General features: G+C 41.5%; 4 non-coding genes and 3 pseudogenes across 4 annotated transcripts; 4 read left to right on the top strand and 3 right to left on the bottom strand.

Moving 5' to 3' along the window:
- The first annotated feature begins 18,371 nt into the window (after nt 1–18,371).
- Nucleotides 18,372–20,534, top strand: LOC109737291 (uncharacterized; annotated as a pseudogene).
- Nucleotides 20,535–29,457: 8,923 nt separating this feature from the next.
- Nucleotides 29,458–29,531, bottom strand: TRNAW-CCA (transfer RNA tryptophan (anticodon CCA)). The gene has a single exon. It is a non-coding gene; the product is annotated as a tRNA-Trp (tRNA).
- Nucleotides 29,532–32,384: 2,853 nt separating this feature from the next.
- On the bottom strand, nt 32,385–32,457 carry TRNAK-UUU (transfer RNA lysine (anticodon UUU)). The gene has a single exon. It is a non-coding gene; the product is annotated as a tRNA-Lys (tRNA).
- Nucleotides 32,458–45,640: 13,183 nt separating this feature from the next.
- On the top strand, nt 45,641–45,714 carry TRNAD-GUC (transfer RNA aspartic acid (anticodon GUC)). The gene has a single exon. It is a non-coding gene; the product is annotated as a tRNA-Asp (tRNA).
- Nucleotides 45,715–46,346: 632 nt separating this feature from the next.
- Nucleotides 46,347–46,418, bottom strand: TRNAN-GUU (transfer RNA asparagine (anticodon GUU)). The gene has a single exon. It is a non-coding gene; the product is annotated as a tRNA-Asn (tRNA).
- Nucleotides 46,419–54,326: 7,908 nt separating this feature from the next.
- Nucleotides 54,327–59,193, top strand: LOC109737284 (uncharacterized; annotated as a pseudogene).
- A 7,707-nt stretch (nt 59,194–66,900) lies between these two features.
- Nucleotides 66,901–68,500, top strand: LOC141028000 (large ribosomal subunit protein uL18-like; annotated as a pseudogene).
- Nucleotides 68,501–72,089: the final 3,589 nt, after the last annotated feature.

The following is a 72,089-nucleotide window of genomic DNA, read 5'->3' as shown; positions in this document are numbered from 1 at the left end:
ATGGTTTGCAGCCAATGTCTATTAGTCTTTTCAATTTTATACACAATTGTCTTAGCATATCATTGCACCTTACAAGGTTTAAAAGAGAGGAGTGATGTTCCTTTGATCTTGACCTGTAATCTAGTTCCGTGCTGGACTTGCCCACACAACGTTACAATTGCCTGTTTGTCTGTTCTCAGTTGTTTTGTGATACGAATGATGTCATACTATGCTAACCGTATTATAAACTTCGTCTCTTTATCCTTAGCCCTCAATACAATGTGAAGAAATAGACAATACATTAGCGATGGTACATGGTCATATGTTTGGAACCTGGTTTTATTATGTACTTTACAATAAAATACAACTATTATTTTACATGAGTTCACCAGAATAAGTTCTGTATATAGACCAAAGCTATTTTGTTTGGTTTTGCTGCCTCCTTAATATCTTCTGTTCTGCTACTACTAATGTAAAACCACAACTTTTCAGCGAGCTATGGAAAAAATGGTGGAACCGCCACCTTCTGAAGGTGGCGAGGCAACTATAACCGCAATGTCAGCTCTTGCTGCAGTGGGTCAGTACATGTCCACTAACAGTGCCAAAAGCACGTTCCTGCGTAATATTGGCTTGGTTGTTAAGGCAATCTCATCGAAACTGCCTCATGATCAAGATATGCAAACTCAAAACAATGTTGTATCTGCGCTCCAGACACATGTCCATTCCCTAACAGAGACCCTTTGTGAAACAAGGAGAGACATTGTTCGATGTTGTCAAGATATGCATGGTTTTGAAACCAGACTATCAGACATTTGCTATGTTGTTCAGGAGCCTAGGAGAACTGAAGGCGAAGGTTATGGTGCTCCATCGGACAATACAGCATGAAAACGTAACAGTCAGGTCAAATGAACTGAGCTTCTGAACTTCTGGTGGTGCATTTATCTGCTAGACTGTTAACTTTTATGCCAACCTTCCTTTTGTTTTATAGTTGTAATTTGTTTTGGTGCGATACAAAATTTGTTCTTAACGTGCAGCCACCGGCTGAAGAAAACAGCAAGCCATTTTTGTATAGTGTAGGGTGTTCCCTATATTTGCACTGGTGGCGAACTTTGATGCCCACCGGCTGTAGTTAACATGGGCCTCCTACGGGCCATAGAAACAATGGGCCTTCTAAGGGCCGTAGAAACAATGGGCCTTCTACGTGGCGTAGAAACAATTTGCCTTATACGGGCCGTAGACACAATGGGCCTTCTATGGGCCGTATCATCAATGGGCCTTCTACGGGCTTATGATCGGTTGGCCAAACATGGGCCAATAACAGACCACATTATGGCCGTAAATGGGCTAGAGTTGAAATCGTCCGTTCATGGGCCGACCATAACGGGTCTTCGTTAATCGGCTGTTTTTTGATGACGCTATGAAAACAGCCCAACGTATTAACGGGCCACAAATGGGCCGACTGTAACCACGGGCTGAATTTGGCCCACAAGCAGAAAATGACAGTAACGGGCCGTAAGTAAATTAATGTGGAAATGAGCCCAAGAATAAATGGGCCCCAAGAAGGCCGAAAGATAACATGGGCTGGAAACGGCCCAACGGAATAATGGGCTGTTAATGGGTATCAAGTGATACACTGTTCATTACGGGCCAGTTTCACCACGTGCCGTTAATGGGTATAAAATGATACACTGTTCATTACGGGCCAGTTTTACCACGGGCCGTTAATGGGCCGAGAGTAATAAGGGCCTCATATGGGCCGAAAGACGTCATGGGCCATACATGGGCCGGAAGTTAAAACAGGCCGGAATTATATTGGACAGCCCAGATGACGCTACTGGGCCTAATTCCGATAGGCCGTAAACGGGCCCTAGGTTAGCAGGCTGTAAATGGGCTATATGCGAACATGTCATTAACAGGCTTGCCGTGGGCCGGCCCGCCAGCTTTTGACCAAGTCAAACGGGCCGGCCTTTTCACAGGAATGGGCCTCTGTTGGGCCATGCCACGTGTCGATGTATCATAGGCGCTTTGGGTCCAATGAATGGATGACATCTGTCCCAACGATGAGCCGACACGTGTTTCCTCCAGCCAATGATGATTTTACACATGGAAAATCCCCATTGGTCAGGGCTGTTAACGGGTTATCGGATCCAAAACCGGACCCGATAGCTTAACGGCGTTCCGTTACGGTGGATGCCACGTGTCGGTCACCCTTGACGAAAGCACTTCTATGACGCGCGATTTATCGTCATGGAAGTGGACACTTCTGTGATGATAATTTTGGTAATGTCATGGAACACTTGTACGACAGCACAGGTATGACTATCTTCATTCTGTCATAAATTTTTCATGATGTACATGCATGACAGAAAACGTGACCTACTAGGACAAAAACGTATCATCACGGAAGTGTATTTTTTTGTAGTGTAGTGACTAGAGAACTCTGTCAATCACTATTTATCTAGAAGATTAACTCCCACTTGATTCAAGTGATTGTAGTACTCAGACAATCTGAGCACATGCTCACTGGTTGAGCTATTCTCCTCCATCTTGTAGGCAAAGTACTTGTCAGAGGTCTCATATCTCTTGACTCGGGCATGAGTCTGAAATACCAATTTTAGCTCTTGGAACATCTTATATGCTTCGTGGCGTTCAAAACGTTTTTGAAGTCCCGGTTCTAAGCCGTAAAGCATGGTGCACTAAACTATCAAGTAGTTATCATACCTAGCTTGGCAAACATTCATAACGTCTGCATTTGCTCCTGCAATAGGTCCATCACCTAGCGGTGCATCAAGGGCATAATTCTTCTGTGCAGCAATGAGGATAATCCTCAGATCACGGATCTAGTCCGCATCATTGCTACTATCATATTTCAACATAGTTTTTCTCTAGGAACATATCAAAAAAATGGGGAGCTACATCGCGAGATATTGATCTACAACATAGTTACGCAAATACTATCAGGACTAAGTTCATGATAAATTAAAGTTCAATTAATCATATTACTTAAGAACTCCCACTTAGATAGACATCCCTCTAATCATCTAAGTGATCACGTGATCCATATCAACTAAACCATGTCCGATCATCACGTGATATGGAGTAGTTTTCGATGGTGAACATCGCTATGTTGATCATATCTACTATATGATTCATGCTCGACCTTTCGGTCTTAGTGTTCTAAGGCCATATCTGCATATGCTAGGCTCGTCAAGTTTAACCCGAGTATTCTGCATGTGCAAAACTGGCTTGCACCCGTTGTATGTGAACGTAGAGCTTATCACACCCGATCATCACATGGTGTCTCAGGACGAAGAACTGTCGCAACGGTGCATACTCAGGGAGAACACTTATACCTTGAAATTTTAGTAAGGGATCATCTCATAATGCTACCGTCGTACTAAGCAAAATAAGATGCATAAAAGATAAACATCACATGCAATCAAAATATGTGACATGATATGACCATCTCCATCTCCAAAGTACCGTCATGATCTCCATCGTCACTGGCATGACACCATGATTTCCATCATCTTGATCTTTATCAACGTGTCGTCACATGGTCGTCTCCCCAACTATTGCTATCGCATAGCGATAAAGTAAAGCAATTATATGGCGCTTGCATCTTATGCAATAAAGACACAACCATAAGGCTCCTGCTAGTTGCCGATAACTTTAACAAAACATGATCATCTCATACAACAATTTATATCTCATCACGTCTTGACCATATCACATCACATAATGCCCTGCAAAAACAAGTTAGACGTCCTCTACTTTGTTGTTGCAAGTTTTACGTGGCTACTACGGGCTTCTAGCAAGAACCGTTCTTACCTACGCATCAAAACCACAACGATTTTTCGTCAAGTGTGCTGTTTTAACCTTCAACAAGGACCGGGCGTAGTCAAACTCGATTCAACTAAAGCTGGAGAAACAGACACCCACTAGCCACCTATGTGCGAAGCACGGCGGTAGAACCAGTCTCATGAACACGGTCATGTAATGTCGGTCTGGGCCGCTTCATCCAATAATACCGCCGAATCAAAGTATGACATGTTGGTAAGCAGTATGACTATTATCGCCCACAACTCTTTGTGTTCTACTCTTGCATATAACATCTACGCATAGACCTGGCTCGGATGCCACTATTTGGGAACACAGTATTTCAAAAAAAATATCCTACGATCACGCAAGATCTATCTAGGAGATGCATAGCAACGAGAGGGGAGAGTGTGTCCACGTACCCTCATAGACCGAAAGCGGGAGCGTTAAGTAACGCGGTTGATGTAGTCGAACGTCTTCGCGATCCAACCGATCAAGTACCGAACGCACGGCACCTCCGCGATCTGCACACGTTCAGCTCGGTGACGTCCCACAAACTCTAGATCCAGCTGAGGCCGAGGGAGAGTTTCGTCAGCACGACGGCGTGGTGATGGTGATGATGAAGTTACCGATGCAGGGCTTCGCCTAAGCACTACGACAATATGACCGAGGTGGAAATCTATGGAGGGGGGCACCGCACACGGCTAAAATCAACTTGTGTATTCTAGGGTGCCCCCCTCCCCACGTATATAAAGGAGGGAGGGAGGAGGAGGCCGGCCAAGGGTGGCGCGCCCAAGGGGGGTCCTACTCCAAGTAGGATTCGCCCCCCCCCCTTCCTATTCCCACAAGGAGAAGGGGGGAAGGAGGAGGAGGAGAGAAGGAAAAGGGGGGCCACCCCCCAACCCTAGTGCAATTCTGTTTGGGCTAGGGGGGCTGAAGGAAATATGCCCTAGAGGCAATAATAAAGTTGTTATTTATATTTCCTTATATCATGATAAATGTTTATTATTCATGCTAGAATTGTATTAACCGGAAACTTAGTACATGTGTGAATACATAGACAAACAGAGTGTCACTAGTATGCCTCTACTTGACTAGCTCGTTGAATCAAAGATGGTTAAGTTTCCTAGCCATAGACATGAGTTGTCATTTGATTAACGGGATCACATCATTAGAGAATGATGTGATTGACTTGACCCATTCCGTTAGCTTAGCACTTGATCATTTATTTTGTTGCTATTGCTTTCTTCATGACTTATACATGTTCCTATGACTATGAGATTATGCAACTCCCGAATACCGGAGGAACACTTTGTGTGCTATCAAACGTCACAACGTAACTGGGTGATTATAAAGATGCTCTACAGGTGTCTCCGATGGTGTTTGTTGAGTTGGCATAGATCGAGATTAGGATTTGTCACTCCGATTGTCGGAGAGGTATCTCTGGGGCCTCTCAGTAATGCACATCACTATAAGCCTTGCAAGCAATGTGACTAATGAGTTAGTTGTGGGATGATGCATTATGGAACGAGTAAAGAGATTTGCCGGTAACGAGATTGAACTAGGTATTGAGATACCGACGATCGAATCTCAGGCAAGTAACATACCGATGACAAAGGGAACAACGTATGTATTTATGCGGTTTGACCGATAAAGATCTTCGTAGAATATGTAGGAACCAATATGAGCATCCAGGTTCCACTATTGGTTATTGACCGGAGACGAGTCTCGGTCATGTCTACATAGTTCTCGAACCCATAGGGTCCGCACGCTTAACGTTCGACGACGATCGGTATTATGAGTTTATGTGTTTTGATGTACCGAAGGTTGTTCGGAGTCCCGGATGAGATCACGGACATGACGAGGAGTCTCGAAATAGTCGAGACATCAAGATCGATATATTGGAATGCTATGTTTGGACATCGGAAGGGTTCAGTAAGGTAATGTCTGCAAGTGCTGAAATTGTAAGTAGCGAGTAGTTTGATAGCAAGGTAATTTGTAACGAGCAAGTAACGATAATTTTAACAAGTATGCAGCAAGGTAGCCCAATCCATTTGAGGCAAAGGACAGGCCAAAACGGCCCCTTATAATAATCAATGTGGTCTTGAGGGTACACGGGAATTTCATCTAGTCTTTTTCATCATGTTGGTTTGATTTGTGTTCACTAATTTGATAATTTGATATGCGGGTGGACCGGTGCTTAGGTGTTATTCTTACTTGAACAAACCTCCTACTTATGATTAACCCTCCCGCAAGCATCCGCAACTATGAGAAAAGTATTAAGAATAAATTCTAACCATAGCATTAAACTCTAGGATCCAATCGGTCCCTTACGGAATAGTGCATAAACTGGGGTTTAAGTTTCTGTCACTCTCTCAACCCACCATCTATTTACTACTCCACAATGCATTCCCTTAGGCCCAAATATGGTGAAGTGTCATGTAGTCGACGTTCACATGACACCACTAAGGGAATCACAACATACATACCATCAAAATATCGAACACATATCAAATTCACATGATTACTTGCAACATGATTTATCCCGTGACCTCGAGAACGAAAGTAACTACTCACAAACAATAAACATGCTCATGATCAGAGGGGTATTAATATGCATAATATAATGGATCTGAACATATAATCTTCCACCAAATAAACCATATAGTAATCAACTACAAGATGTAATCAAAACTACTAGTCACCCCCTAGAAACAATATATAGTTCCGGTAACAAGATTGAATACAAGAGATGAACTAGGGTTTGAGATGAGATGGTGTTGGTGAAGATGTTGATGGAGATAGCCCACCCTAAGATGGGACAGTTGTTGGTGATGATGATGACGATGATTTCCCCCTCCGGGAAGGAAGTTCCCTGGCAAAATCGCTCCGCCGGAGGGCAAAAGTGCTCCTACCCAAGTTCCGCCTTGAGACGGGGGCGCTCCGTCCCTAAAGTCTTCCTCCTATTTTTTCTAGGTCAAAATGACTTATATACCAGAAGATGGGCACCGGAGGAGGGCCGAGGAGGCCACAACCCATCAGGGCGCGCCAGGGGGGCATGGTGCGCCCAGGTGGGTTGTGCCCACCTGGTGGCCCCCCTCTGGTGTTTATTGGCTCCATTATTTCCTAAATATTCCACAAAAAATCCTCATGGAGTTTCAGCTCATTTGGAGTTGTGCAGAATAGGTGGCCTGACGTAGCTTTTTCAGGTCCAGATTTCCAGCTGCCGGAATTCTCCCTCTTGGTGTGTACCTTGCAAATTATGAGAGAAAAGGCATTAGAATTACTCCAAAAATCATTATTATGTATAAAAACATTATAAATAACAGTAAGAAAACATGATGCAAAATGGACGTATCAACTCCCCCAAGCTTAGACCTCGCTTGTCCTCAAGCGAAAATCGAAATCGAAAAACATGTCCACATGCTTTGAGAGAGAGGTGTCGATAAAAACAAAATACGGACATAGAAGCATCATATTGATTATTATAACAGCAACAAAATTAAACATAGGACTTTTATCATAGAACTTTTATCATACACTTCCCATGAATAAGTAACAGTTCATCACACAATCGAAGTATAAAGCAAAAGCTCTATTAGAAACAAACAAACTATGTTCTCAGTAAACTTTGCAACTACAATTCATCATCTTTTCAGGAAGGGTCATGTGTCGGAGCCTTTTAAGCAAGTCCACATACTCAACCATCATATAGTCTTCTATGATTGCAAACACACACCTCCTACCCATGAGCAAAATGTTTCAACCGGATACATAGAAAGATAGGGGCTTATAGTTTCGCCTCCCAACATACTCACCTCAAGGGTGATGTCAACAATAATAACTCATGCTATCCATATTCAACTGGACATATGTTCCTAGATCTTTCCTCACCACATGATGCTTGCCAAAAGAGAAAATAAAAAGGAATAGAAGGAAAACATTGACTCTTTGCATAAAAGTAAATACATAAAAGTAAAAGATAGGCCCTTCCCAGAGGGAAGCAGAGGTTGCCATGCGCTTATTTGTTTGCATGCTCAATCCCTTAGTGCAAGTGAATGTCACGTTGTATTGCCCCTTAAGATGACAACCTTTATTATGCAGTCTGTCACTTTTATTCTTTGTCATCCAAGTTCGTACAACGCTCTGTTTTCTCTTACACTAAATGATCTCACATATTTAGAAGCAATTTTTATTGCCTTTTTGCACCGATGACAACTTACTTGAGGGATCTTGTTCAATCCCTAGGTAGGTATGGTGGACACTTGAAAAAGATTTGGGTTTAAGGGTTTTTGGATGCACAAGTAGTATCTCTACTTAGTGCGGAAATTTTTGGCTAGCAAAGATAGGGGGCAAGCATCACATGTTAAAGGATCTATGACAATATGACTTCTATGTGAATATAAACATACATAAACCATTACGTTGTCTTCCTTGTCCAACGTCAACAGTTTTGGCATATAATTTTTTGATGAGGGCTCACAATCACAAAAGATTCCTAGGATAGTATATTTATATGTGAATCTTCCCTTCCCTTATTAATTCTTTCATGAGTTGCATTACTGACCAATGCTATGTTTGTCAATCTCTAATAAAATTTTCTTACTTATACTTTTCGTCATGTGGTGCTATCACCTACCATAGGATTAGTATATGATCTTATTGATTTATTTCCTTTCTTTTGTTTGCTTTCTTTCTCTTTTTCTTATCTTTATTTGCAACATGAAAGTAAAGAAAGTGAAAACTCGAACTAACTTTATTATATAACTTGCACATGATAACAATGATAAATCACTAAGCAAACTCTCAAAGAAGAAAAGATCGAACTAAACTTTTATTCATCTAAAGCAAAAAGATCGAACTAAGATAAACAAAAGCAAAAAGATAGTGGGATGATACGATACCGGGGCACCTCCCCCAAGCTTGGCGGAAGCCAAGGGGAGTGCCCACACCCGATACTCAGTTCTCCTTTGGTGGTGTCCATAGGCTCCTCCCGCTTCGTCTCAATCTTCATCAGCCAAGCATCTTCTTCCATGTGGTCGGAGGAGCAGGAAGACATGATACTTAGCTTGAAAAATCTGACTAGAAACAGCCAGAAAAGAGAACATGGGATTTTCTCCGCGATACGGTGGTTAACAGGTTCGGGAAGTATATATAAAAAATTTATCTTGCAGGACAAGTATACAGAAGAAAAACGGAGTCCGGAAGGTGCCCTAGATGGGCATAACCCACCTGGGCGCGCCAGGCATGCCTGGCGCGCCTTGGTGTCTTGTGCCCACCAGGGGACGCTTCCCGGGAATTTCTTTATTTCAAAATTTCAAAATATTCCAAAATTGATAAAAAAACATTTTTGCAGATTTTTCGGAGTCCGTTAACTTACCGTATCACATACCTCCTTATTTTGACGATTCTGGAGTGTTCTTCCGGTGTCAAATTTTGGATAATATTACTTTCAACATTAATAGGCGTACCTGAAACATAACGCTTTATTCATTGCCCGTTGACAACCTTCGGGTTAGTGCCCTCGCAATTATTTATTTTGATGGCTCCAGACTGGTAAACCTCCTCGATGACATAGGGGCCTTCCCATTTGGAGAGGAGTTTGCCTGCAAAAAATCTAAAACGAGAGTTGTAGAAAAGAACATACTCTCCGACTTTAAACTCACGTTTTTTAATTCTTTTGTCATGCCAGATTTTATCTTTTTCTTTGAATAACTTTGCATTTTCATAAGCTCGGGTTCTCCATTCATCTAATGAGCTTATATCAAATAACCTCTTTTCACCAGCAAGTTTGAAATCATAGTTGAGTTCTTTAACTGCCCAATAAGCTTTATGTTCTAACTCAAGAGGCAAATGACAAGATTTTCTATAAACCATTTTATAAGGAGACATACCCATAGGATTTTTATAAGCTGTTCTATAAGCCCAAAGTGCATCATCTAATTTCTTAGACCAATTCTTCCTGGACCTATTAACAGTCTTTTGCTAAATTAATTTTATTTCTCTATTGCTAAGCTTAACTTGCCCACTAGACTGAGGATGATAAGGTGATGCAATTCTATGGTTAACATCATACTTAGCAAGCATCTTACGAAAAGCACCATGAATAAAGTGTGAACCACCATCAGTCATTAAATATCTAGCTAGGGACTCCAAACCTTGGGAAAATAACTTCCTTAAGCATTTTAATAGAGGTGTTGTGATCAGCACTACTAGTTGGAATAGCTTCTACCCATTTCGTGACATAATCAACAGCAACCAAAATATGTGTATACCCATTAGAGGAAGGAAAAGGTCCCATGTAATCGAATCCCCAAACATCAAATGGTTCAACAGCAAGAGAATAGTTCATAGGCATTTCTTGACGCTTACCAATATTACCGATGCTTTGGCATTCATCACAAGATGAGACATACTTACGAGCATCCTTGAAGAGAGTAGGCCAAAAAAAATCTAGATTGCAATACCTTATGAGCAGTTCTATCTCCAGCATGATGCCCTCCATAAGCTTCGGAGTGACGTTTCCATAGGATTTGTCCTTGTTCATGCTCATGTACACAACGTCTAATAATACCATCTACTCCTTCTTTGTAAAGATGTGGGTCATCCCAAAAGTAATGTCTTAAATCATAGAAGAATTTTTTATTTTTTTGATAAGTAAAGCTAGGTGGTAAATATTTAGCAACAATGTAATTAACATAGTCAGCATACCAAGGAGTACTATTAGCAACATTTATTGCAGCTAATTGCTCATCAGGAAAACTATCATCAATAGGTAGTGGGTCATCAAGCACATTTTCAAGCCTAGACAAGTTATCAGCTACGGGGTTCTCAGCTCCTTTTCTATCAACGATATGTAAATCAAATTCTTGTGACAAGAGAACCCAACCAATAAGTCTAGGTTTAGCATCTTTCTTCTCCATAAGATATTTAACAGCAGCATGGTCTGTGTGAAGAGTTACTTTAGAATCAACAATATAAGGTCTGAACTTATCACAAGCAAACACCACTGCTAACAATTCTTTTTCAGTTGTAGCATAATTTCTTTGAGCATTGTCTAGAGTTTTACTAGCATAATGAATAACATTCAATTTCTTATCAATTCTTTGTCCTAGAACAGCACCAACAGCATAATCACTAGCATCACACATAACTTCAAAAGGTAAGTTCCAATCAGGTGGTTGAACATTAGGTGCAGAAATTAAGGCTTTCCTGAGTGTTTCAAAGGCTTCTAAAAAATCAACATCAAAACAAAAGGAATATCCTTTTGCAAAAGATTAGTAAGAGGCCTAGAAATTTTAGAGAAGTCTTTTCTAAATCTCCTATAGAAACCAGCATGACCTAGGAAACTACGAATACCTTTGATGTCCTTAGGACATGGCATTTTCTCAATTGCATCAACCTTAGCTTGGTCCATTTCAATACCTCTTTCAGAAATTTTATAACCCAAGACAATGCCTTCATTAACCATAAAGTGGCACTTCTCCCAATTCAAAACAACATTTGTTTGTTCACATCTCTGCAAAACTCGATCAAGATTACTTAAACAATCATCAAAAGACTTCCCATAAACAGAGAAGTCAAAACCTCAACAATCTTTTCACAAAAGTCAGGGAGTATAGCCATCATGCATCTTTGAAAGGTAGCAGGTGCATTACATAAACCAAAAGTCATACGTCTGTAAGCATAGGTTCCAAAAGGACAAGTAAAAGTGGTCTTTTCTTGATCAGGTTGAGAAATAGGTATTTGTGAAAAGCCAGAATATCCATCAAGGAAGCAAAAGTGTGTGTGCTTAGATAATCTTTCAAGCATTTGATCAATAAAAGGAAAAGGGTAATGATCTTTTCTAGTTCTTTATTTAATTTTCTTAAATCAATTACCATTCTATAGCCTGTAAGAATTCTTTGTGGAATAAGTTCATTCTTATCATTAGGAACAACAGTTATACCTCCCTTCTTAGGGACAGAATGAACAGGACTTACCCATCTACTATTAGCTATAGGATAAATTATACCTACTTCCAGAAGTTTTAATATTTCCGTTCTTACCACCTCTTTCATCTTCGGATTTAGTCGACGTTGATGATCAACAACTGGTTTAGCATTAGGTTCCATATTAATTTTGTGCTGACATAGAGTGGGACTGATGCCCTTTAAATCATCAAGAGTATATCCAATAGCAGCTCGGTGCTTCCGTAGAACTTTCAATAATCTTTCTTCTTCATGTTCTGAAAGGTTAGCACTAATAATAACAGGATATATTTTCTTTTCATCAAGATAAGCATATTTCAAAGTGTCTGGCAATTGTTTTAATTCAAACACAGGATCACCTTTAGGTGGAGGAGGACCTCCTAGAGTTTCAATAGGCAAATTGTGTTAAAGTAGAGGACGTTGTTCAAAGAAAATATTATCTATTTCATTTCTTTCGTGCATATGTAAATCATTTTCATGGTCTAGCAAGTATTGTTCTAAAGGATCAGTAGGTGGCACAGTAATAGAAGCAAGACCAATTAATTCATCCTTACTAGGCAATTCTTTTTCATGATGATTTCTACTAAACTTGGAAAAATTAAACTCGTGAGACTCATCACCAAAGCTAACACCCACAGTTTGTTTTTGGCAATCCATCTTAGCATTAACTGTGTTCAAGAAAGGTCTACCAAAGATAATGGGACAAAAGTCATCTTGTGGGGAACCAAGAACAAGAAAATCAGTAGGGTATTTTACTTTCTCACACAAGACTTCAACATCTCTAATAATCCCACAAGGTGATATGGTGTCTCTATTTGCAAGTTTAATAGTAACATCTATGTCTTCTAACTCTATAGGTGCTATGTCTTCCCTAATTTCTTGATATAACTTGTAAGGAATAGCACTCACACTGGCACCCATATCACATAAACCATGATAACAATGATCTCCTATTTTAACTGAAATGACAGGCAGGCCAACTACTGGTCTATTGTTATCCCTTTTATCAGGTTTAACAATTCTAACAGCTTCTGCACAGAAGTAGATAACATGCCCATCCACATCTTCTTCTAAGAGATCTTTAACCATAGGAATATTAGGTTCAACTCTAATTTGTTCATCAGGTTTAGGTGTTCTAACGTAGCTTTTGTTAACCACAGTTGAAACTTTAGCATGTTCCTTTATCCTAACAGGAAAAGGGGTTTCTCAATATAAGTTGTAGGAACAACTGGATCAACATTATAGAGAATAGTTTCTTCTTTAGCTGGTACTGGTTCTTTAATTTCTTATTTAATAGGTGGGTGATATTTAAACCACTTCTCTTTAGGGAGTTCAACATGAGTAGCAAATGATTCACAAAAGGAGGCTACTATCTCAGAGTCGAGTCCATATTTAGTTCTAAACTTTTGAAAAGCATCGGTATCCATAAAAGATTTAACACAATCATACTTAAGCTTTATACCTGACTCTTTACCTTCGTCGAGTTCCCAATCTTCAGAGTTGCGTTTAATTCTTTCCAAAAGATCCCACCGGAATTCAATAGTTTTCTTCATAAAAGAACCAGCACAAGAAGTATCCAGCATGGTTTGATCATTACGAGAAAGCCGAGCATAAAAATTCTGAATAATAATTTCTCTTGAGAGCTCGTGATTGGGGCATGAATATAACATTGACTTAAGCCTCCCCCAAGCTAGAGCGATAGTTTCTCCTTCACGAGGCCAAAAATTATATATATAATTCCGATCACAATGAACTAGATGCATAGGATAAAAAATTTGGCGGAACTCCAATTTTAAACGATTCCAATTCCATGATCCAATATCATCGCATAGCCTATACCATGCCAATGCTTTTCCCTTCAAAGATAAAGGGAAAACCTTTCTCATCACCTCATCTCCGGGTAAACCTGCAAGCTTGAACAATCCACAAATTTGTTCCACATATATCAAGTGCATATCAGGATGTTCTGTTCCATCTCCTGCATAAGGATTAGCTAGCAGTTGTTCTATCATACCCGAAGGAATTTCATATTCAATATTTTCAATGGGTGCAGTAGGTTGAGGGGTAGCTAATTGTGGTTCCGGACGAGGTGAAGATACCCCGAAGAAACCCCTCAAAGGATTGTTTTCCATAGTAACAAGTAACAATAAATTTTAGCACGCTATATAAATGTTTCCTTACTGAATTCCACTTACCAAAGGCGGCCAGAAAATAGCCTTGATGACCCACAAGTATAGGGGATCAATTGTAGCTCTTTCCGATAAGTAAGAGTGTCGAACCCAACGAGGAGCAGAAGGAAATGACAAGTAGTTTTCAGTAAGGTAATGTCTGCAAGTGCTGAAATTGTAAGTAGCGAGTAGTTTGATAGCAAGGTAATTTGTAACGAGCAAGTAACGATAATTGTAACAAGTATGCAGCAAGGTAGCCCAATCCTTTTGAGGCAAATTACAGGCCAAAACGGTCTCTTATAATAATCAAAGTGTTCTTGAGGGTACACGGGAATTTCACCTAGTCACTTTCATCATGTTGGTTTAATTTGTGTTCACTACTTTGATAATTTGATATGTGGGTGGACCGGTGCTTAGGTGTTATTCTTACTTTAACAAACCTCCTTCTTATGATTAACCCTCCCGCAAGCATCCGCAACTACGAGAAAAGTATTAAGAATAAATTCTAACCATAGCATTAAACTCTAGGATCCAATCGGTCCCTTACGGAATAGTGCATAAACTGGGGTTTAAGTTTCTGTCACTCTCGCAACCCACCATCTATTTACTACTCCACAATGCATTCCCTTAGTCCCAAATATGGTGAAGTGTCATGTAGTCGACGTTCACATGACACCACTAAGGGAATCACAACATACATACCATTAAAATATCGAACACATATCAAATTCAAATGATTACTTGCAACATGATTTATCCCGTGACCTCGAGAACGAAAGTAACTACTCACAAACAATAAACATGCTCATGATCAGAGGGGTATTAATATGGATAATATAATGGATCTGAACATATAATCTTCCACCAAATAAACCATATGGTAATCAACTACAAGATGTAATCAACACTACTAGTCACCCCCTAGCAACAATCTATAGTTTCGGTAACAAGATTGAATACAAGAGATGAACTAGGGTTTGAGATGAGATGGTGCTGGTGAAGATGTTGATGGAGATTGCCCTCCCCAAGATGGGAGAGTTGTTGGTGATGACGATGACGATGATTTCCCCCTCCGTGAGGGAAGTTCCCCCGGCAGAATCGCTCCACCGGAGGGCAAAAGTGCTCCTGCCCAAGTTCCGCCTCGAGACGGGGGCACTCCATCCCGAAAGTCTTCCTCCTATTTTTTCTAGGTCAAAATGACTTATATACCAGAAGATGGGCACCGAAGGTGGGACGAGGAGGCCACAACCCACCAGGGCGCGCCAGGGGGGCCTGGCACGCCCAGGTGGGTTGTGCCCACCTGGTGGCCCCCCTCTGGTGTTTATTGGCTCCAGTATTTCTTAAATATTCCACAAAAATCCTCGTGGAGTTTCAGCTCATTTGGAGTTGTGCAGAATAGGTGGCCTGACGTAGCTTTTTCAGGTCCAGATTTCCAGCTGCCGGAATTCTCCCTCTTGGTGTGTACCTTGCAAATTATGAGAGAAAAGGCATTAGAATTACTCCAAAAGGCGTTATTATGGATAAAAACATTATAAACAACAGTAAGAAAACATGACGCAAAATGGACGTATCAAGGGGGGCACCCTAGAACACACAAATTGATCTTTTAGCCATGTGCGGTGCCCCCCTCCACAGAAACACACCTCGGTCATATCGTCATAGTGCTTAGGCGAAGCCCTGCGCCGGTAACTTCATCATCACCGTCACCACGCCGTCGTGCTGACGAAACTCTCCCTCGGCCTCAACTAGATCAAGAGTTCGAGGGACGTCACCGAGCTGAACGTGTGCAGATCACGGAGGTGCCGTGCGTTCGGTACTTGGATCGGTTGGATCGCGAAGACGTTCGACTACATCAACCGCGTTACTAAACGCTTCCGCTTTTGGTCTACGAGGGTATGTGGACACACTCTCCCTGTTCGTTGCTATGCTTCTCCTAGATAGATCTTGCATGATTGTAAGATTTTTTTTAAATACTACGTTCCCCAACAACCAATGGGTCCCAATAGTCTGTGAGACATCTAATAAAATAGGTTTTAATTAAACATAATTAATCTAATTAAATTGTGGGGCCGAGCTATCAGTGGCTACCTAATTAACATAATTAGTTAAACTAATTTAATTAGCTACAACGTGGGGGGTCCACGCGTCAACAGTGGTTTAGGAGTCCAATGACCCTGGGCCCACATGTTAGTGGCCCCGGGGTGGTGGAGCTCTGACGTCCCAAAATGCGGCGGATGGCCACGGGCCTCGGCGGAATTGCGCCACGGGCCACCGTTTGGACGACCGCGACTACCACGAGATGTGGGGGCTCACCGCAGACGACAGCAGTCGGGAGGCAATGAGCTTGCAGGAGACGAGCTCGCGCGGCAGCGGTCGGAGCACTAGCTCGATGACGTGAGGCTAGGGAGCACGGCAGGAGGAGCAGATGGGCTAGGAGGCCTCCTCGCACTGCCAGGAGCATGTTGTCGTCCTCGAAAGCAAGCTCGGTCGGCTGTGGCCGCGACGACGAAGCAAGGCAGCGGCAACGAGCATCGGCAATGGCGGCGAGGCGAGCTACGGGCGATGCAGCAAGGGGAAAACGCGGGGGGACGGAGTGGTGCTCGCCGAGGGAGCTCATGGTGGCCTTTTAATTTCTTTTCAGGATTGCCTTTTAATTTTAAATGAAAATTTTCACATAAATTCTAGTGAATGGGAAGAGCTAGCACAACAAATTTCAGTTTATTTTGTATAGTGTAAATATTTGTTTAATTTAAATTGTTTTAAATAAATGTTGTTGGATCAGTTTTAATTAGCTTAGGGGCATTTAAACAATTCATATGATGTTGGTCTTTACATGATAAATACTTAGTGATTATTTGCAACCAACCCTATATTTTTATTTTTTTGAAAATTTAATTATTTTGACTTGCATTTGAATTTGAATATGAATCTACTTTCAACTAAGTGAGAATCAAGCTTATCAAAAAGGAGGTGACACGGCATCATTAGTGAGAGATCACTATAGCTTAAATTATAGGGGTGTTACAGTATCTTACTACACCAACTACCGTACCATACCCTATACTAGACCATATATGCTAATGTCTCCTTTTCTTGTTGCTTGGTGATACCCTGAGTGAGGGAAACAATTATAACTCAGTGGAAATCCAACTAAATATGTGATGTGGGACTAAAGTTCTCAGGTACAACTTACCCGTAGCAACCGGCAGGCGTCTGCTCCCGCTCCACCGAGAGTCCTGCTTTCTCGGCACTTGCCTCTTGCATGGGGAATGACGACAGCGCGTTGATACGCGACCCCCTCCTCCTCCTTCTCCTATTATGGCCACTGACAGTTGCCTCCTTCCTGCTCACGGACCTCGACTCGAAGTGATCCTACAGTCCCGGGAGGGCGCGACGAGAATGGAAGGAAGGAGAAAGGAAGGAAAGCGGAGGAGCAGGCTGCATTATTTTTTTGTGACGAGGGGTTTGGGGGAGGAGACGACCGGAGTGAGATCGACGCACCTCACTTCATAAAGTATACTCGTTGTGGCCAACTTCTATTTGGCGCCCTCAACGTTAGTTATAAGCTTACCGACAAACCGGGACACAAACCTTTCCATCCTGGGCTCGCTCCTTTTAATTTTGTTTTCCCTTTTTATAAAATTTAAAAATAATGCACAAGTTAAGATTCAAACTCCAAAACTCCTGATTTATTTCTGATGACAATAACCACCCGAGACAAATCACCTGTTGTGCCTACTTCTACTTCTTTCTCTTCTTGTTATGCACATTTCTGGTTCAAGTTCTGCAGGGTTTTTCTATGTGTTTTTTCTTTTGGTTCTCCATTCACAGTTTTCACTTGGTTATTTATTTTTGTTTCATTTCATTTTTTCAATTTTTTATGAAATTTCTTTGAATTTCTTCAGTTTTTTCTAATTGTGAATTTTCTTAAAATTCATGAAACATTTTTTTCAATCCTCACACTTTTTGCAAATTTGTGAACATTTTCCAAACCCGTGAACTGTTTCCAAATTCATGAAATTTATAAAATTTGAATTCGGAAACATTTTTCAAATTCACAAACAATTTTTACAAACTCGTGAACTTTTTTTAATCTTGTGATTTTTTTCCCAAATCCATTAAGTTTTCCTTCAATTTGTGAACCTTCTCCAAACTTTGTGATCTTTTTCCCAAATTATGAGTTTTTTTTCATTTTTGTGTGCTTTATTCGAAAGCCAACTTTTTTAAGTCTTGAACTTTTTTCAAATTCTTGAAGTTTTTCAAGTTCATGAACCTTTTTGAATCCATGAACTGTTTTGAAAACCTGTGAACTTTTTTTTAGTTCATGATTTTGTTTTCCAAATCAATGATTATTTTTCAAATTAGCAAATTGTCATTTTTCAAGAACTCTTTCAGAATTTTTTTTAATTCGCGTAGTTATTTTCAGATGTCGTGAACTTTTTCAAATTTCACAAACTGTTTTCAAATTCGTGAACTTTTTCTCAAATTCTCAATTTTTTTTATTTTGGCAAACATTTTACATTTTTATGCACTTTTGTAAATTCACAATGTTTTCCCAAATTCACATTTTTTTCTCAAATGGATGAACGTCTTTAAAAATCCGAAAACTATTTTTGGTTTCACCCTAGCCCCGGGTATGTCGTCTCCAAGGCTTCACACAAAATCTTCACTGACAACATATGCATGCTTTTGTAGGGTCAGGCAAAACCGTTGTTGCCTGATGGGAACTTCCCCCATATTGCTATCAATGTCTTCATGTCGCACGACCTCTTAACATTACACGACTGAATCCCCAATCCTTTGCTTGCTGTGCAGTGACAGTACCAATATCCACTAATCGTTGTTTCCAGATACGGTTGCCGGTTGACATCTCTTCTAATTCGTCGATACGAGAAGCAAATTGTTGTGTGGAGGAATCAATATCTCGACATAAGCCAAGAGGCAGATCTTGTGCCACTCCACCAGGTCGTATGAAACTGGCATGCATCCTGGCTCCCGGGACTCTTTCATAGAATTCCAACAATTTATCCCGCTCCTCAAAAGCCCAAAGGAACGGAGTTGATGCTCCCACATCCATAGCATGAGTAGTTGAAGCAAGTGAATGATTTGAAATTCGAGTTATTTCACAGAATAGCACTCTTATATATTGAGCTCGTAATGGTACCTCACAATTCAAAAGTCTCTCTACGGCTGAAGAATGAGCGTGTTCTTGGGACATCGTAGAAACATAGATAGGGTCAACGACAGAACGAACAACGAAACTTTACGACAGCTTTTTCGTACACGTTCACTTGCATCACATACACAAGTGCTCTCTGAACCGTGCAATAAGGTCACCCATAACACGGCTCTCCCACTGGAGTTACCTTAGCCCCGGGCCATGCTATTCCATGATATTGGAAAAAGTTGACTAATTATTATCATCGTCTTGAAAGCTGGGCGCCTTTTGAATATGAGTGGGGCTCCTAGTCTAGGCGGCGCCTTCGTGGAGCCAAACTGAAGGAAGAGCAAAAGGGCGAGGCCACACCCGGCTTTGAATAGGAGGGGGGCTTAGCTCTGGATCCCGCCTGCTTGGAGAAATGAATGGATCAGAAAGGGGGTTGGGTTCTATTTCCGGGCCGGGCAGGAGGTGAAGGCCAGAAGAAGAGAAGTGCGCCTTGCCGGTAAGGAAGAGGATAAAAAGGTGCTGTCATCTATCTCGACATGTTTCCCGAGGCGTTGGAAATGAAGACCGGCTCAGAGAATCACTGGCGTGCTTTCTCTCCCCCATCGTTTTGCCAACAAAGAAGTCATCCTTGACTTGACTATTGACCATTCCATCCCTACCGAGCCGCCTCTTCGAAGTATTTACCTCTGCCTTTCTTTTTTGAGAACATACCCTTCAAATCAAAAAGAAAAAAATAAAGAAAAGTTCCTCGTGTGTGATTTAATCGGCCCTAAGGGAGTTTACTCGACCCATTCTCCAGTCTCCCGCACAGCTCAAGTGTGCGACTCCGTATGAGGACCTCCTTCCCTTTTGCTCTGCCCACTCTCCGTTCACATGGTTATCAAAGTGGAGGAAGGGCGGGCAGCAGGTACCACGAGCCCTCTGTCCCACACATGTATCAAGAAGCAAGTGTAGTTCACCGGTTCCACCGAATGCTCCTATCTCTCGGCAAAGATCGTGTGAGTGTGCAGTTATGCTTCGGATGCTTCGCCATGGAATAGATCGATTCAGTTCCCCTTCTTTTCCGGTGCACTCGCTTTGTATCTCCGACACAAGGAAGGACGCGGTGGGAAGAAAGCTGCCCCAGCCTCTGTCTGGTCGATCATTCCGCTGGCATCTTGCATTCACACCTCCGTTTGACTGCCGCTCGGGAATGTAGTTGTAGATATGTGAGTCTTAGTGGGTCGTTGGCTCCACCTCTTATCTCCTACGACATGCTGTAGTCGTCGCCATATTCAATATGTCACTTAGTCATATCTGCCTCGTAGCGGGTCAGCACCTCCGAAAGAAAGGGAGGGAGGACTTCATTCAGTGACTCCGCGATCGCCCTCTAAACGATCAAAATAAGGTAAAGCTTGAAGATAAGATTTGTACTCGATTAATTTCTCAGTCCCTCTAGTCGGGTGGGCGCCGGCCAGCCGGATCCCCCTGAAAACCGTACGTGCGGGTCTCCCCGCATGCGGCTCACGCCATTTGAGGTGGCCCAGCCCAGCATTCATTCGCAAATCCTGTAGTGAAATTGAGACTGGTCGACCTCGGAAGCTAATTCGCGTGTAGGCAGCGCTGTCTTAATACCGTTGATTGTATCTATTCATTGATACATTGGCTCGCTCCCCCCCCCCTCTTTTTTCAAGAATGAATGAGCCGCTCGGACCTTCCATTTCCGTCAAATGACCCAGCTTCCCCTGGCACTTCCACCGTCCGGGCTCCCTTTCCTCCCTATGCTCCCCTGGCGCAGGCCCACCACGCTTCGCGCCTGCGGCGTTTTCGCCAGACGGTGTTTGCCAGTAGTGCCATCCTCCCTGCAGGCTGTCTGTATGGGTGGGTTGTCCCTTGCTGCTATGTTCTGTTAGGCGCTATGAATTACAGGAAATTCAGTGGTTGACTTGGACAGCAGGCGGGTTACACGTTCCACTGTGCCGAGATGTGAGGTGCAGGTGGTGATGATCACCCCGGGGTATGCGCTAGCGCCCTTGACGGGCACTCCAGGACCCGCCTACGCTCGTGAAAACCTAGGTTGGTCCTCCGACCAGATGTGTGGATAACGAGGCCACCTTCACAACCTTCTCCCTTCTATCTTTATCCAAAGTCAGGTAGGGCGGTTTGCTTGAGTTGCTCAACCGTCCTTTTGCCCGGTGCTCATGACGCGCTACGGAACCTCCACTGTGCTAGCGGCATAGGAGCCTACTCAGCGTCAGCGGCTTCGTGACGCACTGGAGTGATCCAATATGTGGTTCCGCACGTTCCACCACTTCTCCGTTCATTTCCAATACTAATCATGAAACACCATGAGCAGTAGGATGTTGAGGTCCGGAATTCGAAGTGAAATTCTTGATTTGCCCGTTCCTAGTCGTCATGGGAAAGAAATAAGAAAGAGATTATTCCCCTAGAGCTTGTCCAGTACCACCAGTACTCAAAATGCATCTTCGCGCGTCTACCTGGCGCTTTTATTAGCCGCCTTGCATGCAAGCGAAGCGCTATTGGGGGCAATTAATAGCTCACTGAGTGATGATTGATACAGTCAGTCAGTGCCCTCGATTATTCTATTCCTGATAGAAGGATCATGGCGCCCCGGAAGCATTCCATCCAGTAGCAGCATCTCCTTCAACCACGCGAGGACAAAACTGATGTTAGCTACATTCGAGCGTTCACCGCACAGAGGCGATCTCAAACGCTACCTATGATAATAAATCCAAAGGAAAGGTCGACAAAATGATTCAATCTGACTTTATCGGTATTCTGGATTGAGTGAAAAGGGATATATGAAGTTCAAGGCCTTCCCAAAACCGTCATGGCCCTATTATGTATAGGCCGTACTAAGCCAATAGCGAATAACAAACTCTTTCCTGCTCCCTCGACCTTAATTAACTCCCCCATCCTGCCAAGCCTCAGCTGCCAGCCCATTGTATCTAAGCACACTGCGGCAAATTGATACAAGTAGCTAAAGATCTCGCATCCGACATCTCTGGCCGAACAGTTAGGCAACACTAGGGCGCCTGGGTCAAAATTCCGCTTACCAAACAAGATGTCGAGAGGCGAACTCTGTAATTCCCCTCCTGCAAAAGTGATAGCGGCTGTAGCATCCGTGTGGAAGAGGGTAAGCTTTCGGTGACACCTTTTGCAGATTGGAAAGGATGAATACTTGTGTTGGGTCCTGCAGACCAGGATAGCCTCAGATCAAAACCTAATAAATGTACCTGGGGTTGATCATATTTTTTGGGCAATAAGTATTCAGGAATTTGAGCGCTTATGTAGCTAAAAACTCTGCCACCTGAATACTTGATTCATTAAGGTCGTCACCCTATACCCGGAAGTCTCTATCATTTTCTTTGTCTGTTAAGCTTCACAGGGTTGGGACTCCCTAAATCAAACTGCAATCGTTGTTTATCAACCACTCACGACGACACCGAGATCTTCGACTTAGCTCCCACAGGTCATCCACCTGGGGCGGAAGATAACGAAAGGGAGACAAAGTCCTAACTAAATCAACACACAATAACCTCAACCTTCTACCCATTCCATCCATCATATCAGTCGAGGAGATTCGTTCTTATCTATAGATAAGGCAAGAGAGAACTTATGACCTCGCGGATGGAGAGGGATTCGAACCCCTGGTATTCCTATCAATACTTCGGTTTTCAAGACCGACTCTTTCAACCGCTCAGACATCCATCCCTGCGCTCGCCCGCCCTATCTATCTACGCGCTGGCAGGTAGGGGCAACTCTATGTGATTCGCTACGCTTGCTTGCGCCCCACCCCGTAAGCTGACTCTATTGCCTAGCGGTTAGTGACACTTTTTCGGTAGTACAAATCGCTATGCTTCGCTTCTTTCTATATGATAATATGCACCGTCGGTTGCTGCGTTCCCTGCGGGTAATAGAAAGAGAGTGAAGAACGAACGATCCTCAAAAAAGTCAGCAGTGAATGAGTCTGACTCGACTTCGTGAGTCAAAGGCGTGGCAAGAGAGCGAGTTCGACTCGCGAACGATCCGCAAGTGAAGGACCGATCCTTTAACGCCAGTAATGTTGCGAGACTGGTACTTGGCGGCTCACGAGCAACATGTAGAAAAAGGTTGCCCATCAGTCCCTCGCTCCTTTTTGAAGGCCCACCGCTCCCCCTTTCGTTAAGTATCTATCTCGGCTTGCATTTTGGGGCGAGTACTACAGTTCCTCCATAATCACATAGAACGCCCAGCTTCGAAGAGCTGCTCTCTCCCCAGTCCACAGCAAGTTGTGGAATCTGGATCTACTGTGTGTTCTGACTCTATTGGATCAAGTCAGATACTAAGCCTTCTACTACTACTACTTAGGAGATCAAATGCTATATTTCAGAGATTGGACTCCTTACTGTGTTTTTTCAGGGCTGTTCCCGAGCCAAGTTCCCTGGATCCATTCTTACCTAAATGGATGAATGAAGAAGGGGGCGAGCAGATACGACGGCCACACACACTTCTTTTTAGCCGAATAAAGCCGGATCTACTACACGGCTAGGATCAGAGAAAGATTGAGAAAGCAAGACCAAACCTACTCTACTGTTGATTCAAAAGGTAAACAGCCACTGAAGACTTTATCAATGAATGGATCAAAGAAGTTTATCTATCTAAGTCATCGTATATAAGGGAAGAAGCCCGCCCTTGATCGAAGAATGAAGAATCTAGCCTGGGTAGACTTTAAGACCAACTTGGTGTAGAGACGACTATGATGGTCGGCCTCCACAGACTAAACGCGGGAGATTCTTTCACAATGTTTTTAGTAGTGCGAGGAGGATAGAGCTCCCAGCAATGACTGATTGTTCGTACGAGCGAAGGAGCGAGCATGCTTTACCCTTAGAGTGAAGTTGACATTCACAGGTCTTGGGGAACTCCTTCAGTTCAGGTAGCCATAGTCACTCAGGGCTATAGTGGTAGTAGCAAGATAGAAATTGTGAGATTGGCTCGATCACAAACTATCAAGAAGAAAGATCAAGATTCACATTTGTCGGGCAAAGAACTCTATTGAGGAAATGACTTCGCTCACTGAAGACCAAGCAGCAGCCATTCTAGATGAAAGGGCACAAGCCTAAAACTTGAATGTGGATCTGTTTATCTTGAATTCCTATCTTCAGAAATAAAGAGTTGCCTATCTTCAGAAATGTTGGTATAGTTGACTTGCCTCTGTTCTCGCACCGGTGTCTGCCAGGGTCTGAACCATTAGGTAGAGGAGCAGCTGAAAGAAAAGGAAGACAGAGATCTTGTGCTAGATCCATATACATTCAGCACCCTCATTACAGCATTTGCTAAGCATGAAAATTGGTTGGAGCTATGCTTATGTGCACGAAAATGCAGGAGAAAGGATGGCACCCAGAGACGAGGAAGGGCGTAGCAAGCAACGAAATGCTTCGAGGAGTTGAAAATAAGCATAGATCCGGAGATTCCCAAATAGGTCAACCTTTTGAACTGCCTGCTGAATCCATGAGCAGGCAAGAGACAACCTGGCGAACTGAAACATATTAGTAGCCAGAGGAAAATAAAGGATAATGTTGCTCTTCAGAAAACGCGTATAGTAAGTAGTCTTCGTCGATGGGACAAACACTCCAGTGTATGCGTTACGAGGCAACTAGCATTTTGTCATGGAAGTTCGTGAAAGAATGTTCTTGTTTTTCGTTGGAAAAACCAACGCCGATCTAAAACTAAGTCTCCCATTCTCTTTTGTTCGGGAGCAGAGCTGAAAAAATGGGGAGTCACGATGGATCCTTTTTTTCGGATTCAATAGACGGAATGCTTGTGGAATTTGACCCTTCGTCGTCATACCCAAATTCCGTCAATGGGCCGGCTATGAGCGTAGAAAGTGTGAGTCCGAATTTCATGGAGTTGGAGGCAGAAATAAATTCCCCTCCTCCCCCTAATCCAAACCCTTATTCTCATATTCCTTATTTCCTCGCTGCTAATGCAAATATTGATTACTTTTCTCAAATGCAGATTTCTTATCAAATGTAGATGTATTTTTTATTTCATTGAACTTATTGGAGCGGCTAGCCGCTTTTGCCTTTTCCGTGGGTACCGATGTATGTGCATTTTTTGATGTCTTTTTATATGCGCTTTTGGAATTTTCCCTTCTAAGCAAACTTTTTTTCGCCATTTTCTCTTTAATTGAACTAGACTAGTATAAGCTCCGTATTGAATTGAAAAACTATTTCCGGCTCCGTATTGAATTGAGAAACTATTTCAGGCTCCGTATTGAATTGAAAAACTATTTCAGGCTCCATATTGAAAACTCGAATTGGATTTTGTGTTGGCTGGCCTACCGGCCCGCAGATTAGGTTGGCTTTTATCGCCAACTGAATTGCGTAACCAAAGCGAATCCTTCTTGGTGGAGATAGGTGGGTCCTGGTCCAACCTAAGTCAGTTCAAACCTGACAGGTCGTTTGTTCGTGTGGAGAATCTCTCTCCTTTTCTTCTAAGTCTTGCTTCATTAAGTTACTTGCTCTCTCAGCCTCATAATAATAATCAATATTCAAATACTTTATGCTAAATTCTGTATAGCAATCAATGTCTGAGGGCATAGAGAACCTTAAGAGGATAGGAATGTCTATTTATTTGAGACCAGTGAGGTCAGAAATTCAAGCATTCAGGTCAAGACTATAAGGCGCTATCAGGCCATACCTCAAAAGGCTCGCTACCTTCTCTAGATACTTGATTGGAAGAGAGGGTAGATGTAAGAGAGTTAAAGCACTTCGCTGGAAGAAGGGTATAATGGAAAGTCAATCAATATTTCATTCGGAACTAAATAGGTCATTTACGACTCAATGGTTTATCAATCAAATACATCAGCATTCCAAAATACTACCCGCTAACGCCCTCACTCTTTGACTTAGAGGTCTTAGCCCCACCTTTACTTATATCTTAGACTTATACTCTTCCTTACTTCCCTTCTCTGGCCATGTGGTTGAGGATATTTGAAAAAAAGAAGAAATTGACAATACCTACTATCGATGCCTAAGAGTAGGTCTTTACCAGCTTGCCTAATAAGAGTAGTTTAATACCGGCTCACTTGTACAAGCTTATACTATAAGTGAGTACGCTACCTTCTTGATTATTATCATCAGAAAGATATTTTGAAACCATCCTGGTGTCATTTACTTTCATAAAGCAAATTTTAGTAAATAAATGTGGGTAATCCTACTTAGAATAAGACTTATATTGTGGTGTGAGGTACTAATATAACTCCACTTTATGCGTATAGGAAGGCGGTTACTTAGAATGCTAAACAGGCCTACTAGATGGCTTATGCTAGAACAAGTCAAGCTCAACAATGCTTAAGCCCAAGGAATGGATGCGTTAAAGACTGGAAATATAGAGTTTATCTCAACCTAACCTATGCAAGCACTTATCCCCTTGCCTTGGATTAGGCACTACAACTATATTTGACTTCGAATCTGACCAGTAACTATACCTTATGAAAAGTAAGCACTAGCTATAGACAGAACTATATAGTCCCGAGTAAGTGGCGCGGAGCGGATTGCAATAAAGCAATAGAGTAGCTACATATATTGAAGTTGAATCTATGCTCTTTGCAAGGCAAAAAGCTATCCAAGATAGTAAGTACTCGGCGGTATACTCCTGTAGCTCCTTGATTCCTTACGCAAGTTAGAGCCTTATGAAAGAGGGAAGACTGCTTATTAATAGGCAACTTTTCTTTAGACATAAAAAAAGACTGCTATTTCAGGGAATGCAGCATGGGCCCTATAACTTGCTTTTCTATTTCCAACCAAAGCTAGAAGAGCAGCGCGTCTATCCTGAGTTTTCGTGTCTACCTTGCTTGCTCACTTCCTATAACGGCAATCAAAGAAAATCTCGTTCTGATCCTATACCTTAACTAAACTTAACTAAGTAGTAAAGAGAAGATTAGGATGAGTAAGCCCTGACTTCAAGTCTATGTATAGCAACTAGCTATATTACTACTTATTAGTCATACTTTATCTCGATGGACCTATTGCCGCCTATTTAGAATAATAATAAAGTCTTCTATAGTTACTGGCATTTTTTTAAGAAAGACTGTAAGGGAACCCCCTACAGTATAATTGGTGCAACAACCCCAAATTGCAAGTACCACGCCTTGAACCTGGGTGGGTGGGAAGGCATCAGCCCCTTCCCACCACTAGGCTATGCCTTAGTCTGCAGTTACTGGCATATTACTCCCATCAGTGAGAATCGTATACGTAGGAGGGAACCTTGCGCAAAAAGGATCTCAACACTGAAGAATAAGACGTCTTTTCTTACTCTTGCATTAAATAGAATAATATTAAAGGGAGGGGAGTATATCGAATATAAGGCAGCCCTCAGGCAAACCCATAATAATGCTGATGAAAGCGAAGCAGAATTTAAAACAAATAAGGTACACTCTTGATCCTTACAGCACATCTTTACTATGACTAAAAAGTGCCGGAAGGAGAATGTCAAAGAAGGACTCAAAACTTGCAGATAATGAATATAAAGATGAAAGATTGAATGCTTTATCAGAGATAGATTTTGACTGGGCTTGAACAAAGCTATTATTCGCCTTTCTTCGCTAGTTCGCTTAAGTACATAGGTTATGGCAATACAACATTCTATCTTTTGCTTAGGCTTGAAACACTTATTTTCTTATTATCTTTTTTATTTTCTTTCGCCCTAGGCAATCTCTTTGCTTGCTAACATAAACTTTCAACATAGATCAAGTTGTTTTTTAGGAGTTTTACCTCTTCTTACTTCTTGACATCAGAATGACAAGCGCTTACCTCCTTCCTAGCAACCTACATATCTGTCTGCTCAAAGCACATTCGGAGTATAGTTGACTATTCCTCCTTTACGTATCTCAGGCAAAGCCTACTTTATTCTCTGCAAGCTAGGTAGTTAAGGAATTAAGTAACTAATTTAGACTGATTGGTGGCAGGCTCCGACGAAAGCTTATGGATTCAGCACTTTGCTTTAAGAAAGAAGCAAGGTTGTCCGACAAAACTAGAGTTTTAAGTAAGCAAGAGATTGATTGCGTGGTAGGAAAGAAAGGAAACTACCAAGCGAGGGATTGTTTGCATATTATATACTTATTAACTTCCTGTCAGTAAAGTACTAGTTTTTTAGTTAGTAGTGTGCAATACTATTTAAGAAATGCATGCAATCTGAGACTTCAGAAAACGTATACTTGAGTCAAACTACACTAGAATAGTCAGTGAAAAACTACACTGAATTATAAAGGTCTTTTCCTTGAAAGAATAGGTTTTTTGCATCAAGAGGTTGTGAGGAAATAAGTACCATAGTTAATGAGGAGGGGGTATGCATCTTATCATCTTCTATTCGAGAATAATAAACGACCGAGAAAGTAAGCAGCAGGCACGAGTAGACCGACTGATAGCAACGGCGAATCAACGCCCGACCCGGCTCTTTTGTCCTTTTGTTCGCAGAAGGGAGATCCTGTGCACTAGCTATATCTATTATGGATGGAGCCCTCACTCAACCGACTTGCTACCTGGAAATCCCCGATGCACCAATGTACCAAAGGCACTGTACTTTGAATAGGAAACTTCCCTACTTCACTTCCTAATTAATAAAGTAGGAGGTATTCGAGTACGGAGGTACTAGACCGTTATTCTGGTCCTGATGCGGACACACCTGTCGACAACAGAGAAGGGATTCAATTGAGAGCGGATAGCAAGATCGAATGAATGGATACTCTGAGATAGAACGAGAAAAAGAAAATTTGATTAATCCTACAAAAGCCTTACAAGGCAGGTAAACTTTATGCAGTATCTGCTACAAAAAGAAGGTTAGAGAACTGGTTCCATCTACTTTATCCTTGGGCATGAAGAACATGCTTCTCTCTCAATTTATAGGAATCGTTAACCGCAACTCTCCTTTTCAGGCTTGGATTGGTTTTTTGATGTAGTAGAGAAGCCGTTTCCTTTGAACTTGGTCCATCGGACAGATATAGACATGGAGAAGCTTTTCAATGTCAATCTTTCACTACTTTGTTTGGACCTTGCTTCTTCACTTAATGCTTGCTTTCCGTCTTGCCTTTGTTGGGCCTACGATAGGCTGTACCCCAATACGAAATAAGATTGTACATGAAGGTTGGTGAAAAGCAAAAGAAGCAATTGGTTCTCAAATGCCTTGACGTCACCTAGCTTTATTCTATATTTCTCACCGGCCTGAAGGCATGAACTGAAGGCAGGCAAGAATGCATTAAATGGCTTTTAAGGATTCTCTTCTTTTTTACGATGACGATATGGACCTCGTTACTGTCTCATTTCTTATATTTATATAAGTTCTTTTTTTGGATTCGACATAACAAGAACAGAATCACGCTCTGTAGGATTTGAACCTACGACATTGGGTTTTGGAGACACACATTCTACCGAACTGAACTAAGAGCGCTTTCCGAGAGATAAAGCAGTAAAGAAAAGGATGATTTTTGTACCGCATGCATATAGAAAAATGAAACTCTGAATTTTGTCCAATTTGAATTGATCTCAATTGATCCCTCGTTACTGCCCATAGGAGAAGTAATAGGTAGGGATGACAGGATTTGAACCCCTGCCTTGTTTTCCACATCATAATTTATTCCTCCATCTATATAAAACTTTCTTGTCATTTCTTCTTTTTGGTTTCATATAATAAATGATATACATCTGAAACCCAACCTAACGTATAAAAAATGAATATTTATCGGTAATGCTCAGGAAGAAAGAAGGGGTCATCTTTTTGATTTTTATTCCACCCTCATGTACCCTTCTTTGCATTTTTTTCTAAAGCCTGTTCAACCTCATATCACCTAGAACAAGTCATGGACTTCTTCAATGAAAGAAAGTCTCATGGAAACGTTTTCAACGAAATAAGAACCATACAAAATAGATTTCTTGATCTTTTTATTTAGGAAAACGGATTTTTTTCACAGCTTTATCTTTTATCCTAAAGATATGCAGAACGAGTGTATTATGAAATGTTCGTTGTCTAGCTTTGCATACATCGCTACTTAATGGTTTAGTGGTTATCGATGAAATTACTTCACCATAGAGAAAATATTATGGAAGTTTATAGAGAAAATATTATGGTTTAGTGGTTGCTTTTGTTTATGTGCAATTGGAAAAGTTGATCTTCTAAATTCATATGTTTAGCCTAAAGTACATAACTTGTGTTCCTCCCTAGTTCTTGCAAAGCCACCTAATCAAGCCTCACCTCATTTTTAGTTATAACAAGTTCAGCTGAAAGCAAACTCCAAATAAAATTGGTTTACTATTAGTAACACATATACTTTTTTACCTCAGCTCTTTCTTTATTGTTCATTGAGCAGTTCAAATGCTTTGATTGCTTATCGGATAAGAGGTAAAAATATTCTTCATTCGTTTATTTTGTTAATTCCAAATTGCGTTCAAATCCACTCTTTCTCATAACTTGAGAATATGTACAGCGCAGAATAGAAAAGAAGGCAGATTTGATGAGTTGTAGGGGCGGACCCACTTCCACTGATTTCTTGCAGGAAGGTTCTATAAGGGAAGAAGAATCAGAGCTGTGACCTGCTAACCTTGATTGCTTTCGGAACGTCATTACGAGAGTAACAAAGAAAGAATAACGTAGATAGGAAGGAGCGAGCCGAGCCCCAAGGATAATGAATTGGTATGCCGGGTGCTTACTTGAGCAAGAAGCCAAGTCATCGATAATCAAAGAAAGGTGTGAGTGAACGAGCCCAACTTTCCGATTCAAATATGACTCCTTTCCACCTTCAACAAATAGAGAAATCTCCGCTAGGCTAGCAGTGGGTAACCAACGTAGTGCCCCATTCATTCCATGACATCCAATCAGTTCTCCTCGGATTCCAATCCAATCTCCCAATCAATGAGAAATAGACGGTCGGATGAGATCTCGAACGTTGTCCCTACCTACTGAGGAATCAAAAGTGTACGGAGAAAAAGAGAGTGTTGGAAATGCATCGAGGAGAACTTACCTTGTGAGTCATTACTCCGGCACTGGGCAGGAATACTACTAGCGAGGCTTATAGGCGGCTAGTTCTTAAAGAAATCTGTCATCTATAACCTAGCCTATTGAATCTGGTACGCCCGAAGCACGAAACTAGATAGGTAGCCCTACCTACGACTAGAAAAGTATCGTATTTTTTTCTTCCAGTAAATCTTCCACTCATTCCTTCCATTATGGAATATCATTTGGAGTGTATTTTCCCTCTCAAAAAAGGCTTCGCCCTCACTTCACTGAACTTATTGGAAATGCCTAGGACAGAGTTCATTCACTTGCCCAGCAGCCCTACTCCTCATAGTTGATCCTAATTTCTATCCCTGATTGCCTCAATCGGGAAGAGGAAGACTTGATAAAAGATGAAAAGAAAGGATTGATTACCTTTTTAAGTCAAGAAAAGAAAGGAAAGGGCTATTTATGAGTTTATGTAGATGAAGTTTCAGATTCTTGGATGAGCGGAACATCTTTGAGACAAATCATCTCTACTCGGGTACATAGCTTCATCCAAACCATGGATCCATGAATTGTTGACTCGCTCTAGAAAAGAGCTTCGTAGTTGGGAGCTCTGAACCGATGATTGATATGGTTTCCTAGGATGAGAACTATGGTTTACTACTTGACAATAAGAAAGTTGTTTTATATTTTTTTAACTTTTTGAGGTGTTTTGCCTAGTCTGAATTTCCCCTTCTTCTATTTGATCAAGATGGATAGCAAAAAAGCATGAATAGGCCTACTGGGATGGAAGGAGAGAAGGACTGAACGAGAAAAGGAAATACCTCTTTGTTTACCTTGGAATGAATTGCTCAACTACTTAGGTAACGAAACGAAATGTTCATCTACGATCTTTCTTAAAAAAGATAGGACTGTACGGCAGTTCTCGTTAGTAGATTCGCAGAACAGAAGAAGAAGTTCACTCTGACTTGCGCACTACAAAAAGGCAGCCAACGACTTCGGACGTACTCCGTCTTTCGAGACTCTGTTTAGCTTCAAAAGATAAGGCGCTAGTGCAACGAACGCTCCTTTGGTGCGTCCCACCCCAACTAACTAGTGCTTGACTTGACTTTCCCCCGCGCCCTATCCAATGAATAAGGAGAAGGCCGGCCTATCAATGACCGAGCCAGTCTGGTCTCCTTTATACTTACCTCAAATAACGAGCGAAGTCGGGATGTTGATGAGAAAGGGGCTTTTCTCAAGGCCAAAGAGTGATCTTTGAAGGCTACTATGCATCCTTACGAATACAAGAGTGGTTTTTTTTTGTTTTGGGTATAGCAGGACTTGAACCTGCGACCATTAGGTTAAAAGCCCAATGCTCTACCAACTGAGCTATACACCCGATTTTACAAGAAGGCTTGGTGCGGAAAAGAAAAGAGGGCGCCCTGGCCCCTTTTCTTCTTATCATATCACAAGGGCGCGGCTCTGTATGGTATAGTACTGTGGAGCAAGTTTGGGAGTCCTTTCCACTCATTGAGGATTTTATCTAAAAAAGAAGGTCAACGGGGGAGACTACTTTGAAGTCCGGGCTGAACAAACTACTTCTCCTGCTACCAAAATAGAGAAATAAGGAAATAAGATGGATTCGTCTAATAAAATACCCAATGCCTGTAGTTGAAGAATTGTTGGATGAGTTATCTTGTGTTGTTTGGTTTACTAAGCTGGATCTAAGAGCTGGTTACCATCAGATAAGATTACATGAAGCAGTTGAATACAAAACGACATTCAAGACCCACGTCACTATGAATTTTAGGCTATTTGGGCTCACAAATGCACCACCCACCCTCCAGAGTGCTATGAACACAATTCTGGTTGAGCTGACTAGGGTTTGTGTACTTGTTTTTGTTGATGACATCTTAATCTACAGCAAATCCTTGCAAGATCATGTCACCCATTTGCAGCAAGTATTTGACCTTCTGAAGCAGAATCAACTATATGTGAAGTTGAATAAATGTTCATTTGCTCAACCACAGATAGAATACCTGGGTCATGTCATTAGTGGGCAAGGGGTGGCTACAGACTAAAAGAAGATCCTCACAGTGAAAGAGTGGCCTACTTCCAAGTCAAGCACATTAGAGTTTGGGCTTAGCAGGACAGGCGTTTCATTCACAGGAGCTTAGCTCATTTGACTGCTCAAAGACTTAAAACACCAATCCAGCACAAAGCTTTCCTTTCCTCAAGCTCATGGGATTACAATATACCATCCAATAAAAGGCTCAGAGAATAGGGCAGCTGATGCACCACTATCTAGATTACATGAGCCAGATGAACTCAATGCCATTACTTCCTGTCAACCACAATGACTCACTGATATTGTTGCAGGGTACAGCAAAGACACATTCACCCAGAATTTACTATCTGAATTGGCAGTCCTGAGCACTCACAAGAATAGGAAATATTCATTGCATAATGGGGCCATTCGATATAGAGGAAGAGTATGGGTTGGTGCAAACTTCTAAATGAAAAAAAAACATCTTGCAAGCACTTCATGCCAGTGGTATTGGTGCCCACTCTGGCATTACTGCTACTTATCACCGCATCAAGGCACTATTTGCTTGGACAACAATCTTTCAATCAGTGGAATATTTTGTCAACAAGTGTCAAATCTGTCAGCAAGCTAAGGTAGAACATTAAAAAGTCCCTGGCCTCTTCGATCTTCTACCCATTCCTGATGAAGCATGGTCCATTATCAGCATTGACTTCATCACTGGATTACCAGAGTCCCATTACTATTATTCAATTCAGGTGGTGCACGAGACAAGCCAAACAAACAGAAACCGAATTAATACCGAAGAACACAAGCTGTGGGCCGTAAAGTGGAAACGGTTGCAGGCCAAAGTTGTCACCCTTTGCCACTAAGACTTGAATCTTTAACCATCGGAATACCTGGTACTCTCTCTACCAAACAGGCAAGATAGTCTTATCTTGAACTCCGTCCCTTCTCTAATAATTGACAGGTTTAGTGCCTAGTGGTAACGGTATTTTGTGGTCTATTGTCCTCCTAGGAGGTCACTCTGTAGGCTCAGCAAACAATTCACTGAAGCCATTCAAGACCGGTTGCAGGGCAGACAGACCATTGACTTGACATGACCGTAATACATACAGAATAGGAAGCATAAGCTATAAGATAGAGATCCGGATTATTGTGCTCCAGAATAAACAAGAATACCATCTTGTCTAATCAAATACGAATACCATCTTATTGATTTAGTCAGCTTGCATCAACACATAAGATGTGATATGAGTAGTGGGAAATAAACTCTTCTTTGATCACTTGAAACATAGTAGAAAGCATCCAAAACAGAATGAAATGTTGTTCAAAAGAAGAAGCTACCTGGCCCAATCACTACACCATTTTGCCTAATGTGTGACTACCCATATCAGTTACAACATCTTCCGTTTCCAAGTTTTCAGTGCCTTTTTCTTATAGTATACAAAATAGGATTCTGGATTGCTCTTCATCTCGTTCAATTTATCCCCTTGCTTTTCAACGTATATATATTAACCCGCCTTGTTTACCTATTTCTTCTACAATTCACATGACTCATTGAAACCAACTTTCTCCTTCCTACATTTTATCTCTACAGCAGTTATCCTGTATAATGATTTATTTTTGGTCGCTACTCTCCTAATCGACGAGTCGGAGAGGATACGAATGTCCATTCACCCTACCACCCATCTTCCTTCTAGCTTCCTTGATCAACAACGAGTAAAGATCCCGGAAAAGATCCAAGGGAGTACAATACAATTTATATTCACGTCTTGAATAATGAGGGGGGTAAAGAAGAAAGTCCGATTTTCTCTCTCCTTTGTGGATATGCCCTTATTCAGCTCTTGAAAGAAAGAGAGATAGAAAGAGAGAATGATCAAACTCAACTAGACGGCAGTTCCTCTTGTTCAAACCTCTCTTGCCGAGTCTTCTCCTCATAGCGAGTTTCGCTCTCGCTTCGCGTGTCCTAAACATAGAAAAAGAAAGAATTGATTGTGAAAGACAAGTGTTTCATTCCCCTCCCTAATCGTTGAAATTCAAATTATCCGCTAGCTCCTCCTTTGTTTGGATTATAGCCCTTCCTTGGGGATTTACTATCCAAAGTAAATCTTTCCAGTTTCAGATGCTACTATTTGTTCGTGGGCAGAAAGTACAAAATCTTCTTTTTCTGGTACTCCTTACTCTTTTCTCCTGTCGTCCTACTTTCACTTCTACAGACCTTCTATCCATAACGAGTTCCAGGATTGGTGAATCGATGTGGGAATAGATAAAACGATTGTTGAGTACACAGTATAACCGTGTAGCTCATCCAGAAGGTCATCAATGACCGGTATCGGGTATTTCTTTTTTACGGTTTGCGCATTGAGTTGCCTATAATCCATAGGCGCCACGAACCTTCTTTCTTCTTGTAAAGAAGAGCCGGTGAGGCATGAACTAGGTTGTAGAGTACCATTCTAGAGTAACTCCTTGATTATGGCTTCAATTTCATCCGGTGGTGTGAATACCTATAAGGCCTTTGATTCACTGGTTGACTATCGTGAGGTGAATCCGATGGTCACATGGTCTTTTAGGAGGGAGGGTAGTGGGTTCTAAGAACACATCAGAGAAAGAGGACCAACCCTGCTTGAGTCCTCTTCTACATCTTGAGTACTTCCCACTCCGCTGGATCTAGTTTTTAGAATAGCTTTGATCTGGCCATGTAGAGCACTCATAGAGGTCCGGCTTCACGTTAGTAATCTACCACACCCATGCTAGAATTCAGTAGAGTCCCCACTCGCCAACCGCGGTGTCTTGGTTGAGAGGCCCCACCTACCCATCTTCCCACAGTTTCACTGAGGTAGTACCATCCCCAATTCGCCACTTCTTGTGTTGATGTACTAAGAAATTGGTTGAGGCAATCGACTTCAATCAGAGGAAGCACTTGTGCACATCAACTTAGGATATCCCCTCCGTTCTACACCAGATTATGCACTCACCTCTGGTATAATATAGGAAAGGAAGACGCCCTTTCAGTGCACGCCAAAGCAGCTTTGCCTAGAAGGCTTCGAAATACACTACTAGGTCCCTCATTCTCAGTCGGCCTTCACAAAGCGGTTTGCACACCTTGGACCAGCTGGACAGATGTTCCGGCCTTTCTCCTATTAAATGCATCTACCACCTTATTTTCCATTTTACCCCTAATATTCCGCCTTTGAAAGTCAAAACTCACACTTTCTCATCTTAGCATGTAGCTGATTCCGAAGAAAAAGTGTTAGCTGCAAGTGCTGTTGATGCTCCTTCGGTGTTTTACTGTCAAGAAGTATATCATCAAACCAACACAAATCTTCTGGGCTTGAACACATCATTCATGAGTGCTTGAAACGTTGCAGGAGCATTTGTAAGCCCGCATCACATTGAATTCATAGTTACAGGGTTCTGAATGAAGTTTTGGGCTTGTCTTCCTCTCTCATCCTGATCTGATGATAGCCAGATCTTAAGTCAATCTTGCTGTAATATTTAGCACCACTCATCCAATAGGGCATCTATTTGCCGGAATTGGGTATTTCTTCTTTACTGTACTGGCATTCAGTTGCCTGGTTTCAATGCACATCCTCCATGTCCCATCCTTCTTCTTCACTAACAGCACAGGTGAAGCAAAGGGGCAAGTAGAGGATTGTATCAGTGAATTCTTCAGCAATTCTTTAATTCTCAATCTCAGCCTTTTGCAGATGTGAGTATCTGTATGGCTTCAGATGTTTGGGCTCAGTACCTTCGGGGGTATATAGTGGTCATGGATTCTTTTTTTTGTAAGGACTTAGGTTCTTGAAACACCTACTCTTAAGAGTTCAGTAGGGTTGAAATTGGATCAGAGATCAGAGATGTTAGGTTTACTGAGTTGACCATGCATGATTGAGCCATCATGCAGAACTAAGCTTGTTCTGATTTAGTAGCAATCAGCTCTTCTCCTTCCACCTGGTACAGCTTTCCTCCTCCCCTCTTGATTCCTTCCAGCACCACTTAAGCACTGCGGAAAGGGTTTTGACCAGCTAGTTAGATTGCCCCATTACGGGTGTGTTACGCCAGAAAATTCCTCAATCCTGAGCCTGTTCCCGAGCGAGTCAGTCCCATTTCGATGATGAACGACACGATGTGTGCCTCCATAGAACTTCCCATTTGACATTTCTCCATCGCGAGAGATTCTCTCCAGCCACAGGTTCCCCAGTGGTACGTCCTGGGTCAGTTCAATCAGTGCGCTATCAGTCCAATACCATTAGCTCTCCAAGGGTCGCAATCCATTCTTTCCGGGCAAGCCAGTTCAGTTCCTTTCTGGTAGCAAGAGATCCCATATCAGATTAAGTAAAGGGATTACCTAGCTAGCGCATATCGAAGAGTTGGAGACTTCCTGCCACTACAGAAAAAGCCGTTGATGGAACAATTTCTGTAGGTGGGTCTCAACTGGGATCGAGACATTCGGATTTGCCGATGAAGAGTACTGCCTTGGAGGGGTAGGGGTTGTAGGGGAAGAACCAACCTTTTGTAGGTAGCAAAACATCTCACTCAGTAACTAAATTAGAGTTTGATCTTTTACGTTTGTGTTGTCTTTTTTGCATTTTTGTTTCGATCCGACATCAGATCTGAGTTATTGTTCACTGACTATATCTTAGACCATTGCGATCTCTTTCTTTCACTTGGTTTTTCTTCCTTCCCTTGGGTACTCCTTAACTCGGAGATACTCCTTCGGTACTACTTGGCTACTGCTTGAACAGATGGGTTTAGTCCCTTCCTTCGGGCAACGTTTTCTCCGGGTACCACCGGCTTACCACCAGGTTGAAAGAAACCCCTTACTATTAGGACATAGTGTTCGGTACGACTTAAGGCTACTGGATTGACTTTCTTTAATGTTGCATCTGCTTTCAACTATTTCATAGCCTCCCGTCCCGAGCAAACATCGAGAGCAGGGTGTTGAGCCAAAAAGTAAAATCCATAGAGTTGGGGACTAAAGAGACTCTTTTTTACAGCCAACCATGAAGAGAAGAGAGTCTCATAGTAGATTCGGTAATGTTGAGTCGATCTAGTATGGAAAATCCCTCGCTGTGCGCTCGCCTTTTGCCTGCTTCTGCTTCATCTGCAGATCGGATTCCTTCCCCATAGTTCTTACTTATAGGCTTTATAGCCAAGCAATAGAATAGCTGCTTCTTCTAAAGCGGATTAGAGTGCGACGACCAAAGCTACGGAGCAGCCTCTACCGCTTTCCCTACTGTTCTGGTTGAACTAGGGCTTTGGCTGAGCGACCACCTTCTTCCAGTATTCTTAGCTTACTGTCTGCTTCCTGCCTGATCGGTGCTGACTGACTGTTCTTGCTTGTCTTGGGCCTGCTCTAGTTTTGGTGCTGCTAACTAAGGGTCGAATTTCGTGACTTGATGAAGAGGAGGCCGAGTATCTTTGGTCTTGAAGAGTCAGGCCAATCCAACCGCTTGCTCCTGCCCAACTCAGTCTCAGTCGTACCATAATGCGCCTGGACTCAACACTTTTCTTGCTCCAAGACCACCCTCTAGCCCTCATGTAAAATAGATGACAGAATTGTAAACAATCATAGAATGATTTAAGCCGAGGAACATAGAGGTCTCTCCCACCATTTTTGTCATATACCTCTGGAATAGTGTTGAAATCACACGCCACTAAGCAGTTTTTTAAACCAAGTGGTTTATCTTAGTGCGCTAGCTGCTGCTTCATTTCGTATAGCGAGAATGCTTTCTCTTTCTTAGCGCTCCACCCCGCGGAGAACTTTGGTTGCGCTTTGGTTGGCTTTCTCTTTTTTTGATTTTCTCTGACTTAACTCAGCTTGACCTACTTGACTCAGCGGTTAGAGTATCGCTTTCATACGGCGAGAGTCATTGGTTCAAATCCAATAGTAGGTAAAGCCGGCCGAAACCCTCGCTTTTGCCAGCATGATAGCAAGAACAGACTGGCATCAAGGAGTAGAATGACCAAAGCATCGGTTGCTTCCACTTGTTTGTTGCCTTCTTCGACCGACAGACAAGGTACCCCCCCCCCTTTTTCTCTTGCGAACCTACGTTGAGCTTGGGACAACCCGCGACTGGCATAGGATATTTCAAAAGCGCCAGGATCCATCCTTCTTACGAACCAAGAGCACTGGAGAAGCGAAGGGGCTCGTGCTGCGACGAATAATGCCATTGTTCATCATCTCACAGATTTGCTTCTCAATCTCTGTTTTCTGGTGGGGTGCATATCTATATGGTCGGACATTGACTGGCACTGCACCTGGCACCAACGGAATTTGGTGGTCACAGGCACGACGAGGGGGTAATTCCTTTGGCTCCCGGAACAAAGCATCAAACTCCTGTAGCAGTTCTTGAACAGCTGGAGGTGTCTGCTCTGCAGGATCAGCATCCAGAGTATAATTGCTTGCAGATCATGCTCCTGGTGAATCTGACGCACTTGCACACACTGGCTAACAGCACCCCGTTTCAGCAATCCTTGCAGCTTACGGACAGAGATTGGACGGCAGGAAGGATTATCTTGAATGCCATTGAGAGTGATGCGGCGCCCTCTGTGCGTGAATTTCATACGACGATGACGCCAATGTACCCACATCGGGCTATGGTCTTCGAACCGCTCTTGCCCTCCCCTTTCACTTCCATAGTGGTCTTCTTTGGCCGGCCCACTCATTTCACTCTCAAGCTCTCTGAGAAGAGAGAATCCGATTCAAGATGTTTCGAATTCAGCCTTTCCTTCATGTTCGTGCTTTAAGTCAGTTCGTACTTTTCAGTATATAAGAGACTGACTGAACTCGCATTGAAAGCTACTAAACAACGGCTGACAGAGACTCATAAGAGGGAGAGCGGTAGCAAAAATGTGATCTTTCGTCTAGACAGAAGAGAGATCCTTTCCTTCCTTTCTATAGGAAATGACTGATGTTGCTAAGTCACCTTCCGCTGCTCTTGCGTCATCCCTTTTCCAATTCTTTTTGTATGGCTCGGTTGCATCCGATTGATCGATCCCTAGTCACTGATTACATGCATGAGTTCTTTGATTCACTACTGACTTCTTCTGTGGAGCCGAGTTCGCCGACTGAGACTACTTGAAAAGAATTTTCGACCAACCGATCTCACGACGATGAGTCACCCACATACTTAACAAAAAATGCAAATAGAAGAGCAAGTAAATCAAGCTCAATTACAACTCACTCTGATCAAATAGCACTCAGGTATAGGATTTCCAGCGGAAAGGTAGCCTTGCTCGCTTCTTTACCCTTGTACGCACAAATCTAGCTCATAGTAGCACTTTCGAGTTCGGTTACTTAAGTACAGAGATTGGAACAACTTAGCGCGGGAAGTCCCATATCTTGTCTTAGCCTCGCCTCACCTATTTCCTCACTAACGAGATCAGAATGAAATAGAATGGAATCTCAAGTCTTAGCTAGATCAGGGCTACCATGTTCCCTCAGACGAAAAAGAAAAGAATACTAGACCTGTTGGACTCGCAAAGTAGGATCAGGCTTTTTCTACTAGAAACAGAGGAGAGCGAAAACTAAGTCAAAGGGGGAAGAGCTGTTTATGAGCATTTTAAGGCCGGTTGACAACATCCAATGTCTCCCACGAGGGTGCCTGAAACTCCAGTTTTTCTAGGCAGAGGTAGGTATATATATATATTTAACACATTTTAGTTTGTAGGAAGATTCCCCGCTCTGAATTTTTTTCTATTTGGAGCTTCTTCCAAAGAGGTTGGGATTCTAGTTTCAATTGGATGTGTCCCGGTAAGATCGTTAACGACTGATATACTACCTGAGACAGCGCATGCTCTCCCCTCTGCATATCAAGAGAATGAAACAACTTCCTGATTCCAGTTTCTTTCATTTATACCTACGATATCCACGCTAAAGATGAAAACTTTTGCAGTTCATATCAGCCTGAATGAGGAAGTAGAGTCAGTTTCATCCATAAACTGGGCCGAAGATCTGACAGAGGTTGACTTGCTGGCTTGTGAGTTGCCAGCTCCGTAGTTGATTGCTAACCAGAGGATAGTGACAGCCAATATTCCTATTCCTGCTTGTGTGCTTGTTTGCTATTCTTCATGTTCCTGTTACGAGACGACCTCAGCTCAAGCTGACCCCACACCGAAAGTCGTCAAGTAGTCTTGGGCTCCATCAATCAGTGAGGAGGAAACCAAAACCTGTTGGAGTTCCCCGCCATCACCTCGCCTAGATCCGGGGGTTCATACCCTCCTGTAGCAGAGATGTAAGTCGCAAAGGCTACTTGCCTGCCGAGGGGGGAAAATTACCTAGTATCAAATTCACAAAGCAGCACATTTAGTAGTTGACATCTTTCTTTCTCGTTTTCATCGGAAAGGAGAGTTTTCACGTTAAGCAAGAAGAGCTACGAGTTGGAGGGCTATTTCACCGACCGTCACTTCTCCTTTGTATCTGCCGAAGACGCAAGTAGCCCAACAACAGGCTTGTGTGGAGTTGAATGACAACACGCAGAGGTCTTTTGGAGAAACTGGGGGCTCTTTATCTAAAGGAAGGGAAAGGTTAACAGGCCAATCTTAGTTTCAGAATTGGAAGAAGCAGTAGGAGATTCACCATCAGAAAGGCATGGGACAACAAACTCTCTTAAAGCTTTCTTCGAATAAGCCTTTCGCTTGACTTGGCTCAGCGGCTTTAGTTCAGTAAATGCTTTCGTATGAAGCTTGAGTCAAGTCTAGTCTCATGCAGTGAAGATCGTCAAGCAATCATTGCTCGTCTCTCCAAAACATATTGATAAGGAACGCGTTCAAGTGTATGGAATAATCAAACCTTTCACGTATTTGTTAACATAGCGTTGGACGATTGATTCCTCTCTTTCTCCAAGGCCTGCTTCCCATAACTGGCCTTACTAAAACTTACGAAATGATAATTTGACCTAAATTTCTGGTTAACTACTGACTTTCTTTGCTAGCTCACCCGAAAATCTGTCTTCAGGAGGAAAGCTTGCTTGAGTACCTTACTTGAAAACAAACCGCTTGAGCTGTAACCAAAACAGAAAGGTTTGATGAGCCGCTGCTTGCTCTCTAACTGCTCTTACCGCTTCTTCTTCTTGACCTCTGCTCACTGCTGCCAATGCTGTGACTGCCGCCCCTATCTCTAAAGCTGCGGATTACAGCTCCTGATTCAAGCAGTTTTTTTCTGAAGTATGAGTCTTGTTTGTGACATTCAATTCCAGAATGAACATTCAAAGGAAAAGTAGTATGGGACGCTGCTTGCTATTACTGACTGCGGCTGCCGACCGAAGAACTGAAGATCTTCAATCTATGTTTGAGTGCTCTTGCGAAGAACTGAACATTTAATGCCTTCTTGCCTGCCTTCAGTTCATGCCTCCAGGCCGGCCTGCTCTTGCCTATGAATGAGATGCCTACTTCCCATTAAGTCAAAATACCTCATAGACATACATATTTTTAAGAATACTTAGTTAGTTAAAGAGAAAGATGGCTTTTGACAAAAAAATTAGTCCCCTCGTTCCCGAGCAAGAAAACGGATGCGCTAACGCGCAACGGCTTTCGCACTAGTTGCTCAATCCGTTGCTTGTTCGGAAGAATCCGCAAATGAATATTCTTTATTTCCTCTCAGACAGGCCCTCTTTTTTCATTCGAATGTACATCTTTTTTGGTAATGATCATCTACAACTGAAAGACTGACGTCTTCCTCTACTCGATCCTTAGTTATACAATCTCCCTCCACCTCAATTTTTATGATCCTCATAGCCTTTTTTATTCGCGTCCTCCCCTGGATCTATTCCTGCCGCGTCCACGTCCTCTGCCTCCAGCAACTAGAGCTGCATCATCTTGTTCATTATTGAGAATAGGCCTCTTCTCACAACGTACCAGTTCTTTTTGCAGTTGAATCTTCCCGTTCTGGCTTATTGAGTGTATAGATTCTTTTTGAAATGCAATCTATTCCCATGTCACTCTTCTCATAACATATCCTGTTCTCCTCACTTTGATTCTGGATTCACCGGTTGATTTAAGACGGGGTTCTATGCTTTCTAGCCCCATTTGACAAAAGTGAGCTTCCCCTATCTCTTTTGTAGGAATCAGATAGCAATGCTCATTCGTGAATAGCATTTCATGCTTCCGCTACTTCGTCGGAGAGATCCATGGACACTCAAAAAAGAAAAGCGGACGGCATTGTTCATACAATAGCCGGAAAAGTAAGTTCTCCCGCCGGCTATTCCAAAAAGAAAGACTTACTTATTCATAAACTTCCTTTTATCGAGCATAATAGCTCTTATACGCTTGTACAGAGGAGTATAAAACAATGTGTGTGTGTGTGTGTGTGTATAGAGAGAGACGTGTTTAGTATCCTACAAAAACATTAACATCCAAAGCACCGTAAGCTTGCTTTCTCTCCCGCTGACAGACAAAGAAAAGGTTTTTTTAGCCTTTTCTATGGTAGGCCTACGCTAGTGGAATATCTTTTTTGTTTGTATTCTAGCTTAGCTCTCTCTATTCTTTGCTTAAGCTATCGTGTCGTGTAGATGGATGGCATCTCCCTATTCAGATATGATTAATGCATGGAAGCTAAGGAATTGGGTCATTCTTCAGCCCAAGATGCAAGCATTTGGACTCCATCCGAATATGGCAGTTGAACTCTTATAATAGGCTTGGCTCTGGAAAATGGGCTTATCTTGGGCAAAAAAACACAAATAAAGAAGAGCTTCTTGTTTCCAAGCAGAACTCGAATGGGCTGCTAGCAGATTTTTTGGGGATGGCAAGTTAACACCGTGGGTAGGCTTGCCTTTCACTCGCTCTGGCACATTTTGGCGGAACGTCAACGTTATATATAGTGGAATTCTAGAGGTAAGTTAATGTTTTCAAAAATCCAAATGGAAAAGGATTTGCAAAAATATGCAGATTAGAAGCTAGTACCTCCAGTTTTATGAGAAAGAAGAGGAAGAATCGGCGAACATCCTAAAAAATGGTACTTTTGTCTCAATCCGATCAAAAACAAACATATTCTATTATGTGTTGACCACCGGGAAACGAATGGATTAAGATGAAGACGGACGGTTCAATTAGCGAGCATGGGAAGGCTTGTGGAGGTTTAGCAATAAAAAGGGGATATATGTGTTCTCTCAAGCAGTTAAGAACAAGACCATACTCGAAGTCGAGCTCTTTTGCATCTGAACATGTATTCAAATAGCAGCTAAAAAGGAGTGTCAGAGGATTTGGATTGATTCGGATTCCCTAACATAAGACATGGTCTACTCTCAAGATCCCAAAGTCCGCAGCTAAGGAAAGCCCCTTCTTCATAAGATCAAGAAAGTACGAGCGTCTTTCGAAGATTGGAAAATCTCCCATACTTGGAGAGAAGCAAACCAACCGGCCGATTTGCAATTGACTATGCTTAGTAGTTGACATCTTTGGTCTTCACATTTTCCCTTCCATTTTGTAAAGTTAGTAGAAGAGGATAGATCCGGTAAATTGACGAATGTCAATCTTCATTTTTGTAGATTAATACACTGGTAGGGGTCAATCAGGCAAATCCCAAAGCTGACCCCCGAACAGCTGCCGGACTGCTCTATTGATCTTCTCTCTCTTCAGAAAAACGGAACCTTCTCAAAGACTCCCTTTGCACTGAGAACACAATTCAGAACCCTCCTTCTCACAAGAAGGCAAACCTTGTACGTTGATCGAATCTTCTTTCGCATCCAGAAGAGAGGCTGTGGGCTATCCGAGAGAGTGGTTCAGGTGACTACCGGAGTCATTGATTAAGCAGGTCAGATGGGCTTAGTAGGGCTCGAACCTACAATATCAATGTTATGAGCGGTACGTTTCAACCAATTAAACTATAAGCCCAATTTGATCTCTACATGCCGGGAAGAGCGGACAAAAAGAGGAGACCTTTGCTCTATCTCCTTCTTCCTCTTCTCGGGGCCCCGGAGGGGTTCTTTGGCAAGCCCTATTAAAGAAGCTAAGTGACTTTCGTCACTCAAGTAGTGAGTTTGAGAGTGACCGTTAGGGTGACCACTTGTACTTCTAGGCCTTGGCAACTTATATGTTACGCAACACAGCTTCACTCGATTCAGTAAATCAATAGTTCAAACCAGCCCACTAATAGCTTAGATAGTGGCCCTTCCACTTTGGTATAGTTGACCCTACCTATTGACTCAAGGTTCATAGGAAGGGGGAACCCAGACGTAGTGGTATGTAGGCTTCAGTTGTTTTGGTACTTTTTCACTACGTCTTATTATTTGTTTTGTAACCGTCTTTTCACCGGCAGGTCAGTAGGCCTTTTAGAAGGCGAACAAACAAAAGTTCTCCGCGGGCGCTAGCGCTATCTTGTTTGCTTTTGTCAACTGAAGTCACGCGTAGCGCCAACTAACTGATAGCTGATAGAGCGCGAAGCCCCTTCTCTAAGCGAGCAGAGCCATTTCTTTCTACTGTCGTCAAAAGAAAAAGAAAAGTACTAAAGGTGAAGGGCATTCTGTTGTACAGCTACTTTGGTATAGTTACAAAGGTAACCGGTAGGTGCCTGTTGAATCGACAGTAGTTACGAAAGGGGGAAATAGCTCAGTTGGTTAGAGTGCTGGTCTGTCACGCCAGAAGTCGCGGGTTCGAACCCTGTTTTCCCCGCCCGATCTTCCTCTTCCTGCCCGACTCATTTTGAAAACACTGGAAGCTGCTGATCCCAGCGTAGCATTCAAGACAATTGTTCCTTCTTCGGTCTCCCTCCACCCCCTTCGTTTGTTGTGGGTCTCACCGCAGGCACTTACTTAATGAATGAGTGAAGATCTTCCTTCCCCCCTTGTGTCTTACCAAGGATTGAGTTCCCACTTGTGGCGGAAAAAAAAGTATACCATCCCACCCGGCCTAACCCGGGGGGTTAAGGTTCCTCTCGGAGACTGCCAGTCTACAAGAAGCTGGCAGAGCTGTAGCCATTGGACCACATCCATCCATCCTCCTACCTAAAGACGCCTTTTCTTGTTCGTTCGTCGAATTACACTAGTGGAGACTAATTCCTTCCGGCTAATGAAGATACTACCCCAGTCTTCCCATTCATTCCCAGTGGATCCTTCTTATCCCTTTTCATGAATGAACCAAGTTCACCTATACGAGAGTGAGGAATAGAAATCCTACAATCAACTTCCCACTTTTGATGTCCCGTTTGACGATTCTGCTGCGTCTTTAGAAAAAAAAAGGAGAAGGATAGGGGTCGCTAGTCAGAAAAGCTATAAATATCAATTCGAATTCTGAATGAATCAAATCTCCCCAAGTAGGATTCGAACCTACGACCAGTCAGTTAACAGCCGACCGCTCTACCACTGAGCTACTGAGGAAGAACGGACTTAAGGAAGCTGACTCTCGTTCTTTGGCCCAACCAACCGCAGACCGAAAATCCAAAAAGTGCGTCACTTTTTCTCTGTCACATACACCGGGAGAAAGGGTGACGATAGCAATCCCCTTTGCCTCCCCGGCCGGGGCAGGACAAGGGGGGCGGCGGTCAAGCATCAACTCTCGATATGCATATTGATCAATCGATCTCCGCGTCCTACCAGTTCGCTAAGTAGATACACTCTACCGAGGGGCAACTAAGGTTGGTTCCTGCCAATTCCCTTGCTGATCAGCCTTGGAAATGGCAAGTATGAGAGAGGACTCTCTTTGTCTCTCCGAGTTTCAACTACTAAGTGAAGTTAAGTAGCACTTTAGCTATTCTAAATGTGAATAGATTCCGATCAAGCAAGCAGGAGAAGGTGGTCCTTTCATCTCTCTGTCTGCTCCATGCTCTATAAAGGATCATGAGTAGGTTTAATGCTAGAAAAAACGAGATCTGCCTAATCATTTCGGTAGATGAAGTAGTGGGAGGTCACGAAGGAAGTAAGGGGGCATGTTAAGTTGATAATTTCGAACATTGTAGCATCCTTTTGATGGTTGGGCTTTGAGTTGAGAACTTTTAAGAACTCTTAATATGAAAATACACATTCTAAAATGACGCATCGAGCGAGACCATTCTGTTTCATTGTGAATGAAAGACATTTTCGACCAACAACATCTACTCATATCCAGCTTCGTGTCATTTTTGAACACTGCGATCAGCAAGCGGGGGAGAGTCAAGTCAAGTACAACACAGGACTGACGGGGTGGGGTGCGCCAAAGCAACCCGGGACCCCTCCGGGGTCACTACAAAAGCGTTGGCGCCTTCTTTTGAAGGTGAAAAACTACGCTAGCTAAGAAAAAGAAAAGGGTTGCGCTAATGGCAAGGAGCAAGAAAAGGGCAGCTAGCTCGAAATCCGATAAATCGAATACCTCCTGGCTTCAGTTATGAGAGAGAACTCCAAGACAGGATAAAGACTGAGTTGGATTCAGCTGCGTGGGTAGGGATGGCACCCGCAGGGTATGGGTACGGGTGGAGCTACCCCATACCCTTACCCGTCCGCCCTGAGTTTACCCATCACCCATACCCATACCCGTCAAGGGTACAATTTTTTCCCATACCCGTCACCCGACAGGGTATATGGGTACCCGCAGGTAAAAACACCCGCATTTAAAACACATCAATTGAGTAGAAAATAGTTGTAAAAAGCAACATATAATCATAAATTATTAATAGCAACACATTTTAAACAACAATGTACAACAACATATTCTCATAAACAAAAACACTTGCCTATAAAGTGACATATAAAATGTTAAACAAGAACACATAATCATAAATAACAACACATATGCATACACTTTAAGTTCACGAAATCATGATAAATTACAGAGATAATTTGAATACACATTAGAGTTTTTACCTAGTGTGATTAGGAGGGGAAATGAATACATTGGGATATTAACGGAAACCCACCTGTCAACATTTTAGATGGGTACGCGGGTATGGGTTATACGATCCCATACCCATACCCTCTCTACCCGATGGGTATGATATTTTCCCATTTAAGTACCCATGGGTAATTTTTTGTCCCATACCCTTACCCTAATAGGGTTTTTACCCACAGGTCACGCGGGTAATGGGTACCCATTGCCATCCCTATGCGTGGGGAATGAAACAACATTCATGGAATGAGTTGAGGCAAAACCACCAGCTCTTTTTGAGAGTCAGGGGCTTTAAAAGCGCTTTAAAAAGGGTTGTCTGCATTACTGGATTCACTATATCAAATTGTAGTAAAAACAAGGGGCCACGTAGACTATTCTGAGGTGGTATGCTAAATCCATGATCAACTGATGTAGCTAGTGTGACTAAAGCAGCAGCTATTGGCTTAACTAGTTCTAAACTCTCCCACCCGATAAAGGAATTGAAAGACTACCCTGGGCCACGTAGACTATTCCCTTCCGCGGACATTCTTTTCTAGAAGGAACGTAGCAAAGCCGAACGCAAATACACATGCAAATTGCGTCAACTACCTCATCACTGTCCAAAAAGGGGGATACCGCTATTCATACATGGATGGACGAGGGACTCCGCTGACAACATCAGTAGATGACTTTTCTCGCGAAATGATATTAACGTTGGAAAAAAACACAGCTCTCAAACCCACCCTCCGGGTGATAGGTAGAAGCATTAGTACCTAACGGAGCGGTATCTAACCAAAAAGGGAGGTGATGTTCTTTTTAGAAACAGGATGGAGCATGGCTTCCTTTCTTCTTAGATACATTTCATTCATTCCATTTCTCTATAGTTTACACCAGAACATCTTGCTAATCCTGACAGATCTCGAAAAGGGTGGGGGCACTAGAACCAAATCTACATACACATCGAAACTTCCTATCTCAGCCAAGCTAGCACCTTCATCCCACCAATGCATTGTACGACTCTCCACCCCCTTTTCCTCCCTCATGAAATCCTAATTTCCCGCAATGAAATTCGATTTCGTTCGTGTCGGCGGTTGGCAAAACGGCCCTGAGATCCGGGACTGGTAAAACATGGGTGCCCAATTTGCTTTTCCGTGCTCCGCCTTAGTGCCCTTATGAAGGCGGCAGGGAGTCCTTAGCCTTTGAACAAAACTCTAGGGAACGCTCAATTGCCTGACGTCTCAACTGCAATGGTGAACTCAGTGACATACACTGAAATGGATTGCATCTATTGTTCCAAACAAGGCTGATATTAGCATAAAAGCCCTTCCATGAAATTTCTTGCTTCACTCTACAGACGAAAGTGCTGGATAGTCAATGGTAACCAGAAGATCTATGGTTTTCGAGAGAAGGTAATTGGAAAAACGATTCATTCCTTTGCTTTCTTTCAGATATCTATTCAATAAGATGATCTGACCTTACCTGAAAACTAGATTCATGAAGAAGCCCAAAAAGTGCCGGGCTTAGTGCAGCCCAGTTCCTAGCCAGTGTGGGGTTCTGCCATGGATATTCGGTCCACTCCAGAATTCCATTCATTTTTCAAACGTAACTCGATTGACTCAATTCACAAACGGCAAGGAAGTCAAAAGTGACGCTTACAGGTCGTACGACAATTGCTTCTCTTCCGGGACTACATACATCTTTTCTTTAACAACTACCATACAAGCTATTCGCTTAATACATGCTAGTAGGTAGGCTGGTGGTGGAGTATTTATTTTCGTCTTTTTTTGGTAAGTCTGTATTTCGGTTTTGGGATGGTGCGAATCCATCTATCCACAATTCTTTTATCTTTCAGTAGTGTCAACCTCAGTTCTGGTTCTTTATCTTGGAATACTCTCCGTTGTCCTGGAAGCAATGCTTGAAAGAAAGCGTAAGGAAGCGTCAAATTAGTATGATGTATTGGCAAAGCCAGTAAGAAGGGAATCGAAAGTAGATAGGTACTCCCACTGTAGATGTGGTTTTATACCTTGATGAATTGGTACCTTATAGCATAGCGAATTTACTTTTCTTTCAAAAGGATATATCAACCTGTAGTGAAACCGGGCCACCGAGCTTGCTTTTACCGCTCTTACAGCTCTCTCTCTTCTTTTTTATGGGTGGTTTGGCCAGAAAGAGAAAGAGGAATGTTCTGATGTTGTGGACACTTGTGTTTCACACTTGTGCACAAACTTTATTCTATATGTGAGTAATCCTATCGAACAGACATGATGCGTTTTTATTCAGGCAAACTATTTTGTTTGAGCAAGTCTGAAATCTGTATAATGCCTCTTCAGTGAAAAAATTCTGTCTGCGTTCAGCTTAGTGCATTGAGTGAAAAACTCGAAAAAATTAAATCAGGGTTGTAGGTAATCCTAGTCCTACTCACCTCAACAGACTTGATGCTTTGCACTCGGAGTTTAGAAATTAGAATGTGATGTTGCAGTTTACTTGTCTGAAAAAGTCTGAACCATATGCATTGTTTTTCTAGCAAGGAAAGTAACTGCACTTGTCCCCGGTATAGGAGGGAGGCTGATGGTAACTACTAAGTATTCATTAGGGTGAGATAGTATACCTCACAAGATCTAACGAGTGCACCGTGCTTGCATGTTGTGTGCAATTAATAATATAGGTAGCATATATGACTTTGGTATGATACTCACTAGCTCAGTTCTCACATACTGAACTAGAAAGAATTTACGAGTGTCAGTAAGCTCATCACCTCAAATATATGCCAGTCTTGTCTGAACTGCATCGACAAGAGTCTTATACACTGGGGGGGGGGGGGGATATTTTTCGTACAAAAGAGGAGAATAATCTTTGATATGGTACTGTCTAGCGTAAGGATGTTTGCATCACAATCTTGTTATAGTTTCTTAGTTGTTTGTATGCATTGGGCATAGGATTGGAATAATATGAACATCTTAGAGCATCTCTAGCAGATTCCCTAAACTTTAATCCCTATAATTGACATTTGGTTCACGCAATTCATTGAACACTTTGCCCGCAAGCACACCGTACACACACATTGAGCTAAATCCACCGCACACACATTGAACTTTATAAATCCATCGCGCACACATTGAAAAAAAAACCATTGGCAGCTTTCCATTATGAACCGAACCCAACTAATTCAAACCATCATATAGATTACGATGAAATAAACCATTGACATGGTTGCTGCCGTTGTCCGTGCCCCACAAATCAAACCCAACCCAAGTCAAAAGCTAGTGTCTCTAGTTCCTCATCAAATCTACATGAAATTTATACATATACATACTACACAGCTGGCTCCCACCCGTCATCCTCTCCCTTTTCTCTCTCTCGCCGCCTAGTGGGCCTTAGCTGCTGAGTACAGCTATGCAATCCATGCGATTTAGCGATATGTTTAGGAAGCAGTGGAAGAAAATATCCCGCCTAGGCGAAGCTTAACCGTACTAGGATCTAGGCAACAAGAAAATGCTTAGCAAGTCCTTTATCCTCGCTAGGAAGTTTAGATCTCCATATAATGAGCTCCAATATTATTACTCGCTCATAAGGATAGCTAGTAGAGTTTGTTAAGAATTCTGGCAAATATATCCTGTGTAGGTGATCAATAGTATCCATAGTTTGATTCTGCTATATCATGTAATATTTTATTCAATGTCTCGTGGAACTGACCCCTTTCTTCTAGATGCAAATGCAACAAATGACAATAGTTTTTGTGGTTCCTTTTTAACATGCAAAAAGCGGTAACATACTGCGTTGATGATTGTCTATCGGCACAGAGCCAAATATTTGATTATCTCATGTAGTACATAGATGATGTGATTTCCAGTAATATTTTCAGTCGGCTCTGAATGTTATTAGTTTGTTACTTATGTACTGTCATTATTGTCCTGTTTTATGTTGTCCACATGAAGGTTGTTCTTCTCACTCAACAGATCTGCAGCTATCAGTAATATAATGAGTTGTTGTTTTGTTTCTAGGCCATGGTTCTTCCATCCCACCCTTATCTTCACAAGCAAACACACATCGGTCACTAGTAGAAAACAGGGCTTTGGTTCGGCCAGAAAAGAGCATTAATCCCGGTTGCATTACGAACCGGGACTAATGTGAGCATTAGTCCCGGTTCGAGCGGCTAGGGCACCGTACAGGCATTAGTCCTGGTTCAAATGGGACCTTTAGTCCCGGTTGGTGCCACGAACCGGGACTAAAGGGTGCGATGCACATTAGTACCGGTTCGTGGCACCAACCGGTACTAAAGGTTAGACCTTTAGTCCCGGTTCGAGCCACCAACCGGTACTAATGGGGTTTGAGGCATTAGTACCGGTTCATGGCACGAACCGGTACTAGAGGTCCCATTTTCAAACTCTACCCCCCCCCCCCCCCCCCCGCGTGGATCACCTTTTCAGTTTTGTAAAAAGCAAAAGAAAATGATAAAAACTTCAAAAATTAAAATCCTTCCAGAGTAGTTATGTTACTACATGTACTAGTTAGAAAAATTTAAAAACTTAAATTTGGACATGTTTTGCAAAAAGTGTAGGGAAAATGTAAAACGGCTATAACTTTTGCATGCGATGTCAGAAAAAAACGTATAATATATCAAAATGTTCAGCATGAAAATCCGCATCCGATTTTGACCGCCTACGGCCTGTTTGCAAATTTTTAGAATCCTCAAATTCTAAAAAGAAAAAAAATTATGCTCAAATTTCTGTTTTTTTTTGAATTTTTGTTAAATCTGGTCAAACTATGGTCAAACTACTTATTCAAGAAATATTAGTGTTACTAAATAATTATTGTTTTTTAGAACAATAGTTTCAAACTCAAACAGTGAAATGTGTGACTTCATGCTCAAGCTAAATTCCTGAGGGTTAATAGCATTGGCGGACCTAGAGGGTGTGCCGGGTGTGCCGTGGCACACCCAGCATTTTGCAGATTTCTTTCACTACTTGTCATCTTTTCCTGATTTTATTGGTTTTACAGTACTAGAACTGATTCACCTGAAGCTGTACACGTGCATGCAAACCTAGGAAACCATAGAAGCAGCTTGACTGATTTTTCTACTAGCAGCACTACGTGTGTGTCCAGCCAAGACTCCTGTATATACATGAGCCCGGTAGAAGCTAGCTAGACCAATTCCATCGATCAACTCGACGGAAACTCTAGCGGCGACTCGCGTAGATTGCAAACAGAAAAAACGAAAAAAATAACTCTTCAATCTACCACGTTATTTCTTGAGACAACTTCAATCTACCACGTCATATTTTCAACGCTGACCCACAAATTTCCTCCTGCATCTGTCCACGGACAAGTGAGGACCAATCCACGGATACGAATGTGGAAGCCGGCCATCCAAACCTAATCACCCGCCTCGACTGCTCGTCCGAATTTCGGACATCGCCGCTCCCCGTGCTTCCCTCCCCTCGCCCACTTGCCTTGTCGCCTAGTCCCTTCCCCTCCTTTCACCACCGGTCGTCCGCCCCGAAACGCTTGCCATTGACCAGCCGGATGCATGGGTCACCCGCATCAGCCACCCGCTGGTCCATGGAAATAGGACATTGCAGCCCATTTAAGAGCATCTACAACTGGGCTTTGCAAATTCGGCCCCTCAAACGCGCACGGACGCAACCGGGCGCATTCGTGGACAGTGACCGGTCACGTCTCAAATTAGCCACTCTACATCTGAGTCTCTCATATTTCAACCATTAGATCCATACAAGGCATGCAAAAGAAATTCTACGTACTACATACTACGTACTGCCCTAGATAATCTTCGGCGTCGGAGATGTCCAGGACGACGGTGCCGGGCGCCGGCTGGACGGGCGAGTAGGAGGGCTCCGGCTCATCCTCCTCCTGCTCAACCTCGTCCATGTAGGCGACCATCTCCGCCTCTTCCGCGGCCTCCATCTCTTGTCGGGTAGGAGAGCGCCTTGCCCGCATCTGCTCAAGGAGCTCGAGCCGATGCTCCGGCGTTAGAAATTGGTGTGTCCTCACCCGGCGGCCTGGGGGCATGGCTACTAGGGGGGTGAAGGGAGTGGAAAGTGGCGTCGGCGACGGACATGCGGAGGAAAATGTGGATGGTAGGGCTTTGGTGTCGCCAGTCGACTTTAAATAGCCGGGCTAGGCACTACACGGCCCGCCGGAGCGAAGCCACGCGGCGACATCGGTCCGACGAAGGAGACGAGCTTCGGACCGCCGAGTTTCCGGGTGTTTCCATGTGGGACCCCGCCGTCTGTTCGACGTGGCCGGCGTGCTCGGACGCGGCCGGGCGCCTCCATATCCGGCCCATATTTGGACTGGATATGAGGGGTGCCAGTTAGTCCGGGCGTTTGAGGCTCGCTTGAGCCGTCCGTCCGGGTCAAAATTTCGTGACCGGTCAGAGACCGGGCGGGCCGCCCGGGCGTTTAAGGAGGGTTTGGGGCGCCCGACTATAGATGCTGTAAGCCCACATTAAAGACATAAAAATTATTTATCCTTTGAACAAAACAATCATCAACGTTTTGTTGTGATTGTAGGACTCTTACTTCTTGTTTTGTTGTACTTGCAGAACTCAAGACAAAGAGGATTAGTAGTATTATGTCCATTTTGTTGAAAACATGAGGTCAAAATAAAGAAGGCTGCAGCTGAAGGGCAAACCGAAGTTATTCTTGTGTATCTTTCATGTAAGGCTATTTGTATTGTAATTTCACAAATTTGAGAAACATATTATTGTGAGACTTGATTGAGCATTTTTTAATTGATTGAGCTATTTGTGTTATTCTTTTGCCATATATGATATCACACTTAGATTAAGCAGATTTTTTTAAAGTGTGCACACCCTTCATTTTATTCCTGGGTCCGCCACTGGTTAATAGGATTGACATCTTACTATTATCAGGAAAACAACAAGTGTAGACTTGGAAACGAAGGAGAATAGAACCCGGAAGTTAAGCGTGCTCAGGCTAGAGTAGTGAGAGGATGGGTGACCGTCCGGGAAGTTAGATGATATGGAATGATGAGGGGTGATTAGAGATTAGAGGTTAAATTGAGCAGTGATGAGGGGTTATTAGAGATTAGAGGTTAAAATAATTCAGAAATTTAAAAATCAAAAAAAATTCAAAAAAAATTTCAAAAAAAAACATAAAATTTCCTTTAGTACCGGTTGGTGTTACCAACCGGGACTAAGGTGGACCTCCAGGCAGCGGCCACGTGGAGGGCCTTTAGTCCCGGTTCCAGAACCGGGACTAAAGGCCCTTTTTCTACTAGTGAGTATTATTCATATGGTGGTGGATACCAGAGTGGTAGTACAACAAAAAAGATTGATATCCCAAATGGAAGGTATGCTACTTTGGAGTTTACTCGTTTGGTTTTTGCATTCTTGCAGTTGATACAAGGTTGCATGAAGTGCAGTTTTTTTGCTCTGCTAACTTAATTTTCGTAACTTCTTTTAGGTTGGTGTTATCATTGGAAAAGCTGGAGAAACTATACAGCATATCCAACTTCAGTCAGGGGCAAAGATCCAAGTAACAAGGGACATGTTCAACCCAGGTCACAGACAAGATTGGTTGATCTTTCGGGCACTCCTGACCAGATAAGCAGAGATGAGCAGTTGATAAGTGATGTTCTTGCAGAGGTACTGTGATTTCTTTTTTATGGTCAGGACTTCACATCTAGTTGTGCATCTATTTATTCAACCATACTTGTCATGCGACCTGCAGGCTGATGCTGGCTCATTTGGCACTATCTCTAATCGGAAGTACAATGCACCTCAACCTAGTGCTGAGCAATCCCAGATGCAACTTGCTAACAACAAGGTGAACTGGGTTTGTTTTTCAGACTTTGAAAATCATACCACGCCCCAATATAGCAATGAGGGTTTCTTGTAAGCTTTCCAGCTGATATTATTTCACGGACTTCAGTTTCTTTGGTGGTGAAAAACCTTGCCTATTAGTTCCATGTCTAACTATTTTTTGGTGAGACTATAAAATCCATGCATGCCAAATCTGGAGCTTGTATACAGGTTTGCGAAAATTCTTATTGCAAAGTCTAACATAAATTTGCTGGCGGAACCTGGCCTAACTTACCATTGAATTTTCTTAATAACTTAGCAATGCGTGATGCGTTTTGTTGTTGCATTTTTCCATTTTTCTTATGATTTGCCAAGTAAATTAAAATCCAAGTTCTAATTTTGCTCAACTAGAAGTAGAAGTCATGCTTCTTTCATCTTCATAATTATCCGTTTTATTATTCTCCTTTTCCTCCTTGTTAGTTAGTACAGTATTATATTTTGTAACATCTTCATCATTACCACTAAAGTTGTACTAAGGTTAAGACACTTATTTTGGGACGGAGGGAGTATTATATTTTGTATCATCTTCATCATTACCACTGGTAATAACAATAGTAATATTTGGTTTGTCCTCAAAAATCCTTCTGCAGGTCATTCCTTTGCATTTGCCTCCCGGTGATACTTCAACTGAAAGAACACTGTATATTCATGGTACTGCAGAGCGAACTGAAATAGCAAAGCAGCTTGAGTGAGGTTACCAGTGAGGTCAGCTTTCTTTCTCTTTTCACGCCACCTCCTAACTGCTGCAGCTATTTGTTATTTATCAGTGTTGTTAAAATCATGTGGGTTTAATTATCATTTTTTTTATATGTTACTGTATTTTTTGTCTCGATTTATATTTCTCTACTTGATCTTCCTTTTCCATTGCTTGCTTTTGAAACTCCTCTCTTTAGTTATGATATACCCTATATTCTTGTCAAATGTACATGTCCAAAACGTTATCTCAACGGGTTGTCTTGTAAAACAAGGTGGTCATGGAGCAACAGCAGTATGGCTTTGACATGATTGTATACTTTATATAATCATATTTGTAATTTGTGCAATCTCTTTGTTATTAGCTGCTATGCTCTGTGTAGTCTCTCTGATGAAGATACTAGAAATATTTGAACAATCACAGTTAAATACTGGCAAATCCATACTTCCATTGGGAGGTTTATATTATATACCCTATCGCAACGTCTTCACTACATATCATAATGGTGCTTGTGGTGTTATCCATATATCCCAGGCTATACTATCTGTTGATCATTATCTTGACATATGGCCAAATTAGTGTCAGTAACTAGTTCTGAGGGCTGCACACATCAATCCTGGTGGCAGATTTGTTACTACCTAATGTTAATATACTTGATGCTGATGGATGAAAGATAAAATTATGAACTACTCCCTCTGTTTCGGTATAGAAGTCCCATGTGTACCATTGGAGTATACCATTAGAATATAATACATACATCCAGGAACATGCCTAGTCTTTCTATATCGAAACAGAAGGAACTAGTTTGTGTTTGGATTATATGATTGGATTTCATATACCTGGTCTTGTCCTGTCAAATTTACGTTTGCTATTTCTGTACATCTTTGGGGATAGTCGGTTTAAACCTCTATGCAAGTGATCAGTATGCACACTTCAATGATGGATCATGCACTGTAGTAGCTGGTATTTAGGCTATTGATATTTTTGCTCACTCAGGGGATAATTCTTCATGCTTAATTTTCAGCCCATTCTATCTGTTGCTAACACCACCCTCTGAGAGCAACATGTAACAAATAAGCATGTTACTGTTTATTGATTGGGCAAGAAAGTTTTTATTTGTAATGTATAGTTTGGAAAGATTATGCAGGATATTTCGCATGAATCTATCTTTGGTTTTTTTGTATATATTTTCTCCCTCTGTTGACTTTTCTTGTTACCATGACCAAAGCTTCCTTAAAACTTTGCTTAAATATTTCCTTCGACATTCTTCTGTTCACCTATAATATATTTTTTGGAGAGACTTGCCGAAAGAACTGCTGTTGTGTATGTTGTGTCATTTAGCAATATAAGTAGATGTTGCACATAATTATGGATCACTCTGTCACCATCCATTATTGCTGATTTATCAACATCTACAAACTGCAAGGCAATCTTTTATTGCTATTCAATATGTACGTGTGTTTATCTAGCTGCCCAATCTTCATTAGCTCCCATAGTTTTGCACATGGTAGACGCTAGATGGGCAGCACTTATGTTGCTTGAGAATCTTGCTCGGTGAATTGATCCCTCCATTTTTCTTGGTGGTTCTGGAATTTCTGTATATTACATTGCTTTGTTTTTGGATATGTTTTTTCTGGTTTGCACTTGTTCTGCATGGTACATTGTATGTTGTGTTCTATAAACATTCTGATGTGCAAACTATATTTTTGTAGAATCATGCCAGAAATCCAACAGGGCTACCACCCTCCCCGTCCTCGGGCAACCTGGGGTGCGCCTGATGCACCAGCAACACAACAGCCTGTTTACACACAGCCTGGAGCTTATCCTGGTGCACCACCATAGTATGGCCAGCAACCTTATGGCAGAGCAGCCCCCCTGTCACTGGCTATGACTACTATAACCAAGAGCAGCAACCCCAACAGCAACAGTATGCCACTGGAACTACTGCCCCTCCTGATGCTAGCAGCTACAATTACAGCCAGTCTGCTACTCATGCTTCACAAGGGTATGGTGATTCTATGTACTCTCAGCAGAGTGGCCGGCAGCAAGCTTATGATTACTCTGGTTATCAGACCCAAGGGCTGTCTTACTCGCAGCAGCCTGGATATGATTAGTAGAACTATGGGGCATCAGCTGCTAACCCAACTCAGGATGGTGGTACTGCACCGAGCTATGGTGGTCCAGGTGGCGCTGGTCAAGCATCTTCAGGGCAGCAAGCCTCAACTCCAGCCACTGGACGCCAACCAGGTTATCCTAATCAACCACCTATACTACTGCTGCTGCATCAAGCTACACGGCGCAAGGTTCTGCCCCCTCAATCTGGATACGCTGCTCCACACAGCCTGGCTATGATATGCAGCCACCACCACAGGCCACGTATGGCCAGGGTGCTTATGGGTAGCCTCCACATGCTCAGAAGCCGCCTTCATCTGCTCCGTATGGACAGGCACCGCCTACTCAGGCTGGTTATGGGCAGTACGGATACAGTCAGCCAGGCTATGGTGCACCACCGCCTTCCCCTGGTGCACCCACTGCTAGCCAGCTAGGCTATGGCCAGTAGCAGTCATACTGTGATCGTTATGCTACTGGTACTTATGGGCTGCCTACAACGTATTCTACTGAAGTTACAACAGCAGCTGCGTCCCAGGATCAATCCACCACCGGTCCTGTGCCTTACCACAACAACCCTCCCTGCCCCCCAAAAAAACCTCTCAGAATTAAGGTACCTGCTCCTGCTTCAGCTGCAATCTGGTTTCCTTTGCTCCGCCACTTGAAGTAATATCCTCTAGTTTATCCATATTATCTTATTTGTTATTGCTTGATCTTTATATATTGCTTGATTATCCTGGTTTTGCTGCTCATGTGTGGCTTGTGTGATCGCCCCGATGTAGTATTGTTTAATCAGGCAGACCCGTTCTGGCTCACAATACCATTTCTCTTTTTATTAAATCCAGGGTGCTTCCAAAATTCATCTAAAATTTCCCTCTTTCCAATGATACTACTTCTGTAAATTTTGGAGCCCTTTGCACATATTGTTTATTGACAGTGTGTTAATTTTATTTTTCTAGTGAGTAGAAATCATTATCTTTCGAAAGATTCAAGGATGTTCGAGGAGTGACCAAAACCATTGAAGACTTTGCTGAGCGAGGCAAGCAACCTACTTTGATCATGTTGAACCCATATTTGCATTACACTTGGAATTATTTTTCATGCATAAAGTATTGTTTACTAGTATTGCTATGTTAAGTAAATTAGCTAGGGTTTAGCTATGCCCTATGTCCTTGATATTGACACCCCTTTGACATTCTTATGCTAAGTAAATTAGCTAGGGATTAGCTATGCTGTGTGTGCTTGATATTGACACCCTCCTTTGAGATTCTTAATACCCCTCCATTCTAACCATGTAGTGGTCAAATAAATGTGGGTCATATGTGCAAGATTAATAGTAATGCTTAGCCATGCTAGTCGCATAAATCATAGAACTTGAGAAGAATCTTTATTACTCATAAATGTTTTGCAAAAACCCAAGGGTGTCACTAATGGCCATGGGATGATTATGAAAATAAGGTTTTACAAAATGGAGATGAAGTGGAGATTTAGGTAGGTGATTGTGATCTTGACGAGATAGTTAAGATGTTTGGTGGATTATGAAAATTTATGTCTAGTAAATAGCATGGTGGTTATTATATTGGTGGATAAATGGATCTTTAATAAACTTGAAGAAATTTGGATTTAGTTAGGCGATTATGATCTTGAACCAAATTTCATGGTGGATTACAAGATTTTGATGCATTTATTTAGTTCATTGTGATCTTGAGGAGATAGTCAAAAATGTTCGGTGGATTAATTAATCTTGGACAATCTGGATTTAGTTAGATGATTGTGATATTGAACCGTATTTCATGATGGATTATGGATTTTAGGTGGATTTAGTTACGTGATTTAATCTTGAGAAGATAGTCTAAAATGTTCGGTTGATTATGAGAGTTTAGGTATGGTAGATGAGCATGGTGATTATTATATTGGTGGATAAATAGATTTTAATTTTGTTTGGAACATTTTGTATTTAGTTAAGTGATTGTTATCCTAAACCAAATTTTACGGTGGATTATGAGGTTTTGGTTGGATTTAGCTAGGTGAGTATGATCTTGACGAGCTAGTAAAAGATGTTTGGTGGATTATGTGAACTTAGGTCTAGTAGGTGAGCATGGTGGTAATTATATCGGTTAAGTAAGTAAGTTTTTAATAAACTTGAGAAAATTTGGATTTAGTTAGGTGATTATGATCTTGAACCAAATTTCATGGTGGATTACGATATTTTAGATGGAGTTAGTCAGTTCATTGTGATCTTGAGGAGATATATTCAGAGATATTTGATGGATTAATTAACCTTGAACAATTTGAATTTAGTTAGGATATTGCGATATTGAACTGAATTTCACGATGATTTATGTGATTTTAGGTGGATTTAGTTTAGTTATTATGATCTTGAAAAGATGGTCAAAGATGTTCAGTGGATGTTAAGATTTTAGGTCTAGTACGTGATAGACCTTTAATTTAGTTTGAAAAAAATTGAATTTATTTAAATGATTGTGATCTTTTAAGCAAATCCACGGTGGATTTTGATGTTTGGGTTAGATTTAGTTAGGTGATTGTGATCGTCACGAGATAGTCAAAGATGTTCGATGGATTATCTGAGAATTTATGTCTAGTAAGTAAGCATGGTGGTTACTATATTGGTGGATAAATAGATTTTTAGTGAACTTGGAGTAATTTGGTAGGCGATTGTGATTTTGAATCAAATTTCATGGTGAATTATGAGATTTTAATGGATTTAATTAGTTGATTGAGATCTTGAGATAGTCCAAGATGTTTGGTTGATTAATTAATCTTCTTTTAACACAGTACAGACGCAAGTGCTCATATAAACACACATACACTCACCCCTATGAACGCACACATGCACACCCTACCCCTATGAGCACCTTCGAGAGACTGAGCCGACATATCATCATGAGATTTTATGGAGTCACCGTAGGCGTCTCGTAGTCGATAGGAACAATTGGGATTTAGTTTGGTGTGAACCAAATTTCTCGGTGATTTATTTGATTTTAGGTGAATTTAGTTAGGTGATTGTGACTTGAGAAGATAGTCATTGTTCGGTGGATTATGAGATTTTAGTTATGGAAATGAGTATGGTGATTATTATATTGATAGATAAACAGATATTTAATTTAGTTTGGATCAATTTGGATTTAGGTAGGTGATTATGATCTTTTAACCAAAATTTTACGGTGGACTATGAGGTTTTGGTTAGATTTAGTTAGGTGATTGGGATCTTAACGAGCTAGTAAAAGATGTTCGGTAGATTATGTGAATTTAGGTCTAGTAGGTGAGCATGCTCGTTATTATATTTGTGGATAAATGGATTTTTAGTAAAGTTGAAAAAAAATTGGAATTGTGATCTTGAACCAAATTTATGGTGGATTATGAGTTTTTTGATGGATTAGTTAGTTGATTGTGATCTTGAGGAGATAGTCAAAGATATTCGGTGTATTAATTAATCTTATACAATTTGGATTTAGTTAGGTGATTGTGATATTAAACTAAATTTCTTTGTGATTTATGAGATTTTAGTTGGATTTAGTTTGGTGGTTATGTCTTGAGAAGATAATCAAAGATGTTTGGTGGATTATGAGATTTTTGGTCTAATAACCAAGCATGGTGATTATTATATTGGTGGATAAACAAATATTTAATTTAGTTTGAAAAAAATTGGATTTAGTTCGGTGATTATGATCTTTTAACCTAATTTTACGATGGATTATAAGGTTTTGGTTGGATTTAGTTAGGTGATTGTCATTTTGACAAGCTAGTAAAGATGTTCGGTGGATTATGTGAATTTAGGTCTAGTAGGTGGGCACGTTGACTATTATATTGGTTGATAAAGATGAGGGCCACACAAGTGACTCAAAGCGATGATACCACTACTGAAAATAACTGGAGGAGAGATTGGGGGTAGTGGCAGCAGATGGACTTTGATCCAGCATCGCAGGACCTGTGCACTCCCTGTTCCCCGCTGATCTGGCTTGGTGTCCTTGTCCTGTTTGCGGATTTTGTGTCACGCACTTGATTAAGCATCCCACGTTCTCCTAATGTGCGCCCTTGGCCTTGACGATAGGTAGCGCCGTGTTCTCGGGTGCGTCCCGTGGGTAAAATTCAGGTATACGTCGATTGTCTAAGCTCTGGCTCACCATTGGTGGTGCTTGAGCGTGCGGTCATGGTGTCGCCCAACAAGGGAACACGGGATGTGGGATCAAGACAGCACACATATCAACCCGTCACCAGGCAACGGACGCCCGTCTAGACTTACAGGGAGCGGAGGTGGACACAAAGGTGGATGTTGAGCTCCATAGCAGTCTCAAGAGTGTGCTCATCAGTAAGAGCAATACGAGCTAGAAGATCCTGGATATACTCCTCTTATAGGAAATAAAGAAGCCATTAGATGTAGAAGAAACCTCAATCTCAAGGAAGTAGCAACTTCTTTAGTAAACATGGAGCACTTTGGATTTAATTAGGAAATTGTGATCTTGAACAAATTTGATGATGGATTATGAGATTTTTCGATGGATTTAGTTGGTTGTGATCTTGAGGAGATAGTCAAAGATGTTCGGTGTATTAATTAATCTTGAACAATATGGTTTAGTTACATGATTCTGATATTGAACCAAATTTCTCTATGATTTATGAGATTTTAGTTGGATTTGGTTAGGTGATTGTGTCTTGAGATGATAATCAAAAATGTTTTGTGGATCATGAGATTTTAGGTCTGGTAGATGAACATGATGATTATTATATTGGTGAGATAAATAGATATTTTAGTTTGGAACGATTTCAATTTAGTTAGGTGTTTGTGATCTCTTAACCTAATTTTATGATGGATTATATAAGGTTCTGGTTGGATTTAGTTAGGTGGGCATGATTTTGACGAGCTAGTAAAAATGCGAATTTAGGTCTAGTAAGTGAGCATGTTGATTATTATATTGGTGGATAAATGAGTCTTTAATAAATTTTGAACAATTTGGATTTAGTTAGGTGATTGTGACCTTGAACCAAACTTTATGGTGGATTATGAGATTTTTTATGGATTAGTTAGTTGATTGTGATCTTGAGAAGATATTCAAAGATGTTTGGTGGATTTATTAATCCTGAACAATTTGGATTTAGTTAGGTGGTTGTGATATTGAACCGAATTTCACGTTGGGTTATGAGATTTTAGGTGGATTTAGTAGGTGCTTGTGTCTTGAGAACATAGTCAAAGATGTTTTCTGGACTATGAGATTTTAGGTTTGGTAGATGAGAATGGTGATTATTATATTGGTGGATAAACAAATCTTTGATTTAGTCTGGAACAATTTTGATTTAGTTAGGTGATTGTTATTTTTCAACCAAAATCATGGTGGAATTTGAGGTTTTGTTGGATTTAGTTAGGCGAGTGTGATCTCGACGAGTTAGTCAAAGATGTTTGATGAATTATGTCAATTTTGGTCTAGTAAGTGAGCATGGTGGTTATTATATTGATGGATAAATGCGCCTTTAGTAAACATGGAGCAATTTCGATGTAGTTAGGCGATTGTGATCTTGAACAAATTTCACGGTGGATTACGAGATTTTCAATAGATTTAGTTAGTAGATTGTGATCTTGGGAAGATGTCAAAGATGTTCGGTGGATTAATTAATGTTAAACAATTTGGATTTAGTTAGATGATTGTGATATTGAACCAAATTTCTCTGTGATTAATGAGATTTTAGTTGGATTTAGTTAGGTGATGTGTCTTGAGATAATAATCAAAGATGTTCGGTGGATTATGTGAATTTAGGTCTAGTAGGTGAGCATGTTGATTATTATATTGATTGATAGTGATGAGGGCCACACAAGTGACTAAGGCGATGATGCCACTACTGAAAATAACTGGTAAACAAGGCAACAGAGGAGAGACTAGGGGTAGTGGCAACAGATGGACTTTGATCCAGCATCCCACGTGCCTGTGCACTCTCCGTTCCCCGCTGATCCGGCTTGGTGTCTTTGTCCTGTTTGCGGATTTTGTGTCACGCACTTGATTAAGCATCCTACGTTCTCCTAATGTGCTCCCTTGACCTTGACGATAGGTAGCGCCATGTTCTCGGGCGCGTCCCGTGGGTAAAATTCAGGTATGCGTCGATTGTCTAAGCTCTTGCTTGCCATTGGTGGTGCTTGAGCGTGCGGTCATGGTGTCGCCCAGCAGGGGAACACGGGATGTGGGATCAAGACAGCACACATATCAACCCGTCACCAGGCAACAGACGCCCATCCAGACTTGGGAGCGGAGGTGGACACAAAGGTGGATGTTGAGCTCCATAGCAGTCTCAAGAGTGTGCTCATCAGTAAGAGCAACACGAGCAAGAAGATCCTGGATATACTCCTCTTAGGAAATAAAGAAGCCATTAGAGGTAGAAGAAACCTCAATCTCAAGGAAGTAGCAACTTATTTAGTAAACATGGAGCAATTTGGATTTAATTAGGCGATTGTGATCTTGAACAAATTTCATGGTGGATTACGAGATTTTTCAATGGATTTAGTTGATTGTGATCATGAGAAGATAGTCAAAGATGTTCAGTGTATTAATTAATCCTGAACTATATGGATTTAGTTAGGTGATTGTGATATTGAACCAGATTTCTCTGTGATTCATGAGATTTTAGTTGGATTTAGTTAGGTGATTGTGTCTTGAGATGATAATCAAAAATGTTTTGTGGATCATGAGATTTTAGGTCTAGTAGATGAGCATGATGATTATTATATGGGCGAGATAAATAGATATTTAATTTAGTTTGGAACGATTTCAATTTAGTTAGGTGATTGTGATCTTTTAGCCTAATTTTATGATGGATTATAAGGTTTTGGGTTGATTTAGTTAGGTGGGCGTGATTTTGACGAGCTAGTAAAAAATGTTCGATGAATTATGTGAATTTAGGTCTAGTAGGTGAGCATGTTGATTATTATATTGGTGGATAAATGAATCTTTAATAAATTTCGAACAATTTGGATTTAGTTAGGTGATTGTGGCCTTGAACCAAACTTTATGGTGGATTATGAGATTTTTATGGATTAGTTAGTTGATTGTGATCTTGAGAAGATATTCATAGATGTTTGGTGGATTAATTAATCTTGAACAATTTGGATTTAGTTAGGTGGTTGTGATATTTAACCGAATTTCATGCTGGGTTATGAGATTTTAGGTGGATTTAGTAGGTGAATGTGTCTTGAGAACATAGTCAAAGATGTTTGCTGGACTATAAGATTTTAGGTTTAGTAGATGAGAATAGTGATTATTATATTGGTGGATAAAGAAATCTTTGATTTAGTTTGGAACAATTTTGATTTAGTTAGGTGATTGTTATTTTTCAACCAAATTCACGGTGGATTTCGAGGTTTTGTTGGATTTAGTTAGGTGACTATGGTCGCGAAGAGTAAATGAGCATGGTGGTTATTATATCGATGGATAAATGCGCCTTTAGTAAACATGGAGCAATTTGCATGTAGTTAGGCGATTGTGATCTTGAACAAATTTCACGGTGGATTACGAGATTTTCAGTAGATTTTTGATGGATTAATTAATCTTAAATAATTTGGATTTAGTTAGATGATTGTGATATTGAACCAAATTTCTTTGTGATTTATGAGATTTTAGTTGGATTTAGTTAGGTGATTGTGTCTTGAGATGATAATCAAAGATGTTTGGTGGATTATGAGATTTTAGGTCTAGTAGATGAGCATGGTGGTTACTATATTGGTGGATGAACAAATATTTAATTTAGTTTGCAACAATTTGGATTTAGTTAGGTGATTGTGATCTTTTGACCAAATTTTACGGTGGATTATGAGGTTTTGGTTGGATTTAGTTAGGTGATTGGTATCTTGACGAGCTAGTAGAAGATGTTCGGCTAGATTATGTGAATTTAGGTCTAGTAGGTGAGCATGTTGGTTATTATATCGCTGGATAAATAAGTTTATAAACTTGGAAAATTTTGGATTTAGTTAGGCAATTGTGATCTTGAACCAAATTTTATGATGGATTATGAGATTTTTAATGGATCAGTTAGTTGATTGTGATCTTGAGGAGATAGTCAAAGATGTTCAGTGTATTAATTAATCTTGAACAATTTGGATTTAGGTAGGTGATTGTGATATTGAACCAAATTTTTCTGTGATTTATGAGATTTTAATTGGATTTAGTTAGGAAATTGTGTCTTAAGAAGATAGTCAAAGATGTTTGATGGATTATGAGATTTTTGGTCTAATAGATGAGCATGGTGATTATTATATTGGTGGATAAATGAACCTTTAATAAATTTGAAACAATTTGGATATAGTTAGCGGACTATGATCTTTAACCAAATTTTATGGTGGTGCGGCGGCTCATGCGGCGTGCGGTGGCCTCAGAAGATGGGCGTCAACATCTGCAGCTTGTGCACAATGGTGACTCCACGCATCTCCTACGCCCCGCAACCCTCTCCTTCCTGGCACAGGAGGAGCAGGAGCAAGGATGCCGAGGAGGTTCAGGTTTGCCTCCACCTCAGCTCTCCCCCGTGCTCTCACTCTTGTCTCCCTTTTTTGTCTCATTCTGCAGCTTCATTCAAGCATATATTTTAAATTGCTAGGTATTCAAGGTAGTTAGCTTATCTATGGACTACACCTACATTTGATGTTAGAACTCTGATACTAATTTATGTTCTTGTAGCATGGGTGAATGGTGCTTTAGCTTCAATGACCAATTTTATTGCTGAATATTTTTCCCATTGAAAGTGTCAAAGAATATACAACTTGGTATGGAGAAGTTTTCTTATGCGGAAATAAAGATTCTTGTATGCAGAACTATTTGGGCTCCTGCAGCTGTATTAGTTGGTTTTAGTTCTCAAATTTTTACTTTGTGTTTTTTGGCAAAAAAATTGGATGTATGAATCTGAGATCTGGACCTCAAGTTCACTGCTTTTCTTTTCATCTGCAGTCGCGAGGAAGAGTAGGAACATCAGTCAGAGAGGGTTTCACATACCTCTTCTACACTAACAAGTCTTTGCTTTTCAGGATTGCTATGGTGAGCTGCTGCTGTAATGCTTTAATTTTCTTTTGTGTTGTCACTTTGTTAAACTTTGTTCTCTTATTCTGATGCTATGATTTGTGGCTAGATGAGATTTGTGGTGAAAAGTCTCCTTTATTTTGTTTACCTACAAATCTTAAATGCACGATTGATAATTTTGCTGGATAGGTTAGAAATCTAAATAATAGACATTTTAAAGGGTGTAGTTGGTAAACAGGGAAAGCCAAGAAAATTATATAGCTTACTTACAGTGTTGTTTGATCCATCGCTCTGCGGCAGGCTCACTGATGGAAGTATGCCTAATCTTGCGCTACATTTATTGCCGTTGTTGGTGTGTTTCTTTTATTCTATATTTAGGGGGTTCTAAGCTATTGAATTAGGAAGCATGCAGTTCTATCTGTTTGAGACCCGCTTCAGTCTGTGGGCTACTGCAGGGAGCTTTGGATGGTGGTCTTGATATTGCGCACAGTGACAAGAGATTTGCTGGCTTCAAGAAGGATAAGAAGCAGCTGGGCGCTGAGATTCACCGCAAAATCCGCAAATACATCTATGAAGGTCATGCTGCTGACTACATGAAGGTGAGTTGGATCCATTGGCCTCGTGGTATTATAATGCCATTTCTTCATTCCCTAGGGCTATCGTTGTTGTATACATGAATTCTTTCTGGAAGATATATCTGGGCCAGATTCACCCATATAAAGTATCCTGCTTTGTTCTTATTTCTGAAGCAGCTTACTGAATCTCGTTTTAACTTCTGCCCTACCCTTATTGCAGTCAATAGCTGATGAGGAATCTAAGAAGTACCAATCTCACTTCAGTGAGTACATCAAGAAGAATATTGCGGCCGATGACATGGAAGCACTGTACAAGAAGGTTCATGCTACCATTTGTGCTTATCCTACCATGGCAAAATCAACCAAGGAACCTCCAAAGACACACAAGAGTTAGATATATCTTGCTTTTTATTAAAGTCAAACAACTGATAATGAAGTTTATCAATATGTAGTAATGTGTATAAATGTTTTCTCATGCTCATGTAGCCTGTTCATTCCTAAACTATATGTTTTTCTTTTGTTAAAACCTTGAAATATTAAGATGTTAGGGTAAATAATCTTAATAGAAAAGTTTTGCTATGCAATGAGATACAGTTGTATGCAAAAAATAATCTTGTCTTATATAGTTATATATCAAAACTATGGATTTTCTATGCACTTCCTGCAATCATTAATGTTCATTGTCTTTGTTTGGATTTTGTTGGGCACCTGCGGCGACGTGCTGTTGGTGCAGCAGAGGGCTTTGATCCTTTTGACTTCTTCTTCTGCTTCGGTGGTAGGAGCATCCTCAGAGTCTGCATCATTGGACACGACGGACGCGTCGACAGCGTGCTCACGGAGCCTGGCCTCTGTGTTGTGTTCTCCATCTTGCAGTGCATGATGAACTACACACTAAAGTTCAGCTGAAGTTCCCCTGTTTTCTTCTACTACAAGAGTTCTGTCGATTTGTACTACTTGGCTGCAAATGTATGCCGCTTGCATCACCATACGGATAGTGGTAAGAATGCAGCAGCAAATCCAATAGTAGGTAATCATGACAGTATTTCACCACCGGTATCTTGCTGTCTTTTATGGTTGCAGGTTTGTTCTTCTGGCACTATTCATGGTTCTCATCATAGCCATACTGAATGATGGCAAGTGGCATCTCTGAATTTATCATATGAATTATGACTTGATGAGCTTGCTTGGCTACTGACCTGCTGTGTGGGAAGGGCATCCTTTTACCAGAGCTATGGATTTTAACATGCTCCATTTCCTTCAGGTCTTTTATCGCTCTCCTAAATTTATCTGAGTCCAGTGGGGTTGCTCATGAATTACAGAATTTAGGCTTACAGTAGGATGAACTTCCTTGAGAATCAATAATAGAAAAGTTTTGGTTAAGAGCAATTTCCAACGCCAGAGAGAAAATTTATACTTCACTGTTAATAGGAATCCACCTCACGTTTTCTTGTGTTCTGCCTTTCTCAAAGTAAGAAAAGCAAAAGTTGGAGAGAGAAATTACTATATTAGTTAAGACAACTAATTTGCATACAAAGGCAGCAATGCACAAGCAGTGTCAGTGTTAGCGTGTACTTATTCCAGAGATGATTGGAGTAACCGTTGACAGGTTCAGCAGCCACCATATAATTGAATCACAATTAATAGACTAGTAGGCAAAGATATTGGAGGGCTACTTTCAGATCAATTCATGACTATACGTATGGTATGAGCTATTCATATTGCCGCGAACTTGTTGAACACGGCTATACTGGTGGTGAACAAAAGCACAAGTTTGTGTGCAGTGTGAGCTAAGAAAGCCGGTTAATCATTCAGCATTATGCATGGTATTCAGTCAAGTTCGCGAAGTGTCAAGTTCAGTTTTAAAAGCTGAACCCTCAAGTGTTAAGTTTAGGTAACAGGGGCTGTGGAGTAACTGTAGCTGGATCAAATCCTGAATGTCAAGTTCAGAATATGATACTCAATTATCATGACAAAATTTACTACTTTGGAATGTGTGGGTCCGCTGGTTTCCGACTAGTTGATCTAATCATCTTGAATTGACAGGTTTTCTGAATATACTCGCAAGTTGCAACCATGGCCTTACAGTGCTACACGCCTCTGCTGAAGCCCCAACTAGGCCAAGTCTCGGTCAACCCTTCCATTAACACGGTACAGGTTCCAGGTTTGCTTTGCCTCGCACGAACCCGTTCCATGACATCTCGCTGGAATATGTACCGGATAACATGTGTTGATGTGTGGATGCACTGGCCAGCGATTAGTTATTCTAATACTCTTCTGATAATTATCTTCTCTGAATATACACGAAATAATTGCCTTACAGAGTCAGTCCTCTGCCCCTCTGCTGAAGCCCTAACTGGCCCAAGTCTCGGCCAGCCCTTCTCTAAATCGATGCAGATTGCAGATTTGCCTCGCACCAATATGCTCCTTGCATAAGCTAGTAATCTCTGGCCATATTTCATTTTTTATCCTACTTGCATCATGCCTGATGACTTTTTTTGTGGCACCAATTTTAGTGTATGTTCGAGGAGTAGCAGATTTTACGGATCTTTTCTTTGTGTCATTGCTTCATCAAATGGAAATTTAAGTAACGGGAGATTCGTCAAATGGAAATTTAAACCAGTTTATAATTTGGTGAGGAATCTATATATATTAGTGTGTGTTGTTACGTTGAGCTCTAAATAATGGGGAGCACGCAAAATTACATTCAATCCAAATAGGGCTGGTGTTTGCATCTGTATTCTGTAGTTCTGTATGTTGTATTCAAATAAACTGTTGCTTTTTTGGTGTTCATTTTCGTCTTAATAATGGTGATTGTTATTCACTTGGAACCATCATGTAAACCTAGCTGGACATGGTCAAACTATAATTTTCCATGTTTCAAAATACTATGTGGTTTAGTACTTTGTTCCAAGAGTCTTTCTTTACAGAATGGATTTTTTTCCAGTATTCTCCTAAATCATTTTGGTGTCTTGATGTGATCTAATCATCAGAATGCATGAACTGTATTGAATTCTTGTAAGGAAGCATTTGAATGTTACTTGTCCTGATCTAATTATCTGCAATCCACAGGTTATGGAACTGCACTTGCAATGGTAGCAGGAACGACCTTGCTTGGGCGACCTTCTCTGTTATGATATTGTTGTCTAAGTTTAAATCCCTAAATCTGCTCCATGTTTTATTGTGTTGGATGTGCCCCAAGAAGCTTCTTTCTTTTGATTTTTGTTGTCAATATATTCTGTGCATGCTCCTCATACTCATTATGAAGTTTGGCAAATATCAATTCTCTGGATGTTCTTCATAACTATGGCAAATCACCTGAAGTTCAAATGTTAGCATAACTAATAAGTTGTATGTTCGGCAATGACACAATGCACAGATCAAGTGTTAGTTTTCTGAAACTATTGTACTGTGAACTGATGCTAACTTCCTCACTTTAATTTGTAGTTTGGCCTACATCTGTACGTGGTGTTGATGTGAAGGAAAAGACCTTAGCAGGACTACTGATCGTCTCCTTGCAACTCATTTTCTGAAACTATTGTACTGTGAACTGATGCTAACTTCCTAACTTTTATTTCTAGTTTGGCCTACATCGGTACGTGGTGTTGATGTGAAGGAAAAGACCTTAGCAGGACTACTGATCGTCGCCTTGCAACTCATTTTCTTCAGAAGTGTCTCGGCTTCAGACATGACAACTTGAGAATTCAGATTTTTTGTAGCGCAGAACCCATAAGTTCCTATCTTTGTGCTAGCTAAACTTGAGCTTAAGTTGTAATGGTGTAGTCAGAATTATTTGTGTGATGAATTTTTATTCTTTTATGTGTCCGTAGTGAGTTTGTGGTTTTATTTGATAATTATTTGTGAAAATTTTAGTACTAGCAGTTTCTACGGTTTCTATGGTTATCTGTAGAAAGAAAAGCATCATCCCCACTATAATTATCAAATAATTATAGCAACTCATGCATGTTCACTAAGTTTAGTAAAAA

This window comes from Aegilops tauschii, chromosome 7 (assembly GCF_002575655.3).
Source record: "Aegilops tauschii subsp. strangulata cultivar AL8/78 chromosome 7, Aet v6.0, whole genome shotgun sequence".
In the NCBI taxonomy this organism is placed as follows: Eukaryota; Viridiplantae; Streptophyta; class Magnoliopsida; order Poales; family Poaceae; genus Aegilops; species Aegilops tauschii.
The sequence above is the reverse complement of the archived record's forward strand: the minus strand, read 5'-3'. Positions and strand labels throughout refer to the sequence as shown.